This window comes from Lonchura striata, chromosome 2 (assembly GCF_050655825.1).
Source record: "Lonchura striata isolate lonStrDom1 chromosome 2, ASM5065582v1, whole genome shotgun sequence".
In the NCBI taxonomy this organism is placed as follows: Eukaryota; Metazoa; Chordata; class Aves; order Passeriformes; family Estrildidae; genus Lonchura; species Lonchura striata.
In genome coordinates this window covers 97756892-97828037 of record NC_140704.1, presented here as the reverse complement: position 1 = coordinate 97828037, position 71146 = coordinate 97756892, and the positions used below count along the sequence as shown (strand labels likewise).

The window sequence follows — 71146 nt, the reverse complement described above, 5'->3', positions numbered from 1 at the left end:
CAAGTTATCAGTAAAAAATACTGAAGAATACCAGCCAGTAACCTGTGATCCCCTTCTTGACTCATCCTAATCTTCCCTCGGAGTGCCCTTATAGCCCTTAGTGCATCCATGATATTCCACAGTGTTTACAGCTGACTAGGAAGAAGTAAAACAATAAGGAACCTATGTTCATACTGGTACATGTATTTAAACAACAAAACTGTTCATTTGTTGAGTTCTTTTGAAATCTGTTGTACCAGAAGCTTGTTGTATGTTATACAATTTTAATCTTTCTCTCTAATGACTTAGCTTTCATTAATTAAGGGAAGAATATTAGCATTGCATACTTTGTTGAAACACCCAAATACAGAGAAATTTCTCAAAGGTTTGAATCCATAATTGTAACTGCAGGCAAAAGTTGTTGCTTGATAAAAAACAACTAGGGGGGGAAAAAAGGAAAATAAAAGATAACAAAAATGGGTGTGTCTGACAATTCTGTTTACAAGTCCAGGATTCCCATTTGTGTAACTCGCAAGCTAGAAGATAGTCAGAAGGAGCAGAGCTGATGATAAGCAAGAAAAACTGCTGTGAGCTTTGATGAATACCAGGCTCACAGAGTATCCCACTCCCATCATTTTCCTGTGTTTTGATCAACACTGCTCCGTAACTGATCCAACCTGAAACTGCATCTTCACTCCTGTAAGTCACCCAAGCACACTTTGAAACAGAAGCTTGTAAGCAGACTCATTAAATCAAAGGCACAGTGTCAAATATAAAGCATTTGTTGTTCCTTTCAGGTCTTCCCCTGGCTCTGTTCTCACTTCTCTTCCTCTGTCGTTTGTCACCATAAAATAGTTATTAACCATCAATGGTGATAGCTTCATCAGCTACTTGTCGTTCTACAAAAATTTACAGAAAATGTACATCTTCCTTCTCATAAGCTCCTTCACTTAAAAGAAAATTTACAGCCTCTGTAGGCATTGTGAGCAGAGTGTTGGGAATGGAGGTGAAGTGATTTGTGAAGACACATGTAGTCAGGTCAGAATTAGAAGGTGGTGGCAATCCAAGTTTGAGGGTCTGTGCATTGATGTGTTTGCTTTCCTTTCACAACAGCACATCCTGCAGCAGTCTCACATGGCTCCCTTTACAATGTGTTCTTCAGGGAACATTTTGTTTCCTAGACTGGCAAATTCCAAGTATTAGCTGAATATAAATATTTTAGGTTTTGCTTTGAGCATGTATTACACTGATGATATAACCTCATGGGTTACTGATAACACCAGTGAGCTTTGATGTCACTTCACAGGAAAAAAAGTATTGCAATATTTGTTGTGCTGGATGCAGTCCTATCCTGTGTTTTCCTCAAACCACAGATGCAGTGCTAAGAATTTGAATGCCACAGATGTCATTAAACTGGCAAAAAGGGAACAGCTACCTAATGTTATCAATTTTCTTTTTCCCTTGTCCTAGCTACTATTTGATAATTTGCCTTGATGGAAGTCCCAGATAATCCCCCTTTTTTCCTCATCTCTAAATCTGTTTTGCTGCTTTAATTGTGTAGAGACAATAGATTCTATGAACCAGACCTACTTCATTTTCCTGAGCAGAGGGAAAACAAAGATAAAAGTTAAGCGGCTCAAGAAATATATTTACCTGCAACAATTTAGCATGCATGGGGAAAATATCCTTCATATGGGAAAAATTGAAACAATTTTGAAGGACATACATCAAAGAGTTTCAGACACACTTGTATGTACTTCATTTAACAAAAATCTTCTTCTGGTAAAAATGTCCATGCTGCAGTGGTTTGGAGAAGTTGTTGAGCAGAAAATGTCAATCCCTTTGGATATGTGGCATGGCTTGCTTCAAAATTTTTGGTTTATTGCTATAAATATGTACAGACAGACAGCATGACAAGAAGAAATAAGCATTCCCTTGTCTCGTTCTTTTTTATGACAAAGCAAAATACTGCAATGTTTAAGCCCAGTAAGTATGAAATTTCAGAAAGTTGCATGTGTTTATCAGAAAATAAGTGTAAATTTAAATATTATCACTTCATATGTTAGTTGTGCTGCTTTATGAAGACTACTTTCAAAGGTAAAAGAAAGCATCCAAGAAAACATGGGACAGCATGGAGTTTCATATTAGGCTTTTTCACTTCTAAATTAATTAGATTGCCAAAAGGAAAAGGGGAAAAGAGCTTTTCTAACTTTTTGCAACGTAATCATAATGTGTTTTACATGGATTATATTTTGCCACTCATCACCAATGCCAGCTCATTTAAGGACAATAACAGAGTGCTAGGAAGGAAACAACACTTGTATTTACTGTTCCTCATCCCCAGTATGGATTACAAGATTGAGTTATCTCAGAAAAGCCCTAGAAGGCATTATAGGAAGAGGCCATAACTGTAAAATAAGCAACAGTCAACATGAACCAACGTACATGTGAGATTAGTTTGCCATGGGAATTTCACAAAGCCTGCATCTGTCCTCACCTAGCTTCATGAGCCAAGGTTCTACAAGTGCAACCATTCAACCAAAGCACCACATTTTCCAAGCACAATTCTGGGTTCTTGTAGACACACTTGAAGAATTTGAGTTCATGTGAACTAACCCAATTAATTATAGTAAAAATAAATACCTATAATTCTCTCCAAGCACGCATCAAAATCAATTTGGTTTTAGTTATGACTGCCATGGCATTAGTCTTCAGGAAGTGATGTTTTATTTGTTGGACTCTGCGTATCAGCCACAGTGTGCTCTCCAGCTTGCCACTGCTGGAAGCACCTCACTTTCATGATGTGCCTCTCTGTCCCCTTATCCTTGAGCTGTACTCATATTAGTGTGTGGGTCCTCAACTTCAAACCCTGAATTCCTGCTCTGGAGGAAGAACTAAGAATCTCCATATTTCTTGGCTGACCAGGCTGGTGCATTCTTAGCTGTACTTGAATTTTCAATAAACAGAGTAAGACTTAGGTGTTTAACAGAGAATTCTGACATTTCTAGGTGTTGCAGGTTGGTAAAAAATGGCAGAGAATTATTCTATTGTTCTTATTATACAACTAGATTCAAATGTAGCTATTATCTACTAATTCCCAATGGATTTCACACTTATCTCTGCTGCACTTCTATATAAGCCATTTATTATAGAGAAAAAGGAAATTGCATTGGGGTAATATCAAATGGACCTACCTACTGGACTTGCTTCAGTTTTTCTTGGTCTGGGAAGCCTGACCTGCAGACAATACTTCAGAGGGGATTTCAAATGCCTAACAGAAGGGAAGAACCACTCCCCAGTTTGGGAAGTGATAACAAGGGATAGCAGTGGTAGAAGCAACAAGAGCCATACTTACGCTCACACATCCCAAGATGTAGTTGGCTTTCATTGCTACAAGGGCACACTTGGCTCATGCTCAGCTTGCTGTCAAACAGGACCTCTTCTGTGACATTGCTTTCCAGCCAGCTGCCCCTGCCTGTTCTCTTGCACAGGATTGGCCTATTCCAGGTGCAGGACCTCGCATTATCTTTTTACATTTCTTATGACATTTATATCTTTTGCATTAATCTTGCTCTTCTGCCCATTTGGTACCTGCAATTTGGTAGCTGTGAACATGCTGAGGTTGTGCTACATCCCATTGTCCGGGCCCTTCATAAGATGTCTAAATCTTTAGATTTAGATCTGCTGCCAATATTAACCCGTGACGGATACCACTAGGGGTTGGCTGCTAGTAAGAGTTCATGCCACAGGCTGAAGCCCTTGGAGTCTGACAAGCCAGCTGATTTTCTATCCACTTATCAAAAACCATATTTCAGCAATTTCATTGTAAGGTAATTGTGTGAAACTGTAAAAAATCTTCATAGGGTCAAGGTGAGAAAACAGCCACTCCTGTTCTCTAATCACCAGAACCTGTCCCTGCCCCACAGAAGGTCAGTTTGGTCAGGTCAAACTTGCCTTTAGTTAAGGAAATTAGGACGTTCCCAATCACTTTCCTTTTCTTCTTGTACTTGTACAGGACTTCCAGGAAGATTTTCTCTATAACTATCCTTGTGACCAGAACCCTTCTGTAGTTCCCTGCAGCATCACAAAAGGATACCGTTTTTTGTCCTGCTCGTAAGGAATAAAGGAAATTTCATCAATTATTCACCCACTACACCAGCAACAAACACATCAGGAATGGGGCTCTGAGCAGCCTCCTCTATAAAGGTGTCCCTGCCCATGGCAAGACTGTTGTAGCTAAGTGATCTTTAAGGTCTTATGCTGCTGTAAAGCCTTCATTAGTTGCTCTAAATATATGGGTGAATGCTTAATTGTGCACCCTTGCTGTTGTCTTGTTGTTCTCATTTTTTTCTTTAGCAGCTTTGTCACAGAACACAATGCCTTTCCTGTCTCTGAGACTGCCACCTTACAGATGCAGCAGCTCCTCCTGACAGAGCCACAGGGCCACTGATTCAGTTGCATCAGAGATGGTTTCAAGTCCAGCTTAAACTAGTCACCATCAGCTTCTGACCTGAAGCACTTAAATTTGACCTTTCTTTTAAAATGGTGATTAATTAAATAAATTATGGCTTGTCATATCATACTTTACACCCTGTGTAAAGTCATCTCGCAGCAGATAATCCTCATCTTTTGGTAATAGTTTAGGGACCTGAAACTGTTGGAGGTTTGAAACTGGGTTCATCTTTCTCCTCATGACTTTGCATAAGTCTCTAATGCCTTGTATCCTCCTTACTGCAGTTCAGTGCTGCAGTAGGCATTCAAGAGGATTTGGAGAGGGAAATTGGGCCCTTCAGTCATTTTTGCAAAAATAATGAAGACTTATTCAGCTCCAGGCAGCTGAAGTTACAGAGGAAGGATTTTAAATTATTCTAAACACATTTTCCTTTTTCTTTCAGAAACAAGGTCAAGAGAAGTAATTGATTGATTAAATCATTCTTTACTCATCCTTGAAGCAGTCTCAGGTCATCATGACAGGAACTCAACTGAGTTCAGAGAACAGAGAAAGAGGAAGAGAAACAAGAAGAGAGGAGGAAATCTTGCTAGGATTACACCATGGTAATTTCACAATTGCTGCTTTACAATTCATCTTTTGTCCCCAAAATAACTTCCATGTATTTTGCAGTTCACACAGCAAGCAGGGCAAAAATGTATTAATCACAATGGAATGAATGGCTGTCTCCTAGATTAAAAGAAATAGAAACTACAGATTCTGAAAGACAGGAAGGAAGTGATCTTCAGGAATACTGGAGATGGTATTAAAGTAATATATTACATTTAATCAAGTAAGATCCAAATGTTCCAATCAAACTCAAGTCTTTTTTGTGTAAAGTGCTGAGAAAATGCATACAAAGAGACAGGGCATAGTCTCAGTGGCAGAGACTACACAGAGGCAGCTCTCACTGGGGCTTTGATGCACCAGAGACAATATTGTGAGCTAAGTAATGCACATGCAACTCAGGAGCCTCTGCAGTAAGTAAGAGACCAAAAATGGAGCAGGCAGTGTCATTGGAAACAACCCATCCATATTCTTGTGCTCCCTCTGATGGCATTTGTAGTCACACTAAGACTCATGCCATACCAGTGATCTCCAAAACATGATGCTGCTGCCTACAGACATTTACAGATATCATCTTTTGCAGTTACCACCCAGCATCAGGTTCTGAAGATTTTATCTTCAGTTTCAGCTGCAACTACAGTGTAATACAATTTTTTTTTCCCCCCAAAAAGAGGACCTAACGCTTTTATTGTATTATGGTTTGACCTTATGGAGTCTTAGAGAATAGCAAATACAAGATTTCTGGTTAAATGGAGAATTAGCAGCACAAATATGAAAATAAAAAAGCCTTTCATTCATTCATTCAGTTTATGCATCAGCAGGCACAGATAATATTAGCTGAAAATTTTAAGTTTTCTGATTGCTCAGGGCTGCAATTAAGCCTGTTTTAACTACCATTAGCTTAATAATGCCTTTCTGCTCTCCAGCACAAGACAGAACAGACATTAATGTCTCCCTAGAATGGAGTAGTAGACACACAGTATTGAAATGCCTTTTTACATGCCCTTAAATGAGGCATTTTAATACAAATGCACTTTTTAAATTTTAGTTGTATTTAGAAATTAATTTTTTAAAGCAAATTCTGAATAGGTGCTAAGAAAATTCAGGCACAAACTGTATATTAGCACTAAAGTAATGCTAATGAATATTAAATAGTAAAATAGAGAAAGTCAGCTGGAAAAAAACAATCAGGATGGAAACAAAACATCTGTTATATGTCCATAAGATACTGTGGGACTACTGCCATCTTCTGGAACACAAAACAAAGGCATGGGAACACTAAATTAAATACTTCTGTGAACCAATGAGATTTAGGGCTTGAGGTAAAGAATAAATGAAAATTCTTCAGGGATAACTCATTTGTCTATTGGTTTTTTTACATATCATGTTCCAGTTCTTCACCACGTACATATTTGACTTATAAAAAGCAGGTCAATATCATTTTATAAGCACAGCAATATTATACTCCTTTAATTTAAGTTGTGAGGAAGAGAGATATAAGCATTTGCTTTATTCTACTTCCAAGAAGTTTCAAAGAATGATCACAGTGGCATAGTGTAACTTTTTTCATTTATATAATGCTGATTGACATGTCTTGATATGGTTTACTATTAGGGCTTACTGAAGTGTTGTATTTTATGCTAACCTATAATTCAGAAGATCTATGTTTGGGTGATGCATTTTGTGGTAACCTTCTTGCACATTTCAGGCTTTTTCTTCTTTGGGAAGGACACAAAACACTGAGAGAGCTGGATTCATCACACAGCATTAGACTTCCCAGAGACAGGTTAGACTTTAGTATCACCGAAAATAAAAAATTAACAATAAATAAACACTAAATTAAAGTGCAAACAAACAAACAAATAGATAAGACCCTTATTCTCCCTGACTGGTATAACACTCCCTGTCCAAAACACTGCAACTCCCACTCAACCTTAAAATCTTGAATAGTCATCTACTAGTAGAGACTACTGAATGCATACACCTGATTTGAAGGAATGCAACGCTTCTCTCTAACCACTGAATTATTAGCCTGTGGCATAACTAATCTTAGGATGCTTTCATTTGTCTTACCAGTTTCTCCCAATCTCTATCTTATTTTGTGTTGGATGTCTTCCAGCCCAGAATTACAATTGACTCCTGGCTGGTTTTCCACAGAAAAATGCAAGCAAACAAACACAAAATGTTACCTGCTCGAGACTACTGCCCACTGGGGATGTATGGCAGGAGCAAACCTGCAGCTGTGTGCCCAGAGCCCAGCAAGACATGAGCGATCTCAGGTGGCCTTTGGGACAGGGCTGCCGTGCGCCATCGTGTGAGTTCCACGTCCCTTGGAACTCTGCCTTGCATTCATCTTGGCTGTTAATACCAGCCATCAATCTTGCTCCTCCCAAGGCTGGCTGCTCAGGAAGGAAACTGCTTTACCTCTTCCCTCTCATTGCCTCCCACTCATAAAAGACAATTTTATGTTCTTGGCACAGCTAGGAGTACCAGCCTGTTGGCTCAGCGGAAATAAGCTCATGCCATGAAGAAGTCCTTCAGGCTCAGGTGAGACGACGGAGGAAAGATGCTGCAGAGCCTTCAGGTAATCTGGACATGAGTTCATGAAAAATGGCAAGTGAAATAACCCACTCTTAAATAACAATTAAAATAAAAGTCTTGGATAAGACCTGTGTAACATTTAACCATTACTAAGATCCCATTTTGTGAAAAATCTTGATAGGTTTCTTCATTTTATCATGCTTACTAAAATGAGGTACAACCAGGAAATTCTGAGTGAGTTTATTAGTTGCCTAATGCTGGTTTTATAATGTGAGACTCATTTTTTCCATGTTCTGGGGTTGTGCTATTCTTGATGAGGAGAATGTAAAAATTTATTCACTATGAAAATCCAGAAGAAAATGAGATCTGCATTCCATCTTTTGGCACCTGATTGAGTATAAATTTGTATAATATTATAATACTGAATTTGTATTACTTGCTCCATTTTTGACTGTGTTGAGTTGGAGTGTTTTAACATGAGAACCTTGGCAAAAGAGGAAAGAAATGTTTTCATCAGTTTTTATCTGAAGTACTGATTTTGCTTGTAGTGAACAGTATTTTGCAGAGCATAGGTTGCATAAAGCTATGGAGACAATCTGTCATCCGTCAGTAAGTGTTATCCAAGTTATGTTATGTCCCTAGGAAACACAAAATGGTACTTAAATAAGCATGACAGTGTAAATTAGTTATTGACTTGTTACCCTTGGATCTTACACAAAACTGTTCTCTACATTCTAGTATTAATGTTTTGAACAGCTACTACGGTGTTGGCACCAATGCTACTTGCAGGGAGGTGGGGGATTTGTTGCTTCAGGCTTCTCTTGCCTTTGCAAAGCAAAGTTATTTCTCACTGTGCCTCTGTTTTCAAATGGAAGCTGTGCAGTATATCAGACCATGTAGACATGACCTTTGAGCTGTTCGTAGGCATGGAGTGCTCAGCACGTGTGCATAAAAATATGCCAGGTTCTGGAAAGCCTCCTATGTTCCAAAAAATGCTGAGATGCACATTTAGTGCACAAGTAGAGAAATGTGTGTGGTCTTCCTTTTATTCACTTTTGTATAAATGGAAACAATACTGGAACTGGCAAGCCAATTAATTAAAATTTACTGAATAACTAAAAGTATCCCAGAAGCAGCAAATCCTCAGGGTGCCACCCTTTGGTTGTCTGCTGCCCTATAAAAGCAGCTTTACTCAACAGGGATGATCCATGTGCTGGAGCCTGGACTGCTCTTCCAATGTTTCCCAAAAGAGGCTTTCATTGTCACTACTGTGCATCCAAGATGGGTCATGCTCAGGGAGACTTTAAGGTCTTCACCCACAAATATTGAAGGCAGTGTTCTGTAAACAACTCCTACACCTGGTCTACTTTCTTTAAAAAACAAAAACAAAACTCAAAAAGAAAACAAAAACAAACTAAATCCAAAACCAAAATCAAAACCAAAAATCCCAAAACTTAAACCAAATAAAAGTTGCGCAGGGTGGGAAATGGATATAATGGTGTTTTTTTCAGACTTGCTTATCTGTTAAGCTTCAATGCAACGTATTTATTTAGTAAATGTGGACTATTTTAACTAAATATTACCTAAAGGAGTTTTTTTGTAAATTTTGAAAAATTCAAAATAAAACTTAATTTAACTTCAATGTAGTATATTTTTAAGTGAACAAAATTTTGACATCTAATTTGATACTTCTGGGGGGAAAAACTTTAATGAGAGATCGTATTCATAAACCAGTCTAAAAATGATCAAAATATAAATGCACCGCCTATTAGGTAAGATGGTAAAAGTGCACAGCCACAAAGGAGCATGAAGAAATTACAGCAGCAGGAGGAGCCTAAATAATAACTTGCCCTGGCTGTTCCCAGGCCCATTGCAGAGGCACTCTTGAAAACATTTTATATGGTTTGTTCAGAGCACAGATTATTTACCAGATTGGTTTAACAAATTAAATTCAGTTTTGTGGTTTCCAAAGATATTGAAGTCATGCTGCTCTGTCTTCGGCAGAGTTCTTCAGGGAGTACCAGAGACCTCTCACCCCAATAACATATTCTTTATTATTAGCAGATCCTGGTTGCACTCCTTTTGAATCCTGTTAGTGATGTTATTGGTGACTGACTCAAGTAAGATTTACTTGGACATCTCCCTTTCTCAACCTGTGCAACTGCATTCACTTTTGTGACTTGCTTGATGACTTCCAGCATCCCTCCAGTTTTGTAGAGAAGAAATCTATTGTCTTTGACATGTCAGCAACGATCAATCAAGAGAATGACATATAATTTCTGTAGCTGCTGAAGTCTTTACTTTACTAAATATATAAGTATTACTTGCACATTCCGGAAAGTTTAAGTATAATTTTATCGGTACTGGGATCCCTGACTTGGGAAGAATGATGTCTGAACTCCAATGATTTCAGAATATTAATTAATGACTATATTATATTATATTATATTATATTATATTATATTATATTATATTATATTATATTATATTATATTATATTATATTATATTATATTATATTATATTATATTATATTATATTATATTATATTATACTATAACTTCATTACACTATATTACACTAACAAGAGCTATGACTAACTAACTAGAAAAACTTGTGACTCTCTCTTGAGACACACACGTGGATCCAATTGGTCAATGAATCCAAAACACCATCACCAGAACCCAATCAAGCAATCACCTTGGGTAAACAATACCCAGAACACCTTCCACATGGACGCAAACAGGGAGCAGCAAATGAGATAAGAATTGGTTTGATTTTCTTTTCTCTGCTTCTCTCAGGAGAAAGCTAAATCTCTCTTTGTTCAGAGGACATATGAATACCACATAATTTGTTATCACTAGAGTTGGGAAATGCAACTTGAGTCATGTGCCAAAAATGCTTTTGTCTCACAGGGAAACTTATCCTGAGCATGAGCTCATAAGGTCCCTTGGGACATCTGCTGGGTTGAAAGAGCTCTATGGAATATGGGGGATTCTAGTGACTGCCACTGTACACCCACAACAGTCTGACTAATAAAAGCCTAGCCTAGAGGCTAGGATGCGCTGGAATTTGCCCAAGGTGGCAAATTTCCAGTTTTAATATTGTCATAAGTGTATGAAATAGTAATGATGAGCATTTTAGGGTGATCATCATATATGGCATAAAACAATAAATGACACCTATTGCTGCCTTCAGAATCAAGCTGAGCCATGCTGAATTGAATCCAGCTGCAAATACATGTAAAAGAATAAGCCATATTACTACAAAATGATCAGGCGCTTCATGGTCTGATTCAGAAAGGTATTTAAATCTAATTCTAACTAAAAGTGGCTGCCTTGTTCTATTGCATATTCACAGATTGTAGTAAAAAGAAGTAAATGAGGCTTAAAAATTATCCTGAAATTAAGTCACTCAGCTGTATTTATGCTCTTGAATATGTAGCCAATTTTTCAAATAATAGAAAATTGCTCTGAAGATAGGAAAGTTGTGTTACATCAATCTGCTAATTTTAGAAGACCTTATTTAGAAGAATTACACAATATCTGATGCAAGAAAATCCTCCTGTGGCAATATGTAGCATTTCTCCATTTAATAGATGTATTTTCATATTAACCTTTATATCTGCATGCACCACATCTTTGTTTTCATTTACAAAGTTTAGCGATTTATGACAGGACAGAAAAGGAATTCATTATATTTAGCAACAGAAAAGTAATTTCTCATTTTTCTAGTGTCAAGCAGCTGCTACAGAATTAGTTAAACCACTATATCATAATTCTTCACCATTGTGATTCTTTAGGTCACCCTCATGGGTCTTCAATTTTATTATGTTCAGAGCTTGGCACCTGGTAATTTTCAGAATCAGGAAATAGAAGAAAGCAATATATTTTTATACATTTTTCTTCTGAGAAGGATTTTTCTTTATTTAAGAAGACATAGTATCAGTCATTTTGAAAATATTAAAAACCAGAATAATAACCACAGCAAGGTCAATGCCAACTTTGTTTATCAAACTCTGGAATGAAAATGTTCTGCATGACAGAGAAACCTTACCTAACCCTGAGAGAAATTGTCCGTGTACAGGAAAATTTGAATTCTTTGTTTAATAGCCAAGGAGTTTAAGAAAAGTTATGATAAGACACTCAGGATTATTGTTCCTTAAAAAGTTCTTGCTGCTGCCAACTTCCATGGGCTGTGTTGGCTAAAATGAGAAAAAGATTAGGTAATTGTCTCTCTATATAAAATGGTTATATGACTTGTACACCAGTATTAGTACTATCATCTATCATCTGCTCTCTCCTTCCCAGAAAAATCAGATATTCAGAGGAATATTTGTATTAGGAAGCTGGGAGAATGCCACCTACAAGCATCATACAGCATAACAAGTCTAAGACCATGTAGGGCAGGACTGATCCCTCTCAAATTCAAAGCAGATTTAGAATTTTCATACTGTAATGGATTTATGAGTATAAGCTATTCTTTTAAAAATTGATTCTGTGCTTAGGTTTTGTTCTGATATGAATGGGTGGGTTTCAGTCCTGAATCAGGGACTAGATTTCTTAACATGGTTCAAAGAGATTTTCTTAACCCTTCTGGATATTCCCTGTGACTTTATCACTCATGTTCGTGTTTGCCTGTGACATACACACACACAGAGCTTAAACCATACCACTTATTAGTTTGGTACAAAAACAGCACAAAAAGCTGCATGCTATTAGCAGAGTTTTTTAAACTTGAAATCTGGAAGAAGAGATCCAATCTGTCAGGGGCTAACAGCATGAACTACAGAGATATTCTCCCATTGCAGTTACAATGCTGAATAACTGATTTTCATCACTCTGGGATGTAATAAACCATGTTTTCAGAAGAAATTTTAAATTAGATCTTTATAAAAGAGTTGTCAGTGTATTTCAGAGATGCTGCTATGCTGACAAGATATGTAGTTCGATGGGAAGCTTTAACAACAAATACATCAGGATCTTAATGGCCATTCTGCTAGAAATGTGTAAGTAGTAATTAATGTCAGCAAAATACAGGGTGGGAGATAGCATGGCTGTAGATGAGAAGTGTAGAATCACTACTTCTATGCAACATTTAATTTCAAGAGCCTTGATTTGAAAATTAGGCTGTTAAAAGGCTGCTGTTTTTTGGGTGTCATCTCAGTAAAACTCCAAGATTTATAGCAAAGCATACCTGCCCCCTTCTTCACTATTCTTCAAAAAATCCTGTACCTGGTTAGCTGGCTGACTCAGCTGTGCAAGGATGCAGCTCATGCAAATACGGATCAGATCACTAGATGTCCTCCTCCCACAAAATTTCTTGCCAATCTCAGCTAGCAAATATCTCTAAAAAAGGACCTACAACCACGTGCACGGCACTGGCTGGGAATGGGTGATGGTGCTCACCACTCCTTCCAGGCAGACCCGTGCTTTACCACACCTGTCTTGTCATCATTATTTACAGTGAGTCAAAACAGTGATGGATCTCATTTAATGACAAAGGCCTAAGACTGGAATCACCTGTATGCTAGCTATGTAAATAATGAGAAGGTTTTGACGGGAAAATGAGGAGCAGATCATAAACTTCAATGTGGAAAGTGAGGTAACTAGTCAGGCACCACAAGCTTAATCAAAGTATCAAGTTGCATCATTATACCAACAACTAAAGTTTGCATGGTCAAAATGTTGTGTAGCAGAGCCTGGTGTCTTCTCTAACATGAGAAATTATGCAAGGTATTGAGCAGAGTGAAGCATGTATTTTGACTTTAACTGACTATATATTTCACTTTATTGACTTGCTGGAAGAAAAGCTGTTTTACTTACAGGATAAAGTTTGTCCTTAATTTTTCCTTCTATTACTATCTACTTTAATGGATGGTTGCATCTCTGGCAAATATTGACTCCCTGCCTTGCCTAAAAATCTGAACTTATGATTAGGTTGTGGGTTTTTTTCCCCTAGAAAGCATGATTTCCTTATTTACACAACTGAGACATAAATGGATATGATATGAGAACAAGAATAATGGAATGAAATTTTACTGCAGTCTTGCAAAGGTGTTTGATTCTTTGAAGAATCAAAAAAATTTGGTAATTTGGAATTTTCTGTGCATTTTTTTGTTCAGATTTCAGGCTTACAGAAATGCAAAATGCTGGGTTTCTTTCACCCATGGCTGTCAGCATTCCAATCTAAACATTAGCCAACAACTAACACTTTGGTTTGAGGCCACTGGGAAAATCCTGTTCTGCAGTTTCTGCTACCACAAGCCACAATACCATGAAATGCCAAAGACTAGCTGTGGGTCAAGGCTGGACAAGAGAAATGACTGGGAAGAAGGTAACTCTCACAGAGCAGTCAGAGAAATCAGCCTGAAGAAAGGAACTGAAATGATAGACTGTAATGATCATGTTTAATGAAACAGTCCCACTTCTAATCAAGTAGACTTGCTATGAATGGTTAATAATTGGTGAAAATGCAATTCTGTCACAGATAGACTGCATAAGGTTTGCCTCATTTTCACTTCAGAATACAGCAATTCAGGACGTAATTGTCACTTCATGTTGTATTCACCCATATGAAAGTGCCATTTGAAACAACAGGGGAGGAACTCAATAACACCAAGTCCGTGTTTGCCTTGTTAGTGCACTTTTGTTGTGGATATTGGTGTCCTGCTGGTAAATCTGACCTTGTGAGAAAAAACATTGTTAGAGAAAGACAAACATAAATGTTTCCACGTAGCATCTTTCCAAAACAGACTATAAGGAATTAACCTGTGAGAGAAAAATTGCCCTTGACTAGGCCATCTGTACAAACAGGGTTTGAATGTTGTAATTTTACACCTTTTGCACTAAACAAAGATAAATGGAAACTTGGTTCTTATTGCTTGCTACCTCTACACTCTTTTTTCCCCCTAGTAGCTTCCCCTTTTAATTATAGTAAATCATGTACAAATCACAATTCAGCAATATGGTTTTTAAGTAGCTATTCTGGAGGTATTTATGCTTCAGATGAGCAATCAGCTCATGAAGCACCTCACAGGTCCATGTTTTTTTCTTATCCTAGGCACTAAAGGACAAAAAGCATAGAAGTAACATAGATGTGTGCTCATTTTTCTAACTTCGTGTTTGCTTGTATTACTAAGTATAGGAACAATAAAGAGCTGAGTTAGTATCTTCTCCTAAATGGGCTTGGATGGTGTTTTGTATGGGACATATGTTTGTTCTCTTTGCACAGACTGAAAAAGAGGAAAATTATATATATATTGGGCACAGTGAACTACATTTATAGATTATTATGAGGTCAACATTGTGTATGAAAGTGAACTTGTATTAAATCAAGAGTAATCTTCTTTAAGGACAGGAACAGATACTTCAGACACTTTGACAACTGCCTTGTGAAGGGGCAGTGACACCAACCTCCCCATGCAGCTTCCCTGATGCCATGAGAGACCTGTAAAGTAGCTGCAACAGCACCAATTGGTCCTGAGCAGTTGATAAGAAAACAGTTTTTGAGTTCAGCTGATCCTGTCATAATACAAAAAGGTGCTGCAGCTCACAAAGTACAGCACAGAGGAACATGGCTTTGAAGTCCCACAGCATTTTAGAAGGGTGTTATTTTATTCTCTCATACTCATGTAAACTTCAGGTGACAGCTTTCCTTCCAAGCTGACACAAGTGTGCTCAGAAAAAGAAATTATGCAGAACAGGTATGAGGAGACAAGGCTGTGGTAAGAATATGAAAGCACTTTACAAGAAAGCTCTAATTCTCCTGCCTTTTACACTGGTGCCACACCACTTTCCCCTGAGCATTACAGTGCATCTACACTTGGCCTAGATAAGAGTTCCAGCTGAGTCCATAGTGGTGTCACATAATTTGTATTATGCATTAAATAATTATGTATTTACCTTCCAAATTTCCAAAATTTGGGATGAGAAACTGGTCAAGTTACTGGACCTTACACAAGAAGTGTTTAATAAAATTTAAGTACAAAATGGGCAGTGGTCATAATTAGATAGTAGAAAGCAAAAAGGTAAAGATAACTTACTTCTACTCACCCTCATTTCTTCTCTGTTTAATCACTGATCTCAAAGTAAGTTTGGGTCAAGATTGTAGCAAGATCTAGATAATGCTGTGATAAAAATTCTTAGTTTTTGCTTTCTGGTCAGATAAAAACTGGTATGGGCTGACACTCCTGCTGCACTGTAGGTGAAGTAAAAGCTTTTTTTTTTTTTTTTTTTGGAGTTTGCAGCATCAGCAGTTTCAGGATGAGCTGTTTCCTGTTCTGTTAAATGGAAGCCTGTGGTGTAAAAATAGGCAGTGCTATATATTGAAAGCTTAAGCCTACTGAAGTTTTACAGATTTAGAAAGTTCACTAATCATTAGCAATTAAAAGGCTGCTTCATTCTGCATAAATTAATCATAATGATGCACTTAACTGCAGGGCCTGCTGAAAATATTTATTTTGAAAAAGTGGTACCAAATTTAATCCAGAAGTGGTGCTTATAGTAACACTCAAGGCTTTTAAACTGCTATAATTACAATTTTTTTCTAAATTACTTATAATTCAGCAAGACTGTGCTACCAGTGTCTTTGCATCTGGTAACTATCAAGCAGGTTCTGAAAGGCAAGAACAGAAAAGCAGTACTTTGAGTTTCTGGAGGACTGAGAGTATATAGTGTTCCCATCAGACTTTCTTACATCCAAGATTACGGCTGAGAACAAAAGGATTGATTTCACATTACTGCAAGAGAGAGTAACACAGTTCTTACTCAGTATCCTGTTCCTGAAATGCTTGGATATTAGAAGGATATCCTGGGTTAAATTCCTTCTAGGTCTGTGCCATAGCAAGGCTTCTGTAATGTTTTATCAGGTTTATACATACTGTGGTTTCACACAAAGCCCCTGAGAGGTGTGTGCATCTCCCTCTTTAAACCTGCAATGTCTGACTTTGTGGGTTCCCATAAATCATTACTGCAAAAGCTTCTTAAAGAGTGTTGGAGGCAGGAGAGTCTGTGTGCTCACACAGCACACCGTGTTAGAGCAGAGACACTGCACAAAGACCTACAAGCTGATCCAGGAAGTCAGAACTCATTAACTTTTACTGCATTTATTACAAGCATCTTTCTCTAAAAAAACAGCAACCAGCTGACAAATGGCCAAGAACAAGTTCCCAAGAAACAAAACATGAACAGATGGAATTCTTTTATTCAGTGCAAAATAATACACACAAATGAAAATATCTGAGATACCGTGAATATAGCCTGGACTTACAATTGTGATAAAATTGATATTTTTATTTCATGAAAAATATCTTTCCTAGCAATTGTGATAATGAAGCACATGTGGCATATGTTAAGCACTAGCTGAATGTTAAACTAACCATTGTTAAATCATTGTCTTTATTCATAAACATTTATTAGTCATAGGTATGTTGTTCTCACTATTCAAATAACCAGTAATCAGTCATTAGCTGGATAGAATTTCAAGTGGAAGTACCTCAAATCTCTAAGGTCTTCAGTTTTTGTGATATCTCCAAAGTGTCCCACTGAATACTTATAAACATATCAACTGAATACTTTCAGTTGATATGTTTACGCTGTGCCTAATATAAATATGTTGGTAAATGATGTAAAAATTCTTATTTTTCTCTCGAACTGGCTTCTCTCCAGATTCTCTGTAATGAGCATAAAGATTCTATCAAATCAAGCCAAAACAAATTAAAAACACTTATTATGCCTCCATCTATGCAAAATACACATGCAAGGAAAACCACCTGATTACTGACTGTGAGTCTGGAGCTAGGAAACTTCTGCCTTTATGAGAATGAGGATTTCTCTGTATCAGTCCCACAACATGTGCCATCACTTGCTTATGGTTTTCATAAAATCAAGAGGCAGATCCTACTATCCTTGCATTAGAAGCATTTCCTTGGTTTTCAGTTTAAAGTTTTGCTTGGAGACATATCTGAAGAAATATCACATTTGCTGTCAAATGTTTTTATATCCTGAGAAGCTCATGGGTAGCTGGTATAAGTACTAAAATAGCTTTTCTTTTCAGTGAGGCTCAGAGAAAGCATGCTATTCTCCCATATTTTTTGAACTGTCTTCCTTGAAATCCATAGACTACACTGCCTTAAATTTTTTGTCATCAACACCATAAACCAAGTGCTAACCTTAGCAATTGTGCCAAACTAGTAGTGAAGATAAATATTTTGCAATTTTCACCTGAACAGTATAGTATTAAAGCACTTACATGGGATTTGAAAGTACTATTCCACACAGAAATGTTCTGCCCTCTTGCACTGTATGTTGTATTTTATCAAGGAGAGCAGGAAAAAAATCAGTACAGGAAAAGATAAGGCCACAGCAATACTGATTCCGTGGTGTTTCATATCTGAAATGAGATTAATAATTACTGACAGCTGTACCCAACTGGAAGTTTGTACAAAGCTACTGGATCCTTTCACTTGAAATAGTCCAGTGCACTCTGGTGCTTTAATCTTCTCTTACTCTCACAATTCAATTCCAGAGACTTCAGCTTTGAATCAAACTAGCTTGGCATATGCACAGTATCCACTAACTAACTAACAGCTATTTTTTAACACCATAAACATAAAAGACGTCATTCTGAATATTTGTTTTAAATTCAAATATTTAAAACACATCATTAATTTTATTCAGGCAAATAGAATTAATTAAACCCACTGACACTGAATTTATAAAAAATACATTGATTTATAGGTTTTATGACTCTCTGGAAATTCACTAAAAGCATAATATGATCCTTTGTATAACTGATTTATGTAGTCTTTTATTCAATACAATATATTAGGTACATATTATTGATAGCTTCCAGCATAAAATAGTGCAAATTGGTGCTTTCATTCAATATTGCAGACTACATACCCACTAAGTGCAAAAAGGGATGGTTTCTTCCTAGCAAAATAAGTCAGAAACTGATTTATAGAGATAATATAGAGCAGTACATATTTATATTTTAATATTTTTACTTTAAATGCTTAATTGTGAAAATCAATGATTAGAAAGACACTCATTATATACAAAAAAGACATCAATAAAAAAGACATTGTATCTGAAGTATCATGGGCTCATACAGATAATACATTTTTACTTACTGCTTATTTGTAAAATCGATTATGGAAAAGACACTCATTATTAAAAAGACACTGGATCTGAAATATTGTGGGCTCACACAGATAATACATGTAATGAATATAAGTGTCAAAGTTGGTGCTATCTTGTTTTTTTCTCTTACTGCAGAAAATACTTTGGCACTAATATTTAGTGCAAGACACCTAAATTCTCCTGCCACTGTTGAAATATTTATGAAAAATTTTTACCACATTAACTGTGCCTTAGAATGACACTCACCTGTATCATAGCTGTGCCCTGAATATGTCGGGGCAGCTCTTGAGTAGTCTCCAATCTCACCATCCAATTCTTCCTTCTTTTACCATCCACTCTTTCAAAAGTTAATTAAAACATCACTTGATGCTATTAAAGAGGAAGGCCATGCCTTTATTTCTACAGTCTAATGATAAAGTACTATCCTAGCATTAATTATAAGCCATATAGAAATTAGGAAAAATAGCAATACCATGAAGTGTTCGTCACCAAATAACATCCCGCACAGGAATAAGGCGCTATCTAATTGCATCTGGCAGAACTCTCACCCCAAATAACTTTCAGTGTCTCTGCTCCTTGGATCCACTGTTCCACTTCCTCTGCTTTTATTCAGTGGCCTAAATTTTGACATTTAATCTCTTTAGGACTATTAAAAAACAAAACAAGCAAACAACAAAAGACACCAACAACCAAAAAAAAACCCCCATATTCAGTACCTCTCTTTGGAGCTTATACCTAGTTTAATAACAATAAACACAAAAACTTCCCTTTCTCTGTGCCAATATTTCTGAAGAATGCATTGTGGTTAAATAAGCAGATAACATGTTAAAAGGGACATTGATACCTGTGGATTCTCAACACTTTTCTTTTCTTACATAGTTTTTGATTGTCATATGCTTTCAATTTGTACTTATTTAAAACCTTGCCTCTCCTTGCAGCAGAATGAATTTTGGCTTCACTGATTGCCTCAATGTTATCTGTGCTGCCCAGATTTTTCTTTCCAAAACCCACACACTGCTGGTGCTTTTTTATTTCTCCTGTGCTCAGAAAAATAAACAAAATTCAACTAAAAGGATCAGACTAACATTAGTCCATGGTTTTTTTTTTTTGAAGTTGAATGGCATTGAAAATGACTCATTTGCTGGCAAAGCACAATACTGCTAAAAAGACAGGAACAACTTCACTGAATACTCAGGTCGCTTAGAAGTCTTTTCAATATTGTCAAAATTAAGCTTGGAGAAAAGATAAACATGTCTTTTCAAAAAGTCTGAGTGTTTGTGGAAAAGTATTCTGATGACTAGAAAAGGTAGACTGTGTGTCTCCTGTTGCTAATACATTTCTTATCTGATAGAAGAGAATTTGGTGATAGTCTTACTGAAAAGGGCTGGCTATGCAAGATGACTTCATCTTATATTTTTATAGTCATCTCATACAGGTTCTCCAGTCTCATTGTTACCATAAAGCTGATTGAACAATTCCTTATGGATTAAAGGTTTTTTTTCCCTAGAAAACTGTGCTGGGAATGAATATAATATAAAATACAATTCTCTTTCTTTATCTTTTCTCTTGCCTGAGAAGAATGAATAAGAAAAGTTCTCTAAATGTGACTTTCAGACATTTTGTGATTTATGTGTGCCCTCCAGAGACAGGCACTAAACCAGACATGTATATGCATTCTCTCTCTGGTTTATTGACAGACACCAAATATATTTTTCACTTCTGCAATTTTTTTATAATATATTCACTTTTCTGCTCTGGACATCACTGCTGAGATTTGGACATCTTTTCTGCCTTCCAGTTACTCCTCCAGCTGACATAAAATGTACCCTTATTTAATATGAAGCAAGTATCATTGTAATTTCAGAAGAAATATAATCTGCATAACCAGTTTTGTACTAGTTCACTGATAGATTTCTGAGTCAGTGTGAAAATATTGTGATTGTTTTGATGATTGGGTTAGGGTATTTGATAATGTAATTTTCATCATCATTGCATGAAGAAGTGACATTTTCTCCTTCTTGTATATACAGATCCTCTCCTCACATACACTAAGGTGAAGTTATATCAATCAAAGAAAATTGAAATTAAGAAAATATCTCCTGCTGTTTTAAGGTGGAGAAAAATATAAGATCTTTATGTCTTAAATCTTGTTTCCATACACACACGCTGTTATCTGGAAAGCTAACAGCTTGTAGAGACTGCTTGTTTTCCCTTCACAGCCAGCATTGCCTTGGGTAAAATAAACTGGAACAAATTTTAGGAGCGCATTGTGCCCAGAGCCCATATAAGATCAAGAATTCAAAGCAGCTCTAGATGACCAACATATACATTTGTCACTGGTCTGCTGCAATGAAGATGACCTGATAAAGATCAAACTATGACAGTTTTTCTTTTGCATTGGCTGCTGTACAGATAGGAACAGTTTCCTGTGGCCAGCTCTCTTCTGCTAGTGGTGCACATAATGGTAATTCCACAGCAAAGCTACATTTCATCTTCATTTTCATCTGAAATATGAGTTAGTCTGTTGTACACAAGGCAGTCATTTGCTACTCGTTTTCCTTTATTGATGTTTAGGAGTTGAAGCATAAAATGATCCTCAAATATAGTAAAAGTGAGGCAACATCTGCCATTGTGACCAGAGCTACAGCAGCACCACAACCACATAAATCAAAGTTTCATTCATTTTGGAGCCAGCTTATAGTAGAAAGTATCCTTAAAATGGAACTCTGTTGTAGTAAAATAAACGCATTGATTTGTCTGCATCTAACAGGGGACTAACGGGGACAAAAGATGACCCTAGCAAACAACAGAACATTAAAGTTTTTCTTACTAATTTGCATTCAAGGGTTTTTCCCCACACCATGTCTTGGAAATAATTTGCAAAATGGTCTTTCCTACATGCTTTTTAATATTTTTCTCACTGAATTAGTACTAACAAAATGAACATAACAAAATGCTGCCATACACAGCAAGAGGAAAGCCAAGGCATTTGATTTATTTGTAAAATTGTAAAAGACAATTGATAGTGTGGATAAGTATTTTTATATGCATTTATTAATTCATAAACTACAGTGTATATCATCTCATCTTTCAACAACAGCTGATGTCTCCATTTTCCTCAAGAAACCCCTGCAGGTTCCATTATAAGAAACATAAATAATATGTTTTAATGAGATATGGATTGATTATGTTGGGAAAGCTGACATTTTCATCCATCATTCTAAATGTTGTTTAATGATGGATTACCCGCCTGCAATTCCTCTGATATGAGATTAAATAAAACATCAGGCTGTTTCAGCAGACTAGACCAAGAAGATGACAATAAATCTGCTTAATTATCGTATCAACAATCTGGTTTTCACTAATAAGGATATTATTATTTCATTTAGACTTGTTCAGGAATCATAGATTATTTTATTTCAGTCAGTCAATGGGAGCAAGTACAGTATTTTATTCTCAAAGTTGCAAAGAACCAAGCTTTAAGAGAGTACAGTACATGCAGCTCAGCAGGCTTCAAGCAGACAGAAGAAAGCTACCAATCCCCTTTCAAACCAAAAATACATTGTGAAAGAACATTTTGTTTTCAACCTAGTTAAGTAATCTGAAAGCCTCAACCGAAGGATACTGTGTGAAAAGCTGATCCGTTGAAAACAGAGTTACTGGGTTCTCTGTGACTTGTGCTTCACCTTGGTTCTGTTGTATATTTATAATAAAGATCATTCAGGTGATTTTTTTGGCCTGAAAAATTAGACTGCAAATAACTGCAACAAAAAGAATCCCTCTTTTTTCCTTGCTTCATGCTAATAAAGCAGAAAGCATGCAAAGTTTATTAGCAGAAGCCTAACACAGAGAGGATTTTTGCCAGCCAGTCCTACTAAACTCCCCTTCCTGGCAATCTAATCAAAAACATTACATTTCACTCAGCACCCTTGTTCTCCTCGGAACGTTTTGTAATGGCAGATAATACTGCAATATGGAGCGTGTCCAGTGCCCAGCAAAGCCACACAGACATGGGGCAACTTTTAATAGCTGAGAAAGTTTCAGTCTTCTACTCCAGACTACAAACCAGTGGAGCAGGTGGTCCACGGAAAACACATCACACATACATATATGATCCCTGCTGCTTTACCAGTTGCTTTTCTGCAAAATAATGAAATATTAAAATACTGGCTCCTCCACTCTCTAAACACCAGAAAGGTGACAACCTTGCAGTGGTAATTTATAATCTGTTCCTTGCGGAAGAGCATTTTTCCAACTCTGCTCCAAAACCTACTTCCCAAGTTTTCATGGACCTGACTCTTTCTCTCTGCTTATGGGCATCCCCAGTTGTCAATAAAATAGAGTTTTCCTCAAAAGCAAAAGAAAAACACAAGACCACTCATACTCTAATTGTGGAAACTCTATACTGAAGTTGCAGGAGAAAGATGAAGAGGAGACGTGTGGAGCATAGAATTTATTTCTTCCTTAGTATTACCACTAGGAGCTAGTGAAGAAATGAAAACTGCTGAGATGAAATGGAAAATTTGCTCCAGTAAAAAATGGCCGTTTCCTGGCTCATGGACCATCAGATAAACTTTGATATGATACACCAAAACAAGGACATGGTACAGTCCATGATGGTGTCATCATGAAAGGATAACCACAAATTTCTCTGCAGTGCTGGACTAATTTAGCTTTAAGGCAAATATGGGGGTGATTCTCATTACTAGTCAAAAAGGCAAAGAGAAATGTCATCTCTTCACTATACAACTGTTTTGCCTTGTCTTTTTATTTCCCCTCTGATTCCCACCTTTTCAATATTTTTTAACAGTAGGCTGTATGACTTTTCCTGAAGATAGTCAAATCTCCCTTGGTGCAAGCTCTGTAAAGATACAATATGAATCTCTGAACTGTAACTCTGAAATTGTCTGACTGCGTTTAAAATTATTTTCATGCTGTGTTGTTACATCAATTTTTATTCCTCAATTTCTGTTATTTCCATGGTTAGGCCACAGTTAGGGAGGCTGAAGTGTGCTTATTTGATGTAAAAATAATTCTTCTAATAATAACACAAAAAAGATCAATGTGAACGTTGTATATTTTTTGATGTTGACTGAGACTCATTGGTGTTGAAAGGGAAGTGTGTGTAGAGAGAGGAAGCCTGGCTATCTGTCCTTACTAAGGCAGCCCCATTTCTCATGCCTTGCAGCCTTCCTGTTGGCAACCGGGGCTGATTTACAGAGCCAGTGGGGGAAGATGATTGCTCTCCAGTGCTTTGCATGCTTCTGAGTTCCTAATTTTACTGACTGGAAAAGTACCAGATATAGCTTCAGATTCTTCTGCAGGAAAAAATATTCACTTGGATACTCTAAGCTGGAGCTTTTTGAACCATCTGTGCAAGTATGCAAAGGGCTCCTTGGTGCAGTGCAGGCTGAGGAAGATAAGCCTTCTGCTCGTCCTGTCAGGAGGTACCTCCCACAACCTTAGTGAAAGCAGGGGAAAGGATGAAAGCAGCAAATGCCCCTCTTTGCTTTCTCTGCACAGCAGTAGCTGGTCCAGTGCCCTTGGCTTTGTCACAAGCAGACTTTCTTTCTTGAATTGCTTGCCAGTCCCATGCAAACACAAAGGCATCAGAGCAAACAGCTCCCAACTGAGAACCCCAGCAGCAGCTCCCATTGCCCATTCTCTGCCTGTGAACTCCAGAAATGCTGTCAAACTGAGGAGCAGACTGAGAAAGCAGATTACTGCAGAGGGCAGAGGCTAAGATGGTATTTCCCTGCTGAGCCAATTCTTGCTCTTCACAACACTGATGAGCTAACAGGTTTAACACTGATGAACTAATAGGCTGAGTGTGATGCAAGCTATCTGAAGGCCATGGAAGCTTACAACCTTATAGCCTGCTAGATCAATGTTGATTCACCTCCAGCTCCTTTCCATAGTAGGTGCACTCACCTGGACAGACAAAGGCCCTGTGAAGCTGCCATCAGCCAGGACAGGTAAGTAATTGCCAGACATCCAGGGGTAATTGGGAGACCTGCAAGCACCAATCCACCAACATCAAATGGTCCTTCTGCCACCCACCTGGCGCTGGTGGCAGGGAAGCCCTGACTCAAGGCATAGCTTGACTGGGAGGTTTGTCCCATTGCAGGGGGCTGCTGCAGCCCTCTGGGCAACCTGAACCCTGCCAGCCATCTGCATGGAGGTGTGGAACATGCACAAGTTTAGTTACCAAACCTTGGTGGGATAGTGTTGTGCTTTTGCAGAAAGACCCTTTTCCTCAACATTCCATCCCAAATGGAAAAAATTCTGACCTGTTTCAACCCAAGGAAGTGTCTGCCAACACTGAAAATGATGATTGCATTCACCTCCAGGGCATCCGAGACAGATTTTTTTTTCCTGATTTTTCAATAACTGGTAGAATTTTTGAAAGCCACAAAAAAAGTGAATTCCCTTTCTTGGACATATTTGTCCAGCCTTGCCAGCTGTACTTGTACACAGTATCTACTGTCCAGGTCCAGGTAAAGCTTCTGCCTCAACAAATGCTTTCTGAGTAGATTTTCATTAGCTCCTCTGTCCCACCAGTAGCAGCATCAGGAAATACTGTACTGCAAAAATTTATCATGGCATGGTGTAATCCTTCCTTTTTGTCTTTAAGTGTTATGATGTCGTATCACTACAGAAACAGTGTAACTTTCATTTCAATTGTAATTAAGCAGCATTTCAGCCCACTGTGCCTCCTGTTTAAGCCTCCTAGTTTCTCAAATGTCAGTGTTACACTGAGGACTTCTCAGTCACTGGGAGTCTCTTTCCTCTGAGCTGATGTTACACAACAAGCTTTGTCTCCAAGAAATACAAAAAATAAAATCTACGCATTTTCATGAATGAACATGTATTATAATCTTAGTGAACAAAAACCTGGGAAATTTACCTGCTATTTCCCACCTTTTTCTTCTTTTTAAATCCACCTATTTAACTCCCTATACATTTAAGTTTCTTTATTTAATTCTAGGTATATATCTTCTCTTTTAGTAAGTTCAAGTTCTTTTCATGTAGGACTGTTTAAGACTGGCTGGGTTCTCAGAAGAAATTGCATCTCTTGATAACTGGATCAAAGAATTAATAAAATAATGCTCCAATTGTACGATTTTCACAAGTACAGGTTACTGTTGATTATTAATTTTCTCACATTCACATTTGTATAAATCCTTTGGACTGTATAGATGCCATAATATTATGCTATTGAATCAAGAAAATAAATCAAATTACAAATTGCAGGCCAAGAAATGTTTTGTTTGGTTTAACTTTGCTGTTTCTACCCCTTTAAGTTTTAGTTGCTGTACTCAGCAAATATTTTACCTTTTACATCACTGATTAAATTAAGAGGCAAATTAATTTAAAGACTCTGACTGCTCTTGATTGTCAGCAATTTAGATGCTTATTAAGTGGTTTAAAGTAAATTTAATTAAAGATGTATTGCTTCACATCCAGTAGTCAGTGAAACATTTAGTGTTCACGTCTTCTTATAAAGTATTACCACTTCTGTAGGTCAAAAATGCTTTCAAAGGATGTATGCATAATTTTCCTAATTTTAAAATAATGACTAACCACTAATTGCACTGAATTGAGTCTTCCTCTTAACTACTGTTTATAGTTATAGAAATGAATTGGCCCATACAAATGTTATGTCTTTTCTTGCTCTTATGCCTCCCCCTCACTATCTATTCCAAAGGTTAAGAAAGACTGCTGATCAAAGGAGGAATCAGTCAATGCTAGAAATGGATCTGGAGTTTAGGCATTGAGATAGATCACACACTACTCTGAATTCTTCTTTTTCCTGCCTTTTTTTATCCCTGATTCAAAAACCTATTTCAGAATAACAGGAGTCAGCCTCCTTCATGTCTTCCAGAATTGTCCAGAAGGTGTAGCCACATAACCAAAAGCAGCCATAATAGAGAAGGCCACATAATCTGGTGTTTCTTGATGAAACACGAGTTGATTGTACTTTTCCCTTCTCAAACACTGTTAGAAAAGTTGAACTGAATTCACCTTCCAGACAAATCTTTTGGCTGGAACTACCAGGGAGGGGGAGGACGTGCAAGCCCTGACAACAAACCCCATGACATTTCTTCAAAGGCTTAGTAAGGAACAAGATTGTCATAGAGCAAGTCATAATGTGTGATCTGTGCCAGCCCCATTTTAAGCCAGAAGGAAAATCCTGGCAATTGTACCTATTTTTCACATTCTTATAGAACTATTTCTTTTGGAACAGAAAGGAGAGATTATGAGCTCAACATGAGTTTAAAAATGTATCAGTGCTTTCTCCCTCCTTGTTTTTGCAGCTGAGTTATTATAAAATAATGGGGTATGTTGAAAGCAATCAAGGATTGGACATCTTTCCCAAAACAGGCTGTTCTCTTTCACCTTTAATAAAAGGAATTTGTTGTTTAAAGAAGTGAAAGCAGAACAGATCTCTGCAGCTGATTTCTGTGCAGATGAATTAACATCCTGAGACTTGCTTGTTTAGTAAGGTCACCTGGGCCTCCTGCTGAATGAAAGGAAAACCACACCCACCTCAGGCCTCCCCGTTCCTGCGACAAGAGGAAGAGCTGGTAAACTTATTCAGGAGAGGTTCAGACTGGACATCAGGATGGATGTCTTTACTGAAAGAGTGGTCAAACACTTTTACTGGCTGTAAATTACTGTCACAGAATGTGATAATGGGTAAGGCTGGAAGTGAACACCAGCAGTCATTTAGCTCCTGGGTCAAGCACAGTCAGTCCACTGGAGCACATTAGTAAGGAGTAAGTTTTAAATATCCCCAGTGAGGGAAACTCCACTCCTCCTCTGGTTGAGCCTGACCCAGTGCTCAACCACCTGCACAGTAAAGAAGTTCTTCATGTTCCAGCTGAATTTGCAGGAACTTCCTTCCTTGCATGTGTTTCCCAAACAAATTAAGTTCCCCAAACCAAGTCTGTTTTGCCCATGAGGATAATTGAGAAGTGTCTTTACCTCAACCCATAAGCTTTCTTGTTTCTTTTTTTTCTGATTTCTTCCTCCCACCTCATTGGGGAAGCGGACTGAGACAGTGGCTGGGTGGCAGACTGGCTACTAGGTGTAACCAAGCCACCACAGTAGTGCAGGAAAAGTACAAGTTGTTTGTAAGCTTTGTGCTCAAGACCAAAGACAAACAACAACAAAAAGAAGAATTTACACTGTCAAACTCCATTCACTTCATGTCACTGACACGTTATTTGTCCATGCCTGTGCACTGAACTTCACATCAGGAAGTTAGGAGGCTTTCCCTTTTACAACACCATTGCACATCTATAAAACAACAGCTTCTACAAGATTGATTACACAGTTCTTAAGAGCAGGAAGGCCTGGATGACCTTCTGCAAAGTCAGCAAGGCCTTGAGTTATTCAGACTTTGCCTAGCAGTTTATAAGAGCTCACTGAAATGCAACACATCTTAATCTGAACCTCATATCCAGGCTAATAAACACCAAGTAAGATATACACCGTCCCAAGCGAACAACTTCCATGCATCTGCCTATATAATTTTTTTATCAAAGAGAAGGCATATTTTTCTTAAATCTGTTAAACAGTAGTTCAATTTCTACTTAAGAAATTCTTATTTTGTGAGAATCTAGTCATTCTTTCCTCAGCTCCTTTACTGTCTTGTCTGAAGGGGTGTGTACATTCAACACAAACTTCAGAAGCTAACACAAAATATCCTACAAAAGACAAGGTCATAAAGGATAATGGGAATGGCTACAAAATAAACAATGAAGGCACAATAAAAGTAGTCTTAAAATAGAAAGAAAGCCTTTATTATGAAATCATAATACATGCCAAAATAAAAATGTCTTTTAAATCACTGAGTATGTTTATGAATTGTATTTACAGGTTTTTCCTGTCATTTTAAAACTAGAATTTATTTAGTTTTGCAGATATTTTAAAAAATAAATATTATAAAACATGATCCAAGAGAAGTTGCATACAATTGGAAAAGGGAAACCTGGCTTGAAACAAAGCCATTCTTGCAGAAGCCAACAACAAAGAACATATTAGGCTTGGAAACTTAAATATGCCCTACCTTAAACTGAGAGAGTAAAATTTTGTAAAAACAAGAATAAATCACCTAAAAACTGAAGATTCAAGTATTTCTTTCTTTTTTATAATATAACATCAAAATTACACAGAATGCCCCAGTGATCACTAGGAAATCTGCCACATTCTAGTTTTTCTAAACCAATTAAGTCCATGCTCCGTGGAATGAAATGCCCCCCTTCCACTGCAGGCCGAAAGTAAATACGGTCAAACCTCATCTTGCACTTGTAGGCTGCATTCAGGTTGGTGTTGGACTGCGTGTCCCAAGTGTAGCGGCAGTGCTGAGGTTTACCCAAAAACTCCCAGGCATCCTTAATGTTGTCAGGCAGATTACCAAGTTTAGTAACCTGAAGGTAGAAAGAGGGAAAAAAATTCCACAAGATAGTGAATTCACAAATTCTCCCTTCAAAAAATAGAACTGAGTTGTCACAGCATTGGATTTTTTTCTGTAAAACGTAAGTTGTTAAAAATCAAAGCTCTTGGAAATGTTTCTAAACTATGGTACTTCTCCAGATACTCTAAAGCAAGACCATTTCCTATAGCACTTTCTAAATCCAAAACACATTCCAAAATAAATGTTCAGCTCTGAAATGTTGAGGTGTAGGGGCCAACACCATGTTTCCTAAATAGTCATTCCAGTTAACTGCAACAGAATTTCATTATAGGGAGAGGTGAAACACTGACCTTCTAGTAATAATGCACGTATTTCCCTTTTAGTATCAGCAGCCAAAAACTGCTAATTTTGAATACCTTGACTGCCAGGGATTAAGGTCTATTTCTCCAGAGCACCCTCTTCCTTCATTGATTCTGAGAACTGGAGAGTTAACAAGTAAAGACCAGGTTCTCAAAATAAGATGTCTTTGAAGTCAAAACTTCCATCAAATCTGCCTGCATCTGCTCAGATACAAGTATTATTATTAAAGTATTTTGCTATTGGGAAGGGGTCTCCATACATATCACTTCAGCCATAACAGCTCTTATTTCTACTTAGTCACGGTTCCACACCTTAAGAATGAGTGTTGAATATCTCTGTTCTGGTTGAGTAGGTAATTTCTCATATAGATAACAGAAAAGCCTGAGAAGGTTTTGTCAAAACACCTTCTCTAAATAACAAAGTTGCTTATTTCTATTTACCTCGCTATCTCTGAGGTTTGTATCCCCTCCAAATATAACAGTGGTGGACTCAGACTGCTTCTGCATTTCATTGAACACTATTTGCAGCTGCTTTATACGCTCCTTGGAGTGATTTTTAGTGCTTTCCAGATGGGAGGTCATAAGGCAAAGTTCAATACCAGATATGCTCACCTATGTGCGAAACAAAGAGGCAGGGTTAGTATCCACATCACAATAAGCTCAAAGACAAAACCTAATCACAAAGCAAATTACTGAATGTCAGAGCTCTGGTTAATATTAGTTTTACATTGAAGAAAAGGGGCTTACAGGAGGGTAACAGGCTTTTAGTTTTGTTTTCACACGTTATGAGACTTGAAAACAAAGTATGGTAAGTAACTTGCATAAAAGATATAGGTTTGTCAGTATCAAATGCAACTGGGTTTGTATGCTTGGAGAAGTTTTTCTGCTCTTTGAGACTGTCATAAAGAAAAATCCAGTTCAGCCTTTCCTGGGATTTTCCATTTGGAAGACAGAAGTACAGCTGCTTAGTACATCCTGACTCACTCACATGCACAACTAAAAGGTTCCTCTTCATGGCAGTCGTTGGAAAAGGTATTATGTCATGTTTCAGTAGCTTCACTCTTGATTTCTTTAACATTACAGCAGTGAAATACTCATCTATGTTACCTACAGAGGACCAAGAAAATAAATGTTTCAGGACATCTTCTGCTGTGCCACAGCAGAACTGCCATAAAGCAGTTAAGGTTCTGAAAGAGACCCTTTTACCACAGCCTGTGAGAATATATGTTGATTTTTAAGTCATCAGTGAAAAGTTGCATAATAACGCTCTGAATTTTTTCATATTTTTTAAATGCAAATACCCAGAAAAGTTACTTATCTATGGCACTTTTTTACTACCCTTCCTACCAATCTTTCAAAATGCAAAAAGAAACACACAGGAAAATGCCAGAAAAGCAAGCTTTTCACATGCATAATTTGCATCAAGCTACATGCTGATACCAAAACACAGAAACACCAAGCACTTCCTTCTTCACTTTACTCTTTATATTATTTTAAATGGTTGGAGGTTTTGGCAAGAGAAACAGAATAAACCCAAACTTTGTTTTCTGGTTTTTGTCTTTAGTACCTGAAAGTTTTTTCTTACCTGGAATAATAGCGTAATTGCCTGCTTTCATCTGGAGAAGAGGAAGATGTGGTGGGATGACCTCCTGTAAAAACACAACATCCGGACTGTATCTGAAATCAGCAAGGCAAGAAAAATTTCAATTAATTACTGAGAATTAGTATTGCAACACTCTGAGGTCAAATGGATCAAAGCCAGGGATTTCAGGTGCACCTTGCCCTCATTTTATTAGGTCTTGTAAGAATCAGCTCTTTAAAGAAGAAAAAAAGCTATCTGCATTGTATTTAGCAGCACATAGACACCCACCATTATTAAAAGGGAGTAAACAATTGTTATTATGAACATTAAACCAATATGGTAATAAAATGCATGACTTCCTTCTGCCATGACCTTGCAGGTTTCACATAACTACATAACATGAGAAATTCAGCCTAAGCAGATGCAATGTAGCTTTGAGACATGTTTTACGAAGATTCTCATGTACAGGATGCAATTATGAACTATGTTCATGATGTATGATTGCAACTTGAACAATATTGCTCATTATTAGACTTTTAAAGTAGCCATCTCAAAATATTTAACCTCTGGGATGCTGCATAGGTTCACACCTTTTACAGTCAGCATAACAACTCTCAGCTATTTAGCGTTTATACAGTGATTGATCTGTTGCACCTAACATTAAGATAATTGGGACATGAAGATTTGTAAATTCTTATATCAAGAAGTTTTGGTTTTTTTTCTGTTGAATCCAGGTACCTGACAATACAAAGAGGAGGTTGTACTTACAGTGCCAGGTATGTACAGATTCCTCTAGCTCGATCTTTCACATTTCCTAGATCCAGCCCATCAATGTTCCAGGTGATCAGCGAGAAGTTGCTATCATCTTCTTTTTGCGGTGTGTCTTCACTGTTGACACCAGCAGTGCTTGTAGTTGCATCTGCAGTGAGGTCAATGCTAAAGAGAGAGTGTATTTGTTTGTTAATACGTGTAACACTAACCTATCTGTGATTGCCTCACTTATCTTCTAAAGCATGTATTGATCTCACCATTGTTTAAAAACACAGTACCTAAACATACAGGGCTGTGGTACACAGGTGAAGTAAGGGGTTTTTCCTCCTGCTTGTAGATGGAAGATAACATTTACCATTCGGATGTAAGTTAATCAGATGGTAACCAATGAAATCCAAAGCACTTGAGTAGTTCAATTCATTCCCCACAATCCCACTTTCTCCGTGTGTTTCAGGAACAGACTGCTTCCAAGTGGGTTCCCCATGAGGTCACAAGTCCTGCCAGCAAACCTTTTCCAACATGGGCTCCTCTGTCCATGTGCCCACAGGTCCTGCCAGGAGCCTGCTCCAGTATGGGCTTTCCATGGGATCAGCCTTCTTCAGGCACCCACCTGCTGCAGTGTAGAGTCCTCCCTGGGCTGCAGGTGGATCTCTGTTCCACTGTGGTCCTCCAATGGGCTTGCAGGAGCACAGCTGTTTCACCATGTTCTGCACATAGGCTGCACAGGAATCTCTGCTCCTACAGCTGGAGCACCTCCTGCCCCTCCTTCTTCGCTGACCCTCGGTGTCTGCAGAGATTTTTTTCAGTTCTCTTTTCTGCTGCAGGTGCTGTCGTGCAGCAATTTTTCAACCTTAAGTCCATTATTCCAGAAGCACTATCACCACCGCTGATGGGCACAGCATTGTTCCACAGCGGGTCTGCCTTGAAGCCAGCTGACCTCGGCTCTGTTGGATACAGAGGAAGCTTCTGGCAGCTTCTCAGAGGAGCCAGCCCTGTAGCCCCTCACTACCAAAACCGTGCCAAGCAAACCTGGTCAAAATAGTGGTGATAACACACTGATGTTTTTGTTGTTGCTAACTAGTTGCTACCTCAAGACAAAGGCTTTTCAACTTCCTGTGCTCTGCTAGGTGCATAAGACGCTGGGAAGAAAGACGACGAGGTGAACTGACCTGAACTGGCAAAAGGAATATTCCGTACCATAGATCATCATCTTCAGTAAATGAACTTGGAGGCAACTGGCCAGGATGAGCTAACTGCTGCTTAGAGATGGGCTGGGCATCAGTCAATGGGTGGTGAGCAATTGTACTGTGCATCACTTACCTTTCTTGGCTTCCATTTCTCTCTCTCTTTTTGTTTTCTCTAATTTCATTCTGCTGTAAAACTGTTCTACCTCAACCCATGGGTTTTATCTTTTTTTTTTTCAATTCTGTTTCCCACCCCACTGAGAGGGTGGTAGTAAGTCAGGGTATCCAAGTGAGTGGCTATCTGGGGTTTGTGAGAACCCCAGCCTTGTTTTGGGGCCACATGTGGTGGTAAAATTCCTCCTCCAACCCGTGCTTCCAAAGAAAAACTCCGCAGGCTTAGCTGTTCGGTCTCAAGGCAGTTTATTGCTAGTTATCTAACAGATTATGTTCTTGGACTGCGGCTATTTGATCAGCGGCCTGGGTAGAGGCACACACACACCCTGACATCCTCTCTATCTGCTGTCTTCTTCATCTCTCCCCCCGCCCAGGGCTGCTGCTATCTTTTATAAGATATATTACGTATAACATGTTTACAATTATTCCCCAATACCTACTACCTACGTTGCCAAGTGTTTTTCTACTCTAAACCAATCTGTGAGTGCCAACATCACCAAGAACATGGAGGTAAGGAAGAAGAAGGAAGAAGGATGGGTTCAGCCCACTTTCCTCCATCTTAGAACTTCTGACCCCCATGTACAAAGTGAAAACCCCCCTGTACATGTGCTAAACCCCCCCTGTACAATACTAAAAAAATTTCCCCTCTACTTTGTAACTACTTATACTATACTATCTAACCTTTTGTGATTGCTTGTTCCACCTCCAAAGCCGGCAATTCATTCCATGGCTCAAACCCAAAACCACAGCTGTTTTTCAGCTGTCTGCCAGGGTCTAGAATGCTTCTGACCAAGGCTTGGAACCTCTAAAAATGTCTGAGAGACATTTTGAGTTCCCACAGGGTTAAACCACAGCAGGCAGGGATCTGGAAAAGTTCAATTCTACATACAGATCAATACACTCAGTACATCCTCAGTGTGCTGTGAGATGGTGTATGTAAAACACAGATGTTACATCTTGACTATGACAGGTACATTTAACAAGGTGTGCATGTACATGCCAGTTTTATTTATAGAAATAAAAACATGCATGTTTTTATTTCTGTAATACAAATATGCATAATTTACAAATATACACGTGTGTGTATGGTCAAATCCTCATACATATCACTGCACAACACAAGCCAGTGTGAAGAAAATGTGCCTGTGCCTTCTCCAAAAGGTTCACAGCCCACCAGTCCAGAGGATCCACAAAGGGAAAACGCAGCCCAAAATCCCAAGAGCCTCTCCGCGGGAGACAAGCGTTGGGAAAGGACGAGAAGGGGAGCAGAGAAGGAACAGGAACCACCTGCCTCGCTCAGCCGAGGCGCGATCCCGGCGGGCGGGGAGCGCTGCTCGCCAAATTCCGCCTCGGCCTGGCCGTGGCTCTCCCCGAGTGTGGGAGCCCCAGCGCCTTCCCGCCGAGGGGAACCTGCCTCCCCCACTGGGGAGGAGAACCTGCTTCCCCCCGGGCAGGAGAGCCTGCCTTCCCCCCGGGGAGGCTCCGCTGCCCGGCCCCTCCGCCTGCCACCTCCCCCGTCCCCGCCACCTACCAGCCGCCGGTGTCCGCGCAGGCCGGGCCCGCCCCGCCCGGCGCCTCCGCGTCCCGCGGCGGGTCGAAGTAGGCGTTCAGCGCCGTCTGAAACACAGGGGCGGCTGGCAGGGAGGGGCCGCCGCCGGGCAGCCCCGCGGCCCCGCCGGCCCGGCCGTACCTCCATGTGCCAGTCGCTGGCGGCCAAGAAGCGGCGCGCCACGGCCTCGTCGCTGCTGGTGATGGCGGCGAACTCGGAGCACAGCACCTTCCTGCGCTTGGCGGCGGACAGCGCCTCCTCCTCCTCCCGGCGCTGCTCGCGCTCCGCGGGCGGCGGGGCGGGCGCTGCCTCGGGCCGCCGCTCCATGGCCGCGGCGGAAGGCGGGGCGGCGCCGCCCGCCGGGGTTGCCGTTCCGGGGCGCGGGCGGAGGTCGGCGGGGCGGCAGCATGGGGCTGACGGCGGAGAGCCTGAAGGAGGCCATCAAGTACATGGTGGAGTCGAAGGGCTTCGACCGGGTGCTCCGCAAGGTACGGGCACTCGGAGGCAGGGCTGCGGGACGGCTGGTCTGTCCCCTCGGGAGTAGCGGGCCGAGCCGGGCTCGGGGGCCGGGGGCCGGGCCGGGGGCTGCAGGGCCGGGCGGGCTGCGGGCACGGCAGGAGCCCGGTGGTGCAGGCTCGCCGGTGCCTCCCCGCATCCCGGGCCTCGCGCCGTGCTGCTAACACGGGGTAGAAAACAATTGTTATGATAATTACTCAGTTGTTATTCAGTAACTCTCGTTAAATACTCCAGTTGCTTTCCAGCAGCTCTCTGAAGGTGGCTGTACTGAATAACCTTCAGGAGTCATTCAGCAGGTGGCATTCTTTCCTTCGCAGTACGTGCGAAGCCACTAACTTCCAGGACCGTGAAATTGTGAAATAAACTCTTCCCTGTTTTATATTAGAAAGATGCCTCATTGTGACACCTGCTGAGCTTGAAGTCAGGCTGAAAGCACAACACACACCCCAGGGCTCTCTGAATTTCTACACAAGGCCTTACACTATACCTTCACTGCACATTCTGGTGTAAAGAAATGTGATTGACTGGTACTGCTACAGTGTCATGCTACATTATGCTAAAAAAAAAATTGAAGCTACTGTTAATTTACACTGCAACCTGTATAGTATGCAATAGCATAGGTGCTGTCTAGGAAAGTTCTTGTTCTAGAAGAAGTTTCAGTGTTCTTATTAAATTTTCACTTTAATTTTTATGTGTTTGTGTAACCGTGACATGGAGTGATGGAGTAAATATATCTAAGAAAATCAGCCATGTAAAAACTGATATGCTTTACATTGTAGAGGTGCAAATGATATATTGGAAGCAGTGCTTTTTGTTGACAGCTCCAAGATCTGATACATTTAATAGAAATCAACTTTTTGCAAAGTAATTCTTAGTCTTGTTTTTCCAAGATATGTTGGTGAGTATAAAGTTTTTAAAAAATGTATAAAGCTTTAGGAAGATAGTTTATATATTTATAGAGTCCATATAGTTCTTAGTCACCACTTCACTGTGATAACTTTACGTTCCTTTTAAATCCTGATAAATGGTGAGCAAATATTAGCATTTCAGCTTGTAAAGGTAACTGGCTAGAAGTGAGCCTTGGGAGACAGGCTTCCAGTCTGGCTCTGGAATACTTTCAGATTTTTCCTACAACCTTCTAGAATTAGGATGTTAGGAATCTGATCATAATAAAAATAAAAGTACAGTTGTGTTTGAGTTAAAAGTAACTGCTGCTTTTCTGGGAGATACCTGAAATCTCTTACCATAATTAAATGACTCAAGGTTTTTCTTATACTGGAGAAGACGCATTTTAGTCTGAAACCTTTCACCTCCAGCCTCACACTTAGTTTCTGGTGTAACTCCTGTGTGGTATCGACCCAGGGTTTAATGCCTGTGTTTAAAGCCTGGAAGCTGAAGCTGTTCCCCAAGGCAGACACGTGGGAGGGCAAGCGCAGCAGGGCTGGGAGAAGCACAGACTAGCAGCTCTAGCTGAGTAGGTCCTGGAAGTATTCAAGTACTGAACTATTTTCATCAAGGAGAGCAGGCACATAGTGCCAGATCAGAGCAGTGACAAATGGGACCAGATGCTTTCCTTGCCTCACTGGTGGGGTGGGGCACCAGTCCCTGACAGGAATGGAAGCAATCTGCTCCCAGTGTTGAACATCAGTAAAGTGCTTCTTAGAAATTCTGTCAGAAGCTCGGGCCTCCAGTGCAGTGCAGCATGCCTGCTTTAGGATTTCATTGGGGTTTTCATTGATACAGGTGCTATTTCTATATTTGACCATTGCCTCAGTTTAATACCAGTTTTTTTTCCATTATAAGACTGTACTACATCATCCTTGATCTTGTATCATTTGTCTGCAGAATTTGGATAAACTTTGGTTTATCAGAAAGGGTGAAACTCAGCTCTTGCATTGCATTATAAATAAGGAACAATGAAACTGGAAACATTTCAATCTTAATACCTTTTAAGATGAAAAAATATTTAACTCAGCTGGTAACAGAATGGAAACATTCAAGTTTAAAAAAGCCCTTGTAAAAAACCTGAAAAATAGTAGGAATAAATATGATAAATATGTCTACATTTAAATTTTAATAGTCTAAAGGCACTTAAAAGTCTTAGTTATACATGTAAATATATGTGGAATTTATCCCAGTTTTGCCTGTGCTTTCAGGCTTTTAATATAGTGCTACTAACTGAAAAAAATTAAATAGAGATTTTCAAATACTGAATTGCAGTAACTTCTTGTCTCAAAATTCCAGCTTATTGTGTTGGCTACACGGGGAAGCATGGTATCATAGGTGAGCTGTAATTCTGGATTTACCACCAGTGGGCTGGAATAAAAGTGTATACGCAAATAATGATGCTGTAACAGTGTGATACAGCCTTGGATACTTCTACTCATGAATATGAATTTCCCATCAGAGAGGCCAATCTATTAGCATTTCCAATGCTCATTTCAAAATACTGATTTTTATTGAGGTTGCTCTTATGTGATTAATGAATTACTGGTGGTCTCATTTCCATTTTGTGAGCTACAACTATGGTACACACAGATGCTTAGAGCAGTTTTGTGTTCCCTCTAATCTGGTCTTTTACTTATGGATTAAAGCAAAAGAAAAAACTGAAGACAGTTTTCTCCTAAGGAATTCCTGACAGCATGGCACATATTGAAGTTCTGTTAAGATGTCAGTTTAAATATTTGTCTGCATTAGAAGTAAACATTTTTCTAAAGCAACAGTCTTCTGCTCAAAATTAATGGAAATATCTAATGGAACAGTTGAATTACTCTCTTTTCCATATTTTAATTTGTCTCATGAGTCTAGAGTCAGAAAAAATTTACTTTCAGTTTGATTGAGGGCAATATTAGGTGTTGGTACTACTGTCACTCACTAAACATTTTATTCCTTTTTTGGTTATACAGGTGAAACTTCAATCTGCAACTCCTGGAAAAGTTGTTTGTGAAATGAAAGTAGAGGAGGAGCATACAAACAGAGGTGGCACATTACACGGAGGTTTGACAGCCACCCTTGTGGATGTGGTGTCAACAGCAGCATTGCTGTGCACAGAAAGAGCAGCGCCTGGGGTCAGTGTGGACATGAACATCACGTAGGTATCATCCACTATGGTTACCAAAGACATTTCTTCCTCTATTGACTCCATTTGACATCTTATCTGTGCTGTGGCACTCACTAAAAATGGGTGTTTTCTTTGGTTTCAGAAGTCGTGTTTTGATAAATTAAAGCAGTTGCATGTGTATTTTTGGAGACTGCCATTTGGTTTCAAATTTTGAGTTGGACCTTCTTAAGCTTTTATTTGTTACATGTATTGATGAGACAGTGCCCATTCCTTTATACAATGTAAAGGGATGTTGATATGTCAACAATTTTACTCCTAAGAAATTGGTTTGGTTTCAGTTTTTCCTTGTGCAGGTATGTTAATGTCTCCTCAAGTAAGCAGCTTTCTATAAACCCTTTTTTTAGTATTATTCCATAAACCAGAGAAAAATATTAAAGCAGGAAAGAGTTTACCTCTGTTTGTGTAGAGAGGGTGAATTACAGATTAAATCAGAATTTCTCAGTGGAAGACAAATCTCTCTGCTCTAGGTTATTTTAAGGTAGTTTTATATTGAGAATAATTCTTGCTGTAATGAAAATTCAAAGCACGGTGTCTTTTAAAAAACCAATTGATCTGAAACTTTCTTTGATCATGCTATTGTAGCTTGTCAGCTTTGCTTCATTACTTTTAATGAAGAGATTATGACCAATTGGAACTAAAGTAATCCTACTTGGAATAACTAGCACAGAGCATTAAAAATGTTAAAATAGTAACCCCTCAACAATACTACCTTAAAAAAAAAAAGCTTTACTGAGTGTGTGGGGAATGATCTGTATCTTTACCAGGTTTCCTCCTTTCTCTCCCAGCACCTTCTGATTTCTCCACTAGGCAGATGGGAGATTAAGCATCTATTTAAGCTTCATGCTACCACCGCAATGACTAAGATCTTACTGGAAATTAAAACCTAAAATTCTCCTGTTATTATGTTTTTTTTCCTGCAGTAGTATAACAAGAGGCCAACATCTGAATTATTGACACTATCAGTTATGTTCACCCAATTACATAAGGGCTGAAATCTTAAGAAAGTGCTGTCTCTGGAGGAGATCCAAAATTACCTTTAGGCAATGTTACATGAAGCAATATTAATATCTTTTTTTTTAACTTGGACTACTGCATTCATTGAACAAGTGAGATTGGATATCAAATATTGTTACAAGAACTTTTTTCCTTTTTGGGAAGGAGCTTTTTAAAAAGTTGTCATGAGGAAGCTATTTCAGTAATGGAAAGAACAGAGAGAAACAGAGAATTTTTTTTTTTTTTGGTAACCACAAGAGGATCAGCAGCAGCTTCTGGAAATGAGACAAGGCTGAAATCCTGCCCTTGTCAAGCAATAAAGCTGGTACTACATCAGCATTAGGCGTGACTGACATTCTTGTGACATGGTGTTGTGTATAAAAATGGACTAGTTGATAAAATTTATCTCGACAAGATTTAACATCCAGCAGTTCTTAATTTTCCTCTGCAGCTCTGACATTTGAATATTGTTCCCTTACCTCAAATCATGGTTGAATCATGTTTCTCCTAATTCTTCCCAGCAGAATTCTTTGTGCAGAAATTTCTTCCTATTCCCCAAAGAGTGTGTTTTAAAAGCACACCCTTCTGCTCACGTAAATAAAAGCAAAGCTTTGTCTAATGAATGGAAACAACATTTAAGGGCTGCCCAGATTTCCATTACTTTCCTCTAACCAGGGTATGGGAACAGTTAACCTATGCTAAGTTCCATACAGAAATTACCTTCTGGAGCCTTTGACACTGTCATTTTACAGCTGAAGCAGCCAGACTAGTTTAGAAAGGCTGTAGGAAGCCAGAAGTAGTTGGAATAGGACTTGGAGCTGAACTTTTACTGAAGTCTTGGATACCTCATTGTTTCTGTTCCAAAACAAACTTTTCCTCAGAACCAAGCCAATGGGTTTCTTTCTAGCCTCCATTTTCTCAGAGGACTCTTATACTTACTTCCCACTGCCAGTAGTTAGAGGAGCTCAAATCCATAAATGAGGGTTTGCAAGTAGGCAGGCATATAGAGATGTGGCTTTATTACCCACTTCTGCTAATTCCTTCATGATACTATAAAATGCAGGAATATTCTTGGGTTTATCCTCTGTACAGTTGCTTACCTGTCCTTTTTTTCTTCCTTGAAGATACACTTCTGCTGCTAAGATTGGAGAAGACATACTGATTACAGCTCAGATTTTGAAGCAAGGAAAAACTCTCGCATTTGCCACTGTGGATTTAACAAATAAGGCTACAGGAAAGTTAATTGCACAAGGTAGACATACAAAGTTCTTAGGAAATTAATATGAAAAAATATTCTAAATAATAGTGTTGGACTTCAGAATCCCATTCAGAATTATTTTCTCACTTATACAAAATCATCTGCACAAAATTGTGATAGTCTCTATCAAGTGAATTTGTCTCACTTCTATAATAAACAAATAGATTTCTTAATTACCACCAGAATTACAACAGCCCTGGGTTTAGGATGAACAACAGAGTGCAACAACATAGGGAGGCACCTGGCTTTTTTTTGGTCAAGATAGCAGAAGGGAAGAGCCTTTGGACCAGCCATATGGTTAACCAGCATGACTGCATTTTAAGAGATCTGCTTTCTCTACCTGTAGTGTCATGTGACAAAGTAAGCCTGTCTTCAGGCCTGTCCCAGTCACACTCAAACACCACTAGAAGTCCTTCCAAACTGTACTTGTTCCTGGGTATGGTAGTACAGATTTCCTGTAACATCGTCCAGAACTGGTTGGGAAGTGCAAAGCAGGCTAATGCAAAATGTAATTTACTGATTCTGTAATAAACTAAGAAGTATTCAATAAAGCTTTCTGAAACTACCTTTTTAAAGATAGTTTTTCATAGTTTTGTAGCCTCCCTGCACCAAGTAAAGGCTTGTCAGCATGGAGTAGTTGAGAGGGGGTGTGGTGGAACCCTTGTACACAAACACATCCAAGATGTCATCATCTCCCTCTGATCCTGGAACATGAAAATACGGGTATATCATGTGGCTTTTCACCTCTCCCTAGCTGAGGTGGTTATATTTGTTTAAAATCCATCAGCTGCATGTTACAGATGTGAAAAAGTAATTTTGGTGAGCTTTCATTCAGGCTAAGGCTGTAGATTATCTGACCTGGGTTCAATGTGGTCGAGTTAAGCTGCTGTTCATCAGGTGAAGCCTGGTCTCCTCTTGCACTGTTGTGGACGGCTTAACTGCTTTCTTTAAACTATTGACAAATGATCCATGGCAGGGTTATCAAGCTGTAATAAGAACAGCAATGCTATATATGCAGTGCATGTTTTTCTCCTCTAGCAAAAAGCTGATCTATGCTAGTAAAGGGCAAGTGTAAGTCCTTTTTGTTGTGGAAGTTGAGTCAGTCTTCAGTTATTTGGCTTTTGTGATGAGCAGTTAGGGTTTTCTTCTGTGCATTCCTAAACCTAAAGAAGTAATTTTCAATTAATTAGGTGACCTGTTCATGCAGACTGATTTTCAATACAAACTTGTGCAAGTTTACTAATGTGTCATTAATCTTTCCATAATATAAGTGGATAACTAATCCTTCAAAATATCTACAGTGGGCTCAGGCTACCAGCATGTATTTTTGCTGCAAGTTTAGAACACTTTTTCATGATACATACATTCTCAGAAAAGCTTTTTCTCTGGGGCTGCCTCTGAAGCATACAGGGCTTACATGCCTGTGGCTAGTTGAACTTTTAATAGTAGCATCCTCTCTTTAGCAGTACATTCATGATTGATTTTCCCCCAGTATTTGCACTCACTCATACTCAGAAATTATCCCTGAATCCCATTCAAAGAAACAATGCTTTGATGAAACAGTTCTGTAAAGGTGCATACTACAGCAGTAACCTTTTTTGTTTTAAATCTTTGCTCATCAGAGCTAGATACTGTATTGCATGAAATTCTTATGTCACAGCTCCCTTAACCTGGAGCACTGTTAGGAGTCTTAAGCATCTCCAGTTCCTCTGTAATTACTTGGATGAGCAGAGGGAATCCATCAAAGCAACTGGATGTACTTACAGACTTTGGCGATTGCTGCTCTGGTTATCTTCCTATTAACATGTTCTGGCACCTCCAGTTATCTTTTTTCTCATTCTTAAGTTTACCAGTTTTCTTAGGTGGATAACTCATGTAGTATAATCCAAGAAGATAGTTAAAACTGCTCCCCTCCAATTGGTATAAACCCATGCCCCTCATTGAACACAAGAGTGATTTTGACTCTTACCTGAAATAAAAGGCAGAGGGTGAGAACAAAGGAGGTGCCAAATTCAATATGTGCCAAAATATTGAGAACACTCTCAACATCATGCTCTCAAACATATTTTCTCAAACAGTATGTGCTGGGGCCACTCTGTCCTTGTGTAACTGTCCCACTGCAACTTAACACGACTTCCCTCAATCAGTGCTGGCTGCCTCAGGAACCTATCACAGTTAAGTGGTCCCATTCTATCACTTAGCATTCATCATATCTCCATAATTACAACTGAAAAGCTTCCAGGCCAATTGAGAGTGGCAAATCTCAACACAGAAACAGCAGTATCCTCCTGTTCCTATTCAAGCCTGTTTCAGGCTGAGAGGAAAACAGAAATAAACCTTCCTGAAATAACAAGTGAATTCTCTTCTCCCTTACAATAGACTATTCAACACAGTATTTTAGTACTGCCTAATTAATAAGAGGGACATCGTTAATATGCAGGCCAGTTATTTTAGAAGCAGTTAATTAAATGGATTATTTTAAGACAACCTTGTCTGTTATCCATCACCAGCAGCAGTATGTTAACCTCGTAATTTTATTTCACAACTGAACTCGGGTACAGAGATGATCTTAGAAGGAATTGACAGCATTGAGCTTGCCTAGCTCTGACAGCAAACTGTCAAGCATCAGACTTAATATTTGGAAGTGTTCTTTACTGATCTCACTCTAACCTACATGTTGAAAAATCTGTATCTTACCTTAGCTGAATCTTAAAGTAATGGAAACAAATTACCATAATAAGGACAAGTGGTACATGGCTCCACCTGGCATAAGAACAAGCCTCCTGTGGGGTTGACCTGGTTACATCACTGCAGATTTCAGGCATAATTCCCTTACAAGCAAGCAAATAGTGATTTCATGAGCTCATCTTTTGAGTTTTAGTAGTATACCAGATTATATATCCAGTAACTGACAGACAACTGCAAGTTCCATATCTTAACAGCTAAAAATTAGACCAGCCCTCCCATATTGCAGTCTATTGCATTTTGGGGTTTTTCTTTTAAATATACCCAACACCCAAATTATACTTATGTCTAGATGTCTGTTCTTACAGAGGCCACATATGTGGTATGAAATCTTGAGGAACAGTGAAAGTACCTTCAGCTTCCCACTTCATGCAGTATCCTGTCCAGCCAAGTGTTTCATGCTGGTTTCACATCCTTGCTATTGCACAAATGCATTCAGACTGACACCCACGGGCTTGCACATGTACAGCTGTGCTTTACAGATGCCTTGAGAAAATAAGGAATGAGAGCAGACTTGTTCCTACTGGCATTTGAAACCAGGGGTACAGACGTTAATCGGGGCAGATACAGATCACAGATTGCAGTGAGCAGAGGTTTAGTCATTAAGGATTCCAACTCTTAGGAAGATGTCAGTGATAAACTAGGGAGTATGTTAGGAAGGGTGCCACTGCTGAAACAAGTGTTGGACTATCAGAATTCCTCCTAAGTCTTTTAGGTCAAGCCACCCATCACAGGATTCTCATAGCTGAGCTGCTGGTTTACAATTCTCAAATTCACAAACCACCACCTAACAGGGATGAGGCAGGGAGGGCAGGGATGTGAGGTAAATTAGGCTGTTAAGTAACTGTTCTGAACAGCAGTTGAAATCTCTTCATCAACTGGCTCTGAGCCACTGCCAGGGCATATGGAAGAATTTCCCACTGCATTATATCATTCACAATTTTACAATTTCCAACTGCAAAAAAGAACCATTTAGCCAGAACCCCCCAAACCTCTCCTTACCTCATTGTCCCCAGGAGTGAAAAAATCCCCACTTATATGTCTATTTTGCTACTTGAGTTCAGGGCCAACATGATGACAGTTATCACCTTCATGATTCTGCAGTGTATTCACTGAACCACTGCTACCACCAGACCAGGATCCCCAGCTGCCATGGCTGTGGGACACAGCAGCATCTACAGTTATACAGTTCTTACTTAAAAGAGAATAAATTAACTGCCAGCTTTTATCAAACAAGACACATTTGCTATCCTTCAGGAAAAAAATCAAAAATAAATGAACTCAAACAAAAAAAGATCCCTATTTTTGTTTATTAAGGCAGTACCTGGGGCTTGTAACACTAGTGGAATTATGGATCTTTGATTTCTTTCGCTTAAAAGCAGTAGCTGCCTAAATAGGTTTCAGGAGTCCAGAAGAGCAATTTTTTTAGTGGGTGCTCTAGCATACAGTAATTTTGCTTAAATTAAGGGACCTTTCCATATGTAAATCCTTTCCAAGCAGAAGTAGGCCACGGATATCTTCAGCCCTAGAAAGCATTTCAGTCAACCAAGCAGAAGAGAAATTACACTTAGCTCAGTTAACCTGTAGAGCTGACACAGCTCTCCCTCTACAGCATCTGCACTACCCAGTGAGCCTCATGAGCTCACTCCCAGCTGCGGGCTGCAGACCTGGAGGGTTTTAATAATGTTTTGTCTCATTGCTTCACTCCAGAAAGCTGTTCCAGAATCTGTAAGCTTACACAGCTTGTGAATTTAGTGCTGCAATAAATGCAAAATGAAAAATCTGAGATGATTTTCCAGGCTAATAAAAGTAAATAGCAATTAAGTAAACTCACATGGCATGTCTATCTGCTTAGTGAATGTAAATGTACTCATTCTTGCCTTCAACTATCATGCTCAATGGTAGTAACGTCAATGCAATATTAAATGAAGCCTCCAACAGTCCATTAGACTAATCTCATTATTAAGAGGCAAAAAACCCTTCAGTGACTCTTCTCACTGTTCAGCCCCCCAGATCCTGATTCAACATAAGCTGGTGTTCAGTAACTGCACATAACCTAAACGACTCAGCAGACAAGTGCAAGGAAAAGCAGTGTTCTCCTGGCAGCAGAGCAGGGGGTGGGAAGGGAAGGATGCCTGCAGAGCTCACAAGCTGCGCAAGTATGTGCAAGGACCAAGCGTTTATGGCATTTGTGTGACGCTGTAAATTCCAAAACTAATCCATTGCACCTTATGTGTCAAGGAAATGATGTGGTCATTCCCAAGGACCACAGCCACTTAGTGTAGTGCAAAGTACAAAGTACATCAAATAGGTTTTTTTGAAATACCAAATTTGGAAAGTCTAGGTCATTTTACAAGTTCCAATTTTCATCTTTCCACCTTCTGTTTTTCTAACAGACTTAACATTTTGGAATGAAAAAATTGGACTTGTAATGAGAGATTGGTACCTTCGATCTAAAACTTTAAATGCTCAGAGATTAGTAACCAATCAAGTAACCAACTTTTTCCTTTTTTTAAGAGAAGCACTGACTAACCCCAGTGTTTCTACTACCTGATTTAACACATAATATCAATCTTCATGTTTATAAAATAACATTAAAGCTATAATATAGCTTTTGAGAGGGAATTTATACTTTGAGACAGACATGACAAAGGGCATCAGCTGCCAACTAACTACTGGCCTGCTGCATTTTGGCAGTACTTGCACAGCAGTTCTGTCCATCTTGCCGTATTTTGGTAACTCTTGCATAGAAGCTTGGGAAGAGAAGCCTCATAGTCATGTACAGACTATAACATTTAAGAAGCTTCTCATTACCCAGGAAGCATCTGAAGCAAGCTTCCCTTCACTAGCCAATTCACTGAGATGTATTTAACATTTAATGGCCTTCTGTCTACTTATTTTATCCCTGCCCCCTTGGCACTTACCAAGATCTCATGACAAATTCTTAAGCAATATTGAGTCTATTTCAATTCTTGGTATTAGTATGTCTAACGGAGCCACACAAGCATTTGACAGTAGGCTGTAACTAAAATTCTTATACGAGAGCCTTTCTTTAATTACAAACAGCTCCAAAAATGAGGTGCACACCATCACAAACTGTGCTTTGGAAAATTAAGTTTTTGTGAGATAACACCTACATTTTGAAAAAAGACTACCAAAAAGCCATTAAGCTTATATAAAGAAGGCCTGAACCCAAAGGCTAGATGTTACAAACTTCTTCCATTCACTTCTGAAAGGCATTTTGCTAAAGTAACTTAACAGAAGAATATTTTGAGATTAAACTGCAAGTTCCATTGAGAAAGAATGGAACAAGAATTGAATCTTTTCCCTCAAAAGCTGACCTGTTTAAGGGGAGAGAAACTCTTCAAAGATTCCAAATGATACAAGAAAAAACTCACATATTCCCCAACATTCTCATGCTCTGAAACCTGCTGGACCCTAACCTTTTTTTCCCCACTACTTAAGACAATGCAGATGGTTCTCAATTCACTCTGATAGCACAACGAAAGCATAAAGTTTGCTAGCTAGGTAGCATAACCACATTTAACAAAATTAGTTTTCCAATTTTTTTGTTTCCTCTAATCCTGTGCTCTCCCAAGGAAGCATGGTATGGTTTGTCACGAGGAACAAATGAGCAGCCTGTCTTACACACCCTGTACAGAACTAAAAAAGGAATTAAATGGAACTGGTTGTTTCCTGTAACACACAGAATTAAAGTTAAAATCCGTATGATTGCTGACACTTGGAAAGCACTGTATGTACACAGCCACTTAGGTCAACATCTTGAGGCTTCTTCTAAGAGAAACTAGATTGAAGAAAACCAAAATACCTAATGCAAGAACTGTCATGTTTGCTAACCAAGATAACTACGACCCTATTCTGTGTGCAACCATGTCCAAAATGACAAATTAAAAACAGGATGGCACTTATGAAGCAAATTCTAAATTCTAGAAACTTAAATGTTCCAGATGCTACCCTACCTTCGCTCAAGCTTTGTGTGGACATTTTGTATTTGTCTTATAGATCATTCAAAGAGGCACTTAAAGCTGAGAAAATTTCAGTACTATTAGCAGGTATAGTGGCTACTAAGTATTTTAGAAAGTCGTAGCATTCTGGAGAGCAGTGCTTTCAAGGTATTTCTTTGTAACTTAAGGCAACTATGAAAGTGAAGTTGGAGCTTTCAGGTGGTGTTTTTGTAGAGTGTTTCATATTAACCTGTAGGAACTTATAGCCTTGGAAGTAAAAATATTTATGTAGCAATACAGTAAAATACTAGTAATGCCATTATTTCTGCCCAGTACTTTTCAAAACATATGGCCAACATTTGCAAGAACACCTCTGCCACTGATCTTAACATTTTACAGTCTGTATATTTTCAGTGTTTGTAGTGGGTGACACTTTTAAGATGCAAATCACTACTAAGATTAAATTAATAGGATTTCCATTAATAAAACCAGCCATCTTTTACCTAATTTATTTAATTTCCAATTTCTTCCAATTCCAAACAAAAGCTAAATACAAGTTTTAAACAGGTAAGCACTAGTTTTATCCAAAAGGAGTAGGCTTATACAGTTTTACTCCAGTAAAGTACTCAACCCTTAAGCAGAGCCTTCTTTGTCATCAAAACTATACAGTAGTCTTCGTTTTAACATTGCACAATCTTGAAATATTCTGTCAGAACCAACTTTTGACACTCCAAACACTATTTTACATTGGTTTATAATGTCTATTTCCAAAAGAAAGGAAAAAAAAAAAACCTCAACAGGTTTTCTGTAAGAAATGTTTTAGAAACCAGTATTTCCTGCACAGTTTACCTGCAAGTTTACAAGTCTCAACTCTCAAGAAAAAATAATCCTCTACCAACATTATTTCTGCAGCTATTATTTTACCTTTGAGCTGCTTTAGCAACTTCAGACTCCAGGTCTGCCTCATCTGTATAAATGCATCCAACTCAAAAGAATACCTTCATACAGTTATACAGCAACTTGGGGAAAGAGATCCAAAACAAAAGTGCCAGCAAACTTAAGACATGGCCCAGCAAAATAAAAGAGGCAAAAAATGCCTATACATTAAATGAGATGCTTTTCTTTTTGAAGAAAGATTTCTTTCCCACACTTACTTCCTATTGTAATAGCCACTTCTTTGTTCATTAGAATGAATGATAGTGCTCTCCTATACAATCATGAACAGCAAAGCTATAAGGCTTTTATACCCGTTACATTCACTTCTCACCCTCAATATACTGATGGTTAACATTAGAGATGTTAGGGGGCATGACCAGCACAAATGGGAACACCACCACAAATGATCACCTTGTGCTTTCGGATACATTTGTTTCAATGTACAGTCCCTTCATTTCACATTTCAGTAAGATGCTGATGCAGTGCAGAAGTGTGCAGAGCATCCTCTCTTTCACAAGGTCCATGCAGAAAACATCTTAAAAAAAAAAATTGCAAAGTTCTGAGATACAAATGATTAAAAAAATCCAGGATGATCAAGTTTCACAATGTATAGTGTTCTGAACATGAGTCCATTTTCTTCTAAATTCTGAAAGAATGGAGTGGTGAGGAAAGTGAAAATCCACTGCTGCATTCTGTGATCTTCCCCATTTTGCTGGCCAGTACCTTACTCTGGCATGTAAGGACGGAGGTGATCCTCTATGGTACCAACCGTCCAGTGAGTGAGCTGCTCCTGTGGCAGGTACAGGCAGATGCTGCATAACTTGAAGATTGTAGCTTTGTTTTTTGGAGTCTAGAGGCAAACAAAATCCAAAGAAAAGGTATTAAGCTTAGAAGTTAACTCAGGACTAATAGGCAGACCCCTATGGACATTTAAAATTCACTATTTCATACATATAAACAGCTAGAGCTTAATATTGGTCTGCAAACTCTAATGCATAAAATGTTTCTACTGTTTTGTTCATTCTTCACTTGAACTGTTTCCATATTGTCACCCAAACCAAACCAATGCTTTAATTTTTCTTAAACACTGTTAGGTATATTTCAGAACTCCTTTAATTTTTAATACCAGAACATTAATTTTATGTCAACACATATGTGGCCCATAGTTAGTTTTTGCACATATGAGTCCTATTTATAGAGTAAGTTTTCCCTGAAACTGCCAAAATGCAATCATGAATGCATGATCAGTTTTTCTACTTGACTACCTTCCAGCAAAATCACTGATGTTCCCAAGAAGAAAAAGCTTTTTGTGATTAAAATACACCTGTTAAAACAAGGATGAAATAAGCTTACCTGCAAGTGCTGTCTGTCAATGAAGAGAAACACTGACTGGTTAGGGTTGTTGACAACAATTCCAGTCTTGTCCTTTCGGCTCAGAACATGCAGAAACTGTTTCTCGTAGTCACCATGATGAAATTCAAACTTGACCTACATGGTGTGAGGGAGGGAAATAAAATATTTTTCAAGATAAAGCTCAAGTGTAACCCATTAATTTTCTTCAATCTGGGGGTTTATGACCACTTTGTTCTTTCCTTTTATGATCTAGTCTGAAAAGCAGAAACTGGGGACCATGGCAGTATCTTGACACAATTTAAAGAATCCACCAATTTCATTCTGCCAACACTGACAAGAGCCATTGCAATGACACATTAACAACTCGAAAGTACTTTACGTGTAGCATATATAAAACCCAATTTACCTTCCTGTGGCAGAAGATCCTTGTGCAACAATTTATAATGCAAAGGTTCCATCAATTCACTCTTCCATTAACAACAATTTCTGTCAATACTGACAGAACCTTAACAATGCCATCACATTTAGACAAAGATTCAATTGTACTAAAAGGCACACCTAATCCACTCCTACAAATACAAACACACTGTATACATTTATACATACGTGTTATTTGCAAAGGCCCTTTGCAAACTTACATTTTGGAAGGGATAATATAACAGTGCATAAAGATAGGAGGCAGAATTTGGCATTCAGGACACTGATCGATTTACAAATAAAAGTGGACAGCATATTTTTCTAACATCCAGAGAACTTGCATATCGCATCAACTTAGAGGTTAAAGAGAACACTCCCTCCAGGAACATGTTAGTTACTGAAGTCAAAACCCAAAACCAAATACCTGAACAGGCCTAAAGGGTTCATCAGATCCCTTCCACCGAGAGAACAGGAGACAGACTATCTTCTCAATATCATTACGAGGCCATAGAATGAAGTCCATCTCCTGGGTACAGCCGATCACATCCTGTGAGCAGTAAAGTTCTGTACTTACATTCCCTTCAGTGGTCAAACACACAGATAAGCAACTTATCTATACAGGCACATACTTGAGAGGTGATACTTACACAACATTCGTTTGATTTTCCATTTGCATTACTTATACCACAACTGAAGCCTTCCCTGCTTTCCACTGAAGTTTAGTATCAGTACCCACTTAATATAAACTACAACTTTAAGAAAACATCAGCAAAGACTGTCTTCCAATATTCATAAAGTAAAATCACTTAGATTATAGCAGCTGTTGTTGCAAGAATTATTAACACATGCCTTCTAAAGAACAAAGATGGCAAGAAGACAAAATTCCTGAGGCACATCTCTGAATGAGAAAAATTATAGTTAAAACTTAAGAACTACATATTTAAACAGTTTCAGAACTGTTACTACCCCACTGCTATCCTTTAAACTAGAGACCCCATAAACACAGGCCTGCAGAGCCCTCATGCAGCAAATAAGAAAAAGGCAAGATTAGCCTTAAGATTCACAAGGAAAAGCACAAGTGTTGAAAAAGTATAATTCAGCAAGCACAAACAGGAGCCTTACCCTGCGCATGGACTGGTAGCGGGGTGCATGGAGCTGTACTACATCCTTCTGCAGAAGCTCTAAGGAACTTTCCAAAGAATAGCTGGAATCCCGCACACCTTTCAGGATATTTTCTTCATAGTTATTGGTCATGACTGGTATCACTTCAGACACTTCAAAAAGTGCTGACTTTTTCTTCTAAAAAAAGCACAGATTATGCAAAGATTACAATATTTTGTAGGAAACTATAGGTAACAGTTTATTTCAGGATTTGTGATTTTCTGTATGAGTGTATAAAGTACACATTACACAGGCTAGGAGACTTTGACACAAACCATGCTAAAATTTGCCTGTCAAAGTTTATAAATTAAACAGAATCAGACCAACAACTTTTATAAAAGCTGAACAGATTTTTGTAGTCTCCAAAAATGAAGATTTACATATCAATCTTGAAAACACTAAGATTCTGTCAAAACATTAACAGAATTGATCCTTCTTCTGGGATGACCAAAAACTTCTACGAGCTTCTCTCTGCAAATATCAATCAAGTAATCAAGTAACACCTTTTTTCTTCTTTTCAATTTTTTACAGTTGGCCTTTTATGAAGAATGAAATCTTTCAATGTCACATTTGATGACAGCAGGTGATTGAGATCCCATCTGAAGTTAGCTATAATTTTCTGAAAGAAGAACTATTTTCATTTACTAAGTAACTTTTATACTCACTACAAATATTTCAGCATCTCTCAAGCAAGGCCAAAATATTAAGAGAATGTAACATCGCTAAAATTATATGTCTGTTTCTAACAGCTTTCTTACAGTGCACTGTAGTCTTGACTTACTTAAGAGACAAAGTATATCTCATAAAATAATGCCCCACTTTCTCCCCATCAGAACACAGGTAGCAGACAATTATTTGCTGACTTCAGCTAAACTCCTACTTTAAGCAAAATAGTATGGGATGGACATATTCAGTTCACTGTGATGGATGCAAATATAACAGGATTTAAAATAGGCATTTGTGATAAATTTCTACAAAGCAACCAAAAAGTAGTACTAATGTCCAACTAAAAGAATTAAAGCTGTGTCATCTAAGAAAATCTAATTGTTGCCACTGGTTAAATATTCATTTTTATGTTATTATTACAGAGTACCCAATAAAATCCATCTCTGCTTGCACTAGAACTGAAAAACAAGAGCAAACTGAACTCAAAAATTTTAAAGAAGCTCTTCAAGGAAAAGTCTTCATTAAAAATACCTAAATATTACAGCAAATGCAAAATCTATACATATGAGGAAATTAAACTATTTCAGAGCTCATCTCTGAGAGTACATCATTACGTACTCTGTTGCTTCTACCTTTAATTCCTCATCATATATTCAGCACATTCACTTCCTCCAAGTACCTACTTTCCTTCACTTTCTACGGGTAAAAATTCTCCCACAACTGCGGGTCTATAGCCGGCTTTAGAAAGACCCAGCTCCCCATCCAGATGTGCTGTATTCAGCCGCAGAGGAGGCAGTCAAGCAAATGAAGGTTTTTTTTCTTTGCCCTCCCCACTCCCTTTCAAAATGACAGCAGCAGTTCCACATGTGCCTGCGCACTTGGGCCGTTTCCACATCTCGAGACTCCTCCCTTCAACTGCCAGGTCTTCCCTTCTGCTTTCACCAGATAAACACACTCGGCTATCGCCCCAGCCAGGTTGCATTAGCAGCCAGCAATTGTGCAGGTCAGACCCCAATTAGGCTTAACGATTTACAGTGTTAACTTTAAAAAGTATCTACCCAATAGAGAAATCACCAAGTAACCATTTAATGAAGCACTGGAACACTCTGCCTTATAAAACTACTAAACACAAAGAGTCAAAATAACAAACATGAACTAAGTGAGGATTATAGCTATTACCAATTTAAGAAAAAGAATTTAAAGTCAATGGACTCTGTTAAGGATAAAACATTTGATGCAATTAGGCAGCAAGACTTTGCACAGAACACTTAAAACGCAACAAACACACAGACACACTTTAAAACCAAGTTACCTTGTCTTTGAACACAAAGGCAATGTACATCTTGAAGTCAAACTGGTCAGCTAAAGATTCTTTTTTCTTTCTAAGCTGAGCACGAAGTCTGTTCAGAGCTTGTTTCTTCCGGGAGTTTGGGTCCCCCATTTTGTAATACAGGTGGTACTAAAGCCTTTGGAAACTGTCGCTAAACTATGGGCACCTTTTCGTAAGACTTAAGTACAACAGAAACAAGTCGTTTGATTCCTGCTAAAACAACTGAATAGATCAAACGCTAATGTAACGCAAAACCGCACCTCAGGCAATATTTTACTAGAATGTCGTATTGGAGGGGTCAAGAAACAAAGAAAGTAGCTAGTCCAGCCATGGCTGGACAAAAGGTTTTATAATAATCAAGAAAAAAACCCAAAGAATTTCGAAGAGAAAAATTTGAACAGTTTAGCTGCAGGAATAAGGGGGAAAGAATAAAGGGGAAAGTAAGAAAACAAGCCCCAAACAAATCACAATTTATGTGTACAATAAAAAGCAACTGGCACAAACCCAATCCATGGGAGGGGGCACTTTTGCTCTGCTTACAAAAAAAAAAACCCGAAGCTGAAATTACAAACTGCCTTCTACCCCAGCCAGATTCATGACTCTACTGATTATTATTCTCAGCCTTCCACTATTGCTATGTTGCCCGTCTTTTTCTTTAGAATTATTACACTTGATGGAGAGCAGAGAAAAGGGTGCAAAGGAGGAGTGCACAACCCGGGAAGTATGACATTTCTCTGCCGCCAACAACAAAATCAACTACAGACAACACAGCGCTGGTTTGCAGGGGAGCAAAGAGAAAAGACAGCGGAGTCATTTCTAACTTCATCCTGCTCATCACTACCCTGAGGCTACTGCTGCCGAAGAGGAGAGGGATCATGATGGCCATTGACAAGGGGCGGACAGGGATTCAAGGACAGTATTATCTCACTGAAAGACTTAAACCTGAATCAGTGCCCCAAACCCGGGCTCCCTACCGGTGGGAGAGCCCTACATCCCCCGACACGTCATACACTCCCTGGGCTGCTGATCCCCCGGGATCCTTCCCTCTCTCTGCTGCTGCGAGCACGGTCAGCCGAGGCCGTGCATGGCCGGCGCTCCTGGATTTCCCTTGGGCTTCTCCCTGCGCGCAGGGCGGCCGCGCCCGGGGCAGCGGGACACCCACAGCAGCACCGCCCCTCTCCTCTCACTTCATGGCCACGACTCGGAAAACATGGAGTGCGCCTTGCTCCTGCTTCTCGGTGACAGATTTTTTTTGAGAGGTTTTTGTTTCTATGTTTTTTAAATTGCAATCTAGGTTGCAATTTTAAACCTCTAAATCACCCTCCCCCGAAAAAAAGCAAATCCCCAATTATCAGGTAATTTTCTTCCTCTCTCCAGACATTTTTCCCCCTCTCCAGGTGTTTGATTAGTCGGGGTTAAAAAGTTTTTAAGTTAGCAAATTCGTCGGACTAGGTTAAGAAGAGGAGGGGGAAAAAAGTATTTCTCCCCTCCTCTCCCTGGAGAGAAAGGAACAAAAACCAAAGGAAAACAAAAACAAAACAAAACAAAAAAAGGAACCCTTCCCAAAGCTTCCCCCCAGTTAAGCAAGAGACCGAGAGGCTCCGACGAGAGCCCGGGACCGTGGCCCGCTCGCTACCCGCAGCCGGCGGGCGCAGGAGGAGCAGTGGAGGAGGAGGTGGCGGCGGTGCTGGCAGCACGGAGAGGAGCCATGTCAAGATAAAGCCACGAAGCCGCGGAGCCCCCCCATCCCTGCCGCAGGGGACACGGTGACCGGGCCGCCCGCTCTGCCGCTGCTCGGCCCCGACCTGGTCCCCATAGTCTAGCTCAGCGCCCCGGGGCCGGGGAGTGGGGAAATGGTGGCGGAGAGAGAAGGAGGAGGAAGAGGCGACGGCGGCGGAAGGAGGAGGAGGAGGAGGAGGACGCTGTCCCTGCGCTAGCAGCTCCTACGGAGGAGGGCGGCGGGCATAGAGAGGTCCCGGAGCGGCGTCGGAGCAGGACCGGGACGGCCGGGAAGAATGATGAAAGGGCTGAGGAGCCTCTTTTCGTCCAGGCGGTCCGGGACGTCCTCGAGGGCGACGGCAAGAGCGGGCAGGAAGGAGCGGCAGTGCCTGTGCCTCGGCACGGAGCGAGTGCGGAGTGCAGCTGCGCAGCCACCACGGACCCCTCAAAATGGCAGCGCCTGAGTCACACAGGCACCGCCCTACCGCACCGCCGGCGCGTACCAAGCGTTCGCGCCTCGGGGGCCGAGGCACTGCTGTCGTCGAGGCAGTAGAGCTCAACCTCGGTAACCGCCGTGGTCATACCTTGTCGAGACTAACAGGAAGCAAATCACAACAGCATCTCCGAGCTCTCACCGCGCCAGGGATCCGCACTGCCCTGCACTTTCTTCCCCTCTACCCCCCGCGGTCACACCTCGTGTAACCGCCCGCTCGCCCCGCGTGGTGCCCGCGGGACAATGACCCGGATGGGGCTGCTCAACGCCGTTCTCGCAGGGGGGGAGGGGGGACGATGGGCAGGGTGTGAGGCAAACGGGAGGGAAGAAACATGACCCCCCCGCCGCGCCCGCCCGAGGTGGTACCTGCCCGGGGCAGCTCCCCTCCGTCCCACCCGCCTCGCGCCTCCTCCCCACATTCCGTCACCTTGCGGGAATACTTAAACTTGTCTCAGCCTTAAGCGTGGTGATGTTATAGGTTAAACAAGCCTTGTAGTGGCATACTTTGTGTAATTTGGTCCGCCGCGGTTTGTATTCAGCCCGTCCCACGTATGCGAAGTAGCACTGTAAACGAAACAACAATTAAAGCCCAAGGTGCATTGAAAGCTGCCATGGCGAAGGGCGTGTCTGCAGCGCTGGTCTCGCCACGGCAGCCAGTGTGACAGTCCGCGGCGGCCGCAGCGCTTCCCGAAGAGGCTGGCTAAGTTTCATAAATGAGTAATTTCTGTTCCAGAGTCACAAACCTAATCCTTGGAGAGAAGTACGCGGTTTTATTTCTGCACTACGAGGACAGGCAAATGCCCTACTTCCCGTTCTCTGGAAGGAAGGAGGAATGGCATGGAAGCGATGGCAGCGAAGCGAGGTCCCAGTCTGCTGCTGAGCGTTCTCCCTGCGGGAAGGGCCAGGGCGAGCGGGAGGAATCGCCACCCCAGCACCGGGCGCCGGGAGCCGAGGGGCGGCGAGCGCTGGTGTGTGCCCCAGCGCGGCGCGGGCTGCCAGGCCGGGTGAAGGCAGCTCTCCCACCTTTCCCTGGAAGCTGGCACCCGTGGCTCACCGGAACAGCAGCGACATGACAGAGATTACAGGCTGAAGACAAGTGCGGGCACCGTCTCTCTCTCTTGAGCGTGTTTCAAAGCCCATGCAGCATGCCAGTGGCACTCTCCAGTAATTCCACATTTCAGTGTTTGGTCCCCCAGTCTCTAATTTGTCCCTGCTGATCCCTCTTGTTCCCTCCTGACCCTCGAATTAGTTATTTTCCTTTAGCACGCCTTTCCTCTACATACTTTCCCTCGGACATCTCCCTCCTGTTATAGGCAGGAGCCGTGTTCAGCCCTTGGACCTCCTTATCTTCCCCGGTGTTAGTCAGACCCTCGGATGCGAACAGTCCTCTTGCCTTCCCCGACACAGGCATTGACCACACATTCCTCTGCTGTTTGAACAAGAACAGAGCAGAAACAGATAATTTTTACGTACTTAAGAGATTGCTGTTCAGTCCTAATGGGCAATGCCGATTGAAAATAACCCTTTATTTGGTGCTAAAAAGCAATGCAGGTAAATAGGAGGATTACACGGGCTCTGCACTTCTGTGGCTTTTTCAGACTGACGGAGTTGTTTAACTATAACATCAGTCTGTCCTTGAGGAGAGCCGCGCTTAGATAACTACTCTTCCAGCCAGCTTGGTCCAGTTTTGTTTTCCACGCTGCCCTGTGCGACATTTTGTGCTGCAGTCTTGCGCCCGCTGCTATTTTAAGCCATGACTCACGCTTGGCCTGTGACCCTTTTTGTGCCAGCACAGCGAGAGCTCGGCACCGCCTGGCGTGGGGATTGCCCCGGCACAGAAGGCCCGCGGAGGGAGCTGGCGCCTTGCCCACCTGCGGAGGGGAAAGGAAGGCGTTTTCTTCCAGCCCAGGGACTCCAGCTGCCCTTTTGAGTATCGGGATGCAGTCACAAGAGATTGGGCAGCTGCTCAGCCCCAGGCCGAGGAATGCATCCAAAAATTTTTGTCAAATGTAGTGCTGATGTAAGAGCACTTTTTCTTCTGGAGGGCTTTATAGTAGAGCTATGAGGACAGGAATACATATACTTAGATGAAATATACATGTATAGATATGACTGTGTGTGTCTGTGTACAAAGTATTACGTGTTAAGCAGCCACCACCTGTCTTCTGCAAACTCAGGCTGATGAAATCCTGAAAGGGATGGGGAGCTGGAATCACTCCAGGCTCCTTCTGTAAAGACTGTTGCTCCTCCTTAGATAGATGACTTCCTTTCTTTAGCAAACTCAGAGATTTCTTTTTCCTTTTGGCTCATTGTCTAGTAAAGGTACCCCAACAACATTTATGCAAATGAGTAAAGTATATTCATTATACGTTTACATGCAGAAATATTTGCACTAATAAATTCATGAGTAGTGGTTGGGTCTTGTCCTATTTTTATATAGTTGTGCTACTTTTTGCACAATGATGAAACTCATAGGGTAGAAAAATCTCATAATGTTAGTTAAAACATATGTCAATAAGTAACATCTCTTAATGAAGGAAGATTTAAGACTTAGCAAAGTAAATATTTGTATCCTATTGATCCATAATTCTCTTGACTGCATAATTGCATATTATTGTTATGCTTCATAGTGGTTATGCAATATTGCATCATTTATAAGAGAAGCTTGTGGCCCTTGAAGCTGGGTGTGTATTTTGCAACTGTAACACTCTATCCAGTGACAGACTTCCTCTCTTAAAATATAATTTAAAACAAAATAAGGCTTATCACAGAGAAGAAACAAATGTGCATGTTATACAAAACAAACCTGACAACAGGTTGTGGCATTTTATGCAGTAATAGTTCTCTTTTTTTAGTTTTAAATCCCATAACACAGCAAAAATAGTGTTTCTTGTGCACGATAAATCCAGGCTGAGTAAAACAGCCAGCAGAGTGGGTCAGCCTCTGCTTGGTTAGCACAGCACAGACAAATCAGCTGGTGTCCTTGAGGCTTCTCCCCAGAGTGTGGAGGACTGTGTACAACACCATGTAGCTGCAGTCCTGTACCCTTGGAGGAGTCAGGTGCACACAGACCCCTCTGAGGACTGGGGTTGCCAGCATCAGGGCTGCCATCCTGCAGAAATACAGAATCCAGCAGCATGGGGAATGGCCCGTGTGAAGGTAGTCATGTACTCGTCGCAACAATATATTCCTTGGGGAGAAAGTGAGTCATGGAATTTTGAGAAGCAATGAAAGTTTAGAATATCGGGTTGCTGGCTATGCTCTGAGAAACTGGTATTTTCTCATCACCGTGATATCATATCCTCACTGTTTTCAGTGAAATCAAGCACTGTGCTTTTTCTGTAAATTAAAAACTATTAATAACTTTACAGATACACCTTTTCATTTTGAGTTTCTTTTTCCTAAAATTTCAGTAATTTCAGAGTCTAATTCCTGTTTTCAGAATTACATGTTTACTCATAAGCGTGTGGGCAAGATTGTACTCTAATGCCTCTGCTCTTAAATTTCAGCTTAATGATTAGTTACTTAAAAATTAATAATTTCATATTAACAATTAGTTTTTAATAGATTTTCACAAATTGTTATGCATGTTTTAAACATATTTAGGAAGAGATGGGATTCTGTCATCTTTCTTCTGTACATTCCACACATACTGTACTGTATGTTAGAAGTAGAATCAGCCCTGAAGCTACTTGCTTCAAAAACAGAACTATGATTAATTCAGTGCCAAATATTTATGCATCAGACAAAAAGAAATTAGTATTCTTTGCAAATTCAAACAAGACAAATTAGGTGGTAATTAAAACTCATATGCTTCATAACGTACTGATTCACTCTTTTCTGCATTCAGAGAAAACATTAGTTTCTAAGACATAAGAGGAATGCTTTTGTACCAAGAAATGTCAGAGTTTAATGTGTATAACATTGCTTATATTGTGTTCTGGACCCAGTAAGAATCACAGAATCATAGAATGATTTGGGTTGTCCACCACTGTCCACTTCTTGTTGTGATGGACAGTGGTGGACAGAAGAAAATTAACTCTACCCCTGCCAAAACCAGCACTCCACTGCACAACTGATGCTACAATATTAAGCTTCATTTGTCACTTCTTTATGTCTCACCTTCTAGTTTCAGGGGTCTTTGGTCATAAAACGGGACATTAGTTCTTGGGCATGTGAGATTCTAAATAATGTAGGTTTTGTGTTTGATCAGCAGATGCTTGTAAGAAGAAGGGTAAAATTTGAAAAATCTTGTTATATTTGTTCAGTCTGTAAAATATATTCTAAATACTCACAGTCAACAGTAGCTTTAGTTTATTATCAATTTGTAGCCTTTATAGAGCATGTTCAATTTTTAAACATTAAAGCACTTTTATAATTATTTTTTTTTTAAACTGTGGATTAGGACCTGACAGTGTCTTAAAGGATGTCTTAGTATCTCACACAGTACTTAACTAGGGAAAAAAAATAACCAGGTGAGATGTAGATTTTTCTTTTAACTTTTCACCTCTGAAGCACTCAGGATTACGGTTTACAGGACAATCTTTTGTTCTAATACATGAAATTTGTGTATGCTCTGGAATGATATAATTATTAACAATGACCATGATCGAAGCCCGGTCGGCCTTATGAATGATACCTGGAGTGTGCCGTGTATATAATCCATGAGTTTCATTACCTGCAGCCTTCCATGCCGGTTAACCCAGGGAAAAGAAGACAAGCCTTGAACTTCTTGTCGGTAACACACGAAGCAGGACGGAAAAACAAGAGGCGGAGGGAGGGGAAGCGTGATGCCACGCTGCCACCTACTGTCACCCGGCGGACTGCGGGGAGCCCTCTCATCCCTGAAATAAATATTGGACAGGAGGGACAAGATAACATCACCGAGGGACCCTGAGGGTCACACGTCTTAACTGGTTCAAGGATTCCAAAGGCGGCCTCGGGGCTTCCTTCCCCGCCCCCTTTGCAGGGTTGCGGCCAGGGCAGGACCGCGTGAGACATTCCCGTGTGTCAGGCTCAACACCACAGTGCCTGCACTGGTGTTCCTCTGCATCCAACCCAGAGTGTTCTTCTGCATCCAAAACACTTACAGTCACGGCTTACAGTAAACACTAACAAATAGGAGCTCTTTTGTGATATTTATTTAATAACATAGTACACAACATTTTTAAAAGGCGCAATGTGGTTTACTTGTACTTAACGTGGTAGGTAGAAATAAGGAGTCCTTAAGCAGCCCAGAGCTAGATCATCAAGTGCAGAGTACAGAAAGGCCTTGACAGAAGGCACAGTGTGATTGTCAAGTACAAATACGTCCTTGCCAGCGCTTGGTTCAGATATCCAAGTCTGGACTCTCCCTCTGCAATGCTTAGGAAGTTTCCACACACTGGCATGTAAGCAATACAGGACTCCCAACCTGCTGGAGGCCCACCTATTCCCACATTCCCAGGCACATGAAGCCCTCCAAGGAGCTTTTTTTCAGTCGTCATTTGCTGTAAAAACTGATAACATTTATTGACAGCAATGAAATACAAAAGCTCTAAAAAGTACACATTCTCTGCTGCCATGAGTAATCTAACAAATTGGCTGAGCTCTGTGGGAAACCTTGGCATGTTTGCTTAGGCTCACTTGAAGTGCAAATAGTCATAAGTATTCATGACAGAGGGTTTTATTTTTTATGAAACAAACAAGCTGAAATGCATTTTATTGCGCTCAGTCTGAAGAAAAAATGTATTCTGCTAGCACTGGGTTGACAGATTTTTGCATGTAAAAATGCCTTAATCCCTGTTTAAATTAAAACTTTGGAACTTTGGCTACCAAAGCGAAATTATTGCAGTAAAACAACCTGGATGCTTTTTTTTTTTTTTTTTTTTTTTTTTTTTTTTTTTTTGTGAGGTTTTTATATAATTATACTGGTTTCCCAAAATTAAGGCTATGAATAAGCTTCTAATAAAAAACTCAGTATTCTTTCTGAGATGGTGATGGAGTTCTTTACAAACCTTTTGAACTGAAGAGGCTGAACTCTGGGACATGGTAGTTCATAAGAGGACACGTCCTTCAGCTGGATAAATTGAAGGAGTGGCAGCTTTGTAATAAACCTCCAGATTGTATGCCTCCAGTAAGGAAGAAATTAAAAAGAAAAACAAACAAGACTGTCACATCAGAACCATCTCCCACTACCTCAGACCTTTCCAATTACCAAAAGCAGTTATTCTACTTCTGAACTGTAAATCCATCTGAATTTTTTTATGAATTAAACCTGAATTTTGAAAAGGTAACATCTGGGAAAGTTTAATTTGAAAACATAGTATTTACAAGATGTACAGTTTATATATTGGAGCCATAAAATGCATACAATGCCTCTTAAGTATGATTTATGATAGAAATTGATGCATATGTCTAATTTAAATGTTTAGGATAGTTTTTATTGGGTTTTTAAATTTATGTGTAAGAAAACATAACATGTAAAAATAGGAATGTTTTTATATTGTGCTTATATAGGAACTACCTGTATTGAGGTTTTTCTGAAAGGACATTCAATGCTGGTAGGATTTGTGTGCATCTAAAACCAGTTAAGAATATCTGCTAATGTTTTGAAACCTGGAAATTTCAAATTTTCTTGCAGAATCAACAAGAATTAAACTAGCATAAGAGCATGAACTTTTTTTTTTAGCACTATAACAGAACGATGTTAATTTATATTACATTTCTGCATGTGCCCTTTTCATTTGCTGTATAGAAGACAAAGCTTACTGAGGTGACAGCTTGCTTATGACACTGTATTATTCAAGATTACAAGAAGGGACCTGACTGAAAGACTGCAGAAGGGCATTATGGAATTGAGGGATGGGCAAATACAGCAATGAAATTCAATGCAGATAAACATCAAAGAATATGCATAAGAAAAATATCTTAATTTCAAGAATAAGATCTCAAAGTTATGGCAGATTTTTCCATAGAAATGCCAGCCCTGTGTTCAGCAGTGGCAAATCAAATGCCATACAGTTCACAAAAGAGCAGGAAGATGGAATAGCTTTCCTGCCAGGAATAGCTAAGCAGGCCTGGGAAAGAGAACTGGAGAGCAGTTTGTTAACAGTGGCCTAGATGAGGGCAGGTTGTTTGTTGTCCCTTCCAGTACAAGAACTGGGGACATCAAGTGACAATATCGGAATCAGGTTCAAAGGGAAAAAAAAAAAAAAGGATGGAGTTCTTCAGACCAAAGGTTATTTGAGCTCTAGAGGTACTTGCCAAAGGATATTGTGGACAATGAAAATTTAAATAGGTCAATGAGAGACTGAATGAGAGAGAGAAGCTTTATTTCCTTATCCTTGTTTAAAGATTTCCTAATGCATCTTTTTTTATGTTCTGCCTTTCTTGCTTTCGTCGGACCATGACACTCTACTTAAAACATTCTCTTAAATGCCATAGAATTTATTTCCAAACAGGAGACTGACAGAATAGCAAGCTAAAGAAATACTTCTCTCTGTAATTGTCCTAATTTCTAATAGCTCCATCATATTGCCTGGGAAAAATGTTGATAGCTGATTCTGTGAGACCTTGATTGCAAGGAATGTGTCCTTAACTCAACAAACTGTTTATTCACAAGTCAGCAGAAGATACTATTAGTATAAATAAAAGATAAATGTGCAAATATTTGCAAGAATATAATTGTCAATTGGCTTCTAACAAATTCAACAGCCCGCCTTAGGCGTACTTCATAAGAGCTGTAGTCTATATCATGCATTAAATTAGTGTTGTGTAGCAGTTATTGTGGCTTAACACTGCTAATTTTCTTCCCCGGTTGCGCAGGATGTACCGTGTTTAGATAGGAGTGATGAGAATAAGCGGAGACGTGATTAAATCTAATTTGGCACAACTCCTTTATATGTAAAACAAACAAAAAAAAAACCCAACGCCAGAAGCCCCCAAAGGCCGCAGGACACCGCGCAGCAGCGCGCGCCCCCTCAGCGCCGGGCTCGGCGCGCGGGGCGGGGGCAGCGCGGCCCGCGATTGGCTCGGAGAGGGCCCCCGGGTCACGTGACCTCCGGCGCGCTCCTTATAGCCGCGCGCCGGGCGCGAGAAGGCGTCTGGGTGTGCGAGCGCGCGCTGCGGGGTCCGCGCGGGAGCGGCCGGCGGTGAGCGGGGCCGGCGGGAGGGGCCGGGACACCGGGCTCGGGAGCGGGGCACCGGGCTCGGGAGCGGGGCACCGGGCTCGGGAGCGGGACACCGGGAGGGCACGGGAAGGGAAGGGGCTGCTCTCCATCTCGGTTGAGCCGCCGCCACCGGCCATGCCTTGGGGCCGCGAGGCTCCGTGGCTGAGTTCGGGCGTTGGCGGGCTCCTGCCTCGCTGCTCGTCATTGGCCGCGGCGCGGAGGGCGGGGCTGGCGCGCTGCGTGCCCCGCGCCCCCCGGCCGCCCGGCGCGCCCCCGGCCGCCCGGCGCGCCCCCGGCCGCCCGGCGCGCCCCCGGCCGCCCGGCGCGCCCCCGGCCGCCCGGCGGGGAGGCCGCTCCGGGTTGGGCTCCGCGCCGCCCTCCCGCCCCTCGCGGCTCGGCCGCGACCTCGGGAGCGGCCCTGGAGGGGCCCGCAGACGGCGCCGTGCATGGCCGACTGCTTAGGGCAGCAATGAAAGCCGACAGTCCGAAATGGTAGTGTTCTCTAACTAGTGTTTCCCGAACTTCAGGAGTAGGGGGATGCCGTATTAATTTCGCTGTTTTTCTATTGCAGTTGATCTCATGAATTCCAAAATGAAACAAAAACTGACCGCAGAACAGTCCTCAGGATCTTTGCAGGTATAGGTTTTAAAGCCTGGAAGCTAGTACCTCTCTGTCTGACACAAGCTTCTCTGTCCACTGAAGGAATATAAAGGGATCTGTTGCAATGTGCTTCCACCTGGCCTATGTCCATTTGGCTTGAGTAACCTCCTGGCAGACAATGTGGCTGGGAACATGCTGTCCTGCTTGGGTATATGTGCTTATGACTACTTTTTTTCCTATTGCTCAGCAAGTCCTTTTTACTTTGACACTGAGCTTACTGTCTCCGTTTAATTTTTCAGGGTTGGTTTGGTTTGTTTGTCCTGACTATGTGCCTTTGCTTACTGAATCTGTCTGGCTTATGCTTAGGGGTTGTAGAGTAGGTTTTGTAGGCTGTTCTTTATGGGTGGGAACTTCTGAAGAGTTCTGTCTTGTGTTGGACATGATTTAACTGAAATATTCAAGCAGGCGGTTCACTTTCTAAAATCACCTTCATAATAGTTGCCTTGGAATTGGTGGAAATGCTTAAACAATTTAGGTTTTTAAGAGCTAACTGATTAGGTACAAACTATAGTAACTTTTCTTGGTAAATCTTTTAACGTAGGCCCTAATCAGACTGCTACAAAACTGTATATAATAGAGGCTGGTAATTCTTGTATGATGACGCACAATGACTGGAATGTAAGTTTCAGGTATTAATGAGAACTGCTGATAGGTCTGATTTATGGCACTCTTGTCCCATAGTGTCTCTAGGGTATAAATTGCTCTGTGTGGCTTTTTAACCTTTCAGTGGGTTAACTTGAGTATTGGCCAATAATTTCTTGGCAGAATATACTTGACTCTAATCCTAAGTAACAGCAAGCAGTGTCTGACACACGGTGTGATTCTTGTTCCCACAGCAGTTAATGTTTGTCCTTTAGTGGAACAGTAGGATAATTGGTGGCAGAAACTACCGTGGGAAATGCGAGCTCTTGTCCTATGAAGTACGGTGTGAATTGGTGACTTTCTCACGCTGGTGTGGCATTGTATCCTGGCTGTTCTTGCTTGGTTGTCTGCCATTGTTTGCTATCCCATGGTGGCAGTGTAACCAACCCAATCAGAAAGCTTTGATGCAGGAAAGAGGCATTTATGCATGATAGGAAGGGTGATAAACATACTGGTTAGACAAAACAATAGCCTGTCTGGATCGACACAAAGAAACTTTTGATCCATTTTAATGGATAATCAAAGTAACACATCTATTTAAATGAGCACTGTTTGACGGTGTATTCATAGGTTACAAAAACAGCTACTACCTGATCCTGATGTGCCACCACGTAACCTTGCAACTGCAATCAGTTTGGTCCCTGTCCCCAAAAGTCAGACTGCTGCTCTCAAACTCAAGTTTGAGAGGTCCAGCTAAAGTCACTGGTCTTGAAATCTAATCAGAGTATTTCTGCTCCAGTTTTTATGAAAGGTAAATATTTCTGAAGAGGCAGGGATTGATGTAGCTTCCTGTTGTAAAGATCTGTCTCTGCTACAAAAAATTAGATCCCTTCATTACAAAAGCCTTAATATAAGCTACAGGGTCATTTTTTTGTCTTGAAAAGAAAAATTGTGTTACCTTAATGGAAGGATGATGGATTCCTAATTTTCGGTTTATGTAAAGAAGAGTGGCTACTCTCTGAACCATTTTTGTCTTTTCAGAAGTACCTCACAGATACCACATGCAGTGCTGCCCAAAGACCAACTCTTAAAATGATTCAGCCTTCAGCATCTGGCAACCTGGTTGGCAGGCCTAATGAGGTATAAACTAAAAGATCATCTGTAAATATGGAATTATTTCTAGTCATAGTGAAGTGCTTTTGAGCTGTTAACTGAAAACTAATAGATTTGAAAAATATAATGTGCTAACTAGAGTGACACAACTTAAGCTTGTTCTAGTAATAAAAAATATTAAAACCTAACAATTTGAGTTTTTTGGGTATTAAGGAAGATGTCTGAACTGGAACTATAATGTGAAGAAAGCAGGATTTGGGGACTTACTTGCAGGCTTAGAAGTTTGTATTTTTATGTAGGCTGAGATGTTCCTCTAAACTCAAACCTGCCCATGTTTTATGCAGAAGAAATCTTCAGTCAAAAGGAAACTCTGTAATAACAAATTTGCCTCAAAGGCTTGTAAAGCTGAGGTGTTTGTGGACAAGGAACAAGAGAATGAGAATGATGTCGTTCAAGCTGAAGATCTCATGATGAAAGGTATGTGGTAATTCCTGAAATGTTTTCTTGCACTTTAAATGCTATGCTGCTGCTGGAGTACTACTTGAAACATATTTCCTGTGTCATTTAGATAAGGGTTTTGTGGGTTTTTCATAATGTCTAGCAGGAGGTGATGATACTTATCCTCTATATTAAATATAGATGTTAAGAATTAGTTCATGATAACCAGTAGCTGAGAAGCATGGTGTGCAGCTGTATTAAGGAGTCTTGTAGTTTGTTATTTTGGCTGGCCTATCAGTTTCTAGTGACTAATAAGTTGAATTGAAAGCCTGTTCTGCCACAGCAGTTTCTCAGTACCATTATGCCCAGTGTGGACAGTGACTTTGGAAGTAGCACTTCTGTCTTCCATAAAGCACACATTCAGAGCAGCATTTGCAAATGTGGCCATCTTGCAGAGCCTGCTGCCCTGCTTGAGGCAGCTTGGCACTGTACAGCTATGAATGCAGTGTAGGATCTGTTTCCTGTAAGCTTGTGTCACTAGTTGCAGTTATACAACTAATCTTTGAAAGCATTATACAGAGCGAGTTCTCAGTATCACAGCTCATAGAATACTTGTATACAAGTTAAATATCTTAAGGTGCTCTTAAGAGCCATGGACTTACTGTAGCCTCTAACTTCAGGAGATCCTTCATCTCAATATTGGAAAGAAGTGGCTGAAGAAAGGAGGAAGGCTCTGTTTGAAGTGCTTCAAGAAAATGAAAAGGTAGGTACTCAGAGATGCCTGATTGCTAAAGTTACCTGGTTATTGTCTTCCTCTTCTGACATTTTGTTATTTGAACTCAGTTGCACAAAGAAATTGAGCAGAAGGATGGTGAAATTGCCCGCCTAAAAGAAGAAAATGAAGAGCTCATGACCCTTGCTGAGCATGTCCATTATATGACCGGTGTGATTGAGGTACTCAAAGCAATTTTCAGTTAATGTTGTAGAACAAAAAAGTGAGAAACCAGCCAAGGTGTTTATAATGAATCATGACTTCTGTTACATGTGCTAACATGACTATTCATTTTAAACTGCTCTTTGACCTGTTTCCTGCAGAATTGCTCTAATTCTAGAGTTAAAGAGCTCCTTCTAGGGGATGATTTTTTTCCCATCTTAGAACCTATAGGAGTAATGAGAGTACTAAGAGGGTTGTTTTCAGAAGGAGGGATTCAACCTGCTCTCTTAACAGAACAGGATTTGCATGTTGGTGACTGTGATAAGGGAAGGAAGAGTTGACTTTTACATTTTTTGGGGTGGCTTTAAATTCATGTGCTGCTTAATAGGTTGGTACTGGCTGTGTCCTTTGAGAAACTAAACTTAAAACAGTCACAAAGTAGAGCAGTGAGAGGGAGCACTATGCTCTTTAAGGTCAAGGTTTTCCTGTGAAGGCACAGTGCTAGTTTGACTGCCCAAAAAGGGCTGTACACAGAGTCTCTAGGGTTCATAAACTCATAAATTTCCTAACGGCTTTCTTTGAGAATTCTTTGGGGTAAGTACTTGTGTCACTAATTCCATGGCTCCTTTAGCAGGAGTGGATTCTTTTTAAGAGCCACTGAAGCTGTGATGAATACATAGATAGCTGTGGAACCTTGATGTGGCTTTCAGGTTGTTTTTGCAGGAATTAAGCTCTCATTAAGCTGGGTGCCTGGCAAACACTTTGAATCTTTGACTAGACTGGGAGGCAGAAACAAAATAAAATATTATTGCAAGGAACTTGTCTAATCAAGAATTAAACTTCATCAAGTTACTTTTCAGTTAGTGCAGTTATTTTGATCAGCCTTGAAAGACTGTTTTTCTACACTTGACTTTTTTGGTATTTGGGAGTACCGTTTGTTAGTGATAAACCCACTGGCAGAAATTACATCACTTGAGGACTTGAACTAATATAGTTGAAAACTTTTTTACAGTTTCTCAGAAGTTATGATGACTTATTAGGTGTCAGCTGCTTCCTTCTGAGGCTTAAATGAGGTTAAGGATACATCAAACAACCAGAAGCTTCAAAACCAGCCTTACAGTCCTATTTATCTTCCTTAGATCTGGTTAGGGTGAGGAACTTCTATGTTGATCAAGTGCTAGAGACTGCTGGGTCTCAAAGCTCATCTAGACTTAATGTAGCTTCATCTCTAACTAAAAATGGAGTAAATTAGTTGTACAGTAATTTTTCTAAAATTAAATCTATATGGTACTATAGCAAATACTTGGGAACCAGTTTCCCATGTTTTAGGTCGCCTGAGATAAAACCTGTCCTACTGAAGAATTTAAGAAAAATTGAACAAAGCAAATGTGGTTTGGAAGAAGTAGTAATTTGAGTTGAAGTTGTCTTAAGATTTTTATAACTGAGGAATGTTTTGAATATATCAACAACCTCCAAATGAAGGTGATTAGTTTACTTAATTTAGTATGCAGGGTCTTCTTTCACTATTTCATAGTTAAGGATAAAAAATATTAAATTCACTGCCTTCTCTTTGCAGAGGCTAACTGGGCAAGCACCTGACAGTCTTGAGACGCTGGAGAGTCTGGCTCTAGAGGAATCCAGACAGGAGAATGAAGAGCATAACTGTGGAGATGAGGCAGACAGCCCTTCTGAAGAAGAGCCATCTCAAGTATTGTCTGGCTTAAGAGAGAATAGATCAGATCTTCCTTCAAAGGAAGTAAGCCATGTGCAACTGGAATGACAACCTTTAAAAAGGGCTTATGTATGTGGCTTTTAATTGCAGATTTCCTTTTGAAAGGGTATACTAAACCTCAGGTATAGAAACTCCTGTGGGAGCATTGCAGATGCTGGTATTTTTAACTGGAATTATGTAGCAGTGGGAGAAGCATCTGAATAATGCATGGAAAGTTTACTACAGGCTGCATGTAGTTATTTGTATGAAACACAAATACTGTGTATTTCAACTGTTGTGTAAATATCTTTCTTATCAGTTGGTCTGACATGATGCATGAAAATTGATAAATAAATCTTTGCATTACCAAAATAGTGTTTTAATTGACAGGGGAATGGATAATCCTTGGTTTAAACCAATTATGACTCCTATTGATGGAAGCTTTCAAGGTTTTGGGGGCATGCCTGGGCAGTTTTTAGTTCTTTTTTAGGTTTGCAGAATTCTGGAGAACAAAATTGCTTTTTTTGTGGATAGAGAAGGCAGGGGAAAAGCAAAAATTTGTGTGCTGTTGGTGAGGTTTCAGAAAATCTTCCTGGGTAATAGAGTCAAAATCTAAAGGTCAGTTAGATTTGATTTTTAAAAATTCATTTCCTCTGCCTTCTAAGGAGGCATTTTGCAAGCTGTGTAATGAGAGCTTGAGTAGGATATATTAGACCTTTTATTTTAGTAATACTTTAATTGGCTTATGAAGAGAAGGTGGTGTGTTCTTGGTCCCATTAGCAGCTGTGCTGAAAACTAGGTGGAGACAAAGCAGCCAATACTTTGTGCTATTCTGAAAGGAAACATTGTTTTCAAGGTACTGCTCTGGTATTTACCAGGAGATGAGACACCCTTTTACTAAGGTTCTGAAAGGTTTACAGGAATAGAAAGGGTCTTGAGCGCCTTATCTGGTATCTGCATGGGCTGTGATGGAGCGGGAGAGAAACTGGATATAGATTTTCTACTACTGAGTGAACTTGGGACAGTTGTTCTGTGGCAAAGCTTTAACAATGGTACCTGTCACCATATCTTGGGAGGAGCTTAAAGCTGCGTGCCTTTCAGGAGGTGGAAGTGAATAGAAGCATCCTGGTTTGTGGATCTCTCTGGCCTTGCCAAAGATGGTTGCTTCAGGGTATGTGTGAATGACTCCGGAGCTATTGGATTGGCACCTTTTATGTTCCTTCTGTTTTACTTTCTTGTGGCCGTTGATAAGTTAACAGATGTTTTACAACTGCTTTCTGTCCTGACATCCAGGAAATGTCAGAAACCATTGTAGGAGGTAATACTCCTGGCTGCCGTTTTACCTCAAGCATGCTAACTAGAAAATGAGGCATCACAAAATATTGTGAACTTTGTAGCACAAGATTGTATCTTCCAATGTGTGCACCAGGGAGTGCTTAGACATATTCTTTTCCATCACAGTGCTGAAAAGGTGATAAAGGCATGTCCTTTATCTTGCACTGATGCTGTTTTGAAGAAGAAATAAAACTGTGCTAGTCAAATGTTTTGTAGAGTAACCTTGGTTTTCTGTTAAGAAGTGGGTAATGCTTGTCAAATGACTTAGACCTCTCCTAGCTCAGATTCTAAGCAACTGTCTTAAAGTCATTCAAAATTAGTAAGTAAAGAAGCATTTTCACTTTGATATAATTGTTCTTTGCAGTTCAATTTAGTTTAAGTTGTTGATTGTATTAACTAATTTTTTTGGAGGTGGCTTTATTTTTGGACATCAGGCATATTTTATTTGCAGAGGCTGTAGAAGGGAAGAAGGGACTTCTGTGGCATGACTAGGAGACCAAAATGAGACAGCAAGTGCAGCTTTTCCACTGTTTCAGTTCCTGCTGTGTAAGCTGCTGTACTACAGGGGCTGTTGGAAGAGAACTGCCAGAGAGACAAATCCAGAATTTGTGTGCAGTATTTGCATCTGTGTTTATTTTTATGTCAATCAGGGGAATGCTTATTAGGTTTAAATCTTATGGTTTTTTTGGGATTGATTTTTATTTAAATAAAAGATGTGACAGTCTCTTGATATGCTGGATCCTTCTGTTGAAATAGAATGTGTACAAGTAAATCGTGGAAGTTCTGCAA

General features: G+C 39.9%; 4 protein-coding genes and 1 long non-coding RNA gene across 6 annotated transcripts; 3 read left to right on the top strand and 2 right to left on the bottom strand.

Annotated features, from left to right (window-relative positions):
• The first annotated feature begins 16383 nt into the window (after positions 1–16383).
• LOC116183239 (uncharacterized) lies at positions 16384–33249 on the top strand. Its single transcript, XR_004147815.3, has 4 exons — positions 16384–24694; positions 31066–31192; positions 31818–31859; positions 32982–33249. It is a non-coding gene; the product is annotated as an uncharacterized LOC116183239 (long non-coding RNA).
• TDP2 (tyrosyl-DNA phosphodiesterase 2) lies at positions 28502–35097 on the bottom strand. Its single transcript, XM_021528652.3, has 7 exons — positions 34903–35097; positions 34744–34829; positions 31852–32019; positions 31087–31178; positions 30490–30608; positions 29943–30113; positions 28502–29155 (listed from the first exon to the last, which is right to left on the bottom strand). The coding sequence occupies exons 1-7, from the start codon at positions 35086–35088 to the stop codon at positions 28874–28876; spliced, it is 1104 nt and encodes a 367-aa protein (XP_021384327.1). The 5' UTR covers positions 35089–35097; the 3' UTR covers positions 28502–28873.
• A 39-nt stretch (positions 35098–35136) lies between these two features.
• On the top strand, positions 35137–41214 carry ACOT13 (acyl-CoA thioesterase 13). The gene is made up of 3 exons (XM_021528654.3): positions 35137–35249; positions 38184–38368; positions 40516–41214. The coding sequence occupies exons 1-3, from the start codon at positions 35169–35171 to the stop codon at positions 40670–40672; spliced, it is 423 nt and encodes a 140-aa protein (XP_021384329.1). The 5' UTR covers positions 35137–35168; the 3' UTR covers positions 40673–41214.
• Positions 41215–47852: 6638 nt separating this feature from the next.
• On the bottom strand, positions 47853–55399 carry C2H6orf62 (chromosome 2 C6orf62 homolog). The gene is made up of 5 exons (XM_021528653.4): positions 53205–55399; positions 51188–51364; positions 50490–50612; positions 49649–49783; positions 47853–49145 (listed from the first exon to the last, which is right to left on the bottom strand). Exons 1-5 carry the CDS (start codon positions 53331–53333, stop codon positions 49020–49022), a joined length of 690 nt encoding a protein of 229 aa, XP_021384328.1. The 5' UTR covers positions 53334–55399; the 3' UTR covers positions 47853–49019.
• An 8114-nt stretch (positions 55400–63513) lies between these two features.
• On the top strand, positions 63514–69394 carry GMNN (geminin DNA replication inhibitor). Of its 2 annotated transcripts, none has more exons than XM_021528662.4 (7): positions 63514–63566; positions 64156–64220; positions 65868–65966; positions 66284–66416; positions 67058–67140; positions 67221–67331; positions 68888–69394. In XM_021528662.4, exons 2-7 carry the CDS (start codon positions 64164–64166, stop codon positions 69089–69091), a joined length of 687 nt encoding a protein of 228 aa, XP_021384337.1. In that variant the 5' UTR covers positions 63514–63566; positions 64156–64163; the 3' UTR covers positions 69092–69394. The 2 variants fall into 2 exon arrangements, with proteins under 2 accessions (XP_021384337.1, XP_021384338.1); XM_021528663.4 differs by lacking the exon at positions 63514–63566 and adding an exon at positions 63911–64076.
• The last annotated feature ends 1752 nt before the right edge of the window (positions 69395–71146 follow it).

Coding starts and splice junctions, on each gene's coding strand:
- C2H6orf62 (XM_021528653.4), bottom strand. CDS start 53,333: ATGGGGGACCCAAACTCCCGGAAGAAACAAGCTCTGAACAGACTTCGT. Junction 51,365..53,204: donor CCTTTGTGTTCAAAGACAAG/GTAACTTGGTTT, acceptor TGCTTTTTTTAG/AAGAAAAAGTCAGCACTTTT. Junction 49,784..50,489: donor AACCCTTTAGGCCTGTTCAG/GTATTTGGTTTT, acceptor CACACCATGTAG/GTCAAGTTTGAATTTCATCA.
- GMNN (XM_021528662.4), top strand. CDS start 64,164: ATGAATTCCAAAATGAAACAAAAACTGACCGCAGAACAGTCCTCAGGA. Junction 66,417..67,057: donor TGAAGATCTCATGATGAAAG/GTATGTGGTAAT, acceptor CTCTAACTTCAG/GAGATCCTTCATCTCAATAT. Junction 67,332..68,887: donor ATATGACCGGTGTGATTGAG/GTACTCAAAGCA, acceptor TTCTCTTTGCAG/AGGCTAACTGGGCAAGCACC.
- ACOT13 (XM_021528654.3), top strand. CDS start 35,169: ATGGGGCTGACGGCGGAGAGCCTGAAGGAGGCCATCAAGTACATGGTG. Junction 35,250..38,183: donor TCGACCGGGTGCTCCGCAAG/GTACGGGCACTC, acceptor TTGGTTATACAG/GTGAAACTTCAATCTGCAAC. Junction 38,369..40,515: donor AGTGTGGACATGAACATCAC/GTAGGTATCATC, acceptor TCTTCCTTGAAG/ATACACTTCTGCTGCTAAGA.
- TDP2 (XM_021528652.3), bottom strand. CDS start 35,088: ATGGAGCGGCGGCCCGAGGCAGCGCCCGCCCCGCCGCCCGCGGAGCGC. Junction 34,830..34,902: donor CCAGCGACTGGCACATGGAG/GTACGGCCGGGC, acceptor CCTGTGTTTCAG/ACGGCGCTGAACGCCTACTT. Junction 31,179..31,851: donor ATCTGTACATACCTGGCACT/GTAAGTACAACC, acceptor TGCTGATTTCAG/ATACAGTCCGGATGTTGTGT.